This window comes from Capsicum annuum, unplaced genomic scaffold (genome assembly GCF_002878395.1).
Source record: "Capsicum annuum cultivar UCD-10X-F1 unplaced genomic scaffold, UCD10Xv1.1 ctg3182, whole genome shotgun sequence".
Lineage (NCBI taxonomy): Eukaryota > Viridiplantae > Streptophyta > Magnoliopsida > Solanales > Solanaceae > Capsicum > Capsicum annuum.
This window is the reverse complement of record NW_025838484.1, coordinates 206449-278537: the sequence shown is the minus strand read 5'-3', so window position 1 is coordinate 278537 and position 72089 is coordinate 206449.

Sequence of the window (72089 nt, the reverse complement as noted above, 5' to 3'; positions counted from 1 at the left end):
GTATTCATTCTCATGAAGGCAAAAACCATAGTGCCTTCAATTCTTGATCACAAACTATCGAACTCACTTTTGTAATCAAACTTGGATTCAATGAAACTAAATAAACAAAAATTAGAACAAATCCCCCATTTTACCATTTGGATTGTTGCTAGAGTTAGAAGCAATTATCTTGTCACTTGTGACTATAAAAGGTGAACTAGTCACCTGCATTCCCTATGGAATTGACCTAACTCCATGTTTGGTTAAAATTATATAACTAGCAATCATATACATCTTGATGTGTACTTTGAGATTTATAAAAATTGGAATTGTTGATGAAGTATGAAATGTTGTATTTTTCTTATTCTAGTGTTATAAGTCACTTTTATTAATCATAGTGTAAATTTTAGTTTATTTGTCATTTTTGTCTTATGTAACTGATAATATTATAATACCCCGTACTTCTACCTAGGTTGAAATCATCCCGAGTTTGTTAGAAACCTACTTTGAAAGATCAATCCACTTTTACATAGTGTAATTCTTATGATTTTCACTCTCTGTCATGTGGGTAATTTAATCACCTTTCCAATTATACAAATTTTGTTCAAATCCAGAATTGGTATAAAAAGTTATGGCCATTTTATAGAAAGCAGTCAAAACTACCCAGGTGCGACGATGAGGGACGACGGACCGCTGCCCAAACCATCGCAGCGGTGGTAGTGAGACCACCTTCTTCCCAAGGGCTATGGCATAGGTTGATGGACCACTGAGCTAGCGACGCACCATCGCCCAAGCCATCACAGCATGTGCAGTGAACCCCTATTCTGCCCAAGTCCAACAGTTGGGTCCAACGGACCGTCGACCCATCAACATACGATCACACCCACCATCGCATAATTCATTCTGTTATTTTGAAGTCATTTTTATAGGGTATTTAGGTCTTTTTCCATCTGTTTTAACTTGTAATTATATCAGATCAAGGCTTATAAGTTCATTATCCACCTATAACATCAAATTAGAGTTTTCTCTCAAAGATAATCCCTAAGAACAAGAGACCCTAGGTGTATAAATCCAAGTCAATAATTCAAATTTTCCTCCATTAATCTTCAAGATATCATCCACACAGGTATGTCATGTGGATTGATAGGACCCTTTAACCCATGAAACTCAAGAATCTCTTTTCAAAATCCCAGATTTGTGTATTTATGAATGTTCATGATTTAAATTGAATTGAAATTCATGTTCATGATATTGTGAGGTTTTGATTCATGTTCGAAATTAAATATTCAAATGATTGACCCTAGATGTGGTGATTTGCATAAAAATCATGATAAACCCTTAAATTTACACATTAAATGATGCAACCATGATTATTAGATGTATTGATGATTATATAGCCAAAGCATGCTCCCCATGTGTTCGATTAAAACCCGATGTGAAGGAGAAGTGCCATACTAGTATGATAATATGAAATCCCCATTTATGTACAAGTTTATGCATGTCAAATGTTTGATGAAATGTCTTAGTTAGTGAATTATGGATACATGTGTAACCCTTGTAATACTTTAGAATTTCTACCTCATGAAATCTCCAACTTATTGTATTATGGATTGCGCTATTGGTCATGTATTCTAGAAAGTCATGCTTTGTTAGTTTTATGCTATCGTGTCTTGGGGTACTTGTACCCAACAATTTAGTTATGTTCCTAGAGCCAGTATCATGTTTTCAAGATACTCTTAGTCGAGCCATGTTCACAGAAATTCAGTCAGTCATATGACTCAGGTAAACTCGGTAATCTCAGTAGTATTCCCCCAGTCAGTGGAACTCAGTTAATTCAATTTAGTCAAGTTCAGTTAATCCTGTTCAGTGTCAATTCAGATGGGAGTAGTAATTAGCACCGAGTGAACCCAAGGATAGGAACACACACTGTTAGATGAGGGTGTGATTCTTAGAAGTCATCCATGCATTCCAGAATTATGTATCTAGCATAGGTTGAGACATCAACACTTTCAGATGTGGGTTGATATGGTGGATAAGAACCATTAGATGAGGGCGCCACCATTCTCTTTTAGTGACACTGTCAGATAAGGGTTCCTCATAGCTTGTCATTACTAGTGGTGCGGTATTGACACCCTTCCAATTAGGTTTTAGATTTGACCCCACCTCAGCTAAATTTCTTTTTTTGGGGCATGTTGGTTAGATGAATACTTCCCACAATGATAGTTATAGATCAGGACTATCTAACACAGTCATTCAGTCTCAGTAAAAAAACTCAGGTAGTTCTTCAAATGTCAAAACTATCAGATATAGTCAACCAAGAATAGCACGAAACTCAAATAGTTCCATCAGAACCTTGACTGTTAAATACTGTCGCTCAGCATTAATATCTCATGTTATCAGTACTAAAACTCAGTAATCATGTTGTCATGAACTCAGATATAGTTATCATGTAGTCAGACATGTATTCTTACGTTCATTTTATGCAGTCAGTTAGTGTAGTTCATGCATGTGAAAACTTTTGCATTCAGCCTACCTCACATGCATACTAGTACATTCAAACATACTGATGCATTTGCGCTATGGTGTTTTATACCATAGGTTTAGAAGCACGAGCTCCACAGAATCAATAGCATTCAAATTTCCGCAGTCAGAGTTTATAGTGAGTCCTCATCCTTCGAGGACTTGACCATTACTTTATTATCTCATTAATTAATTAATTTCTATAGTTGGAGTATGTCGGGGACATCTCCCATCAACTCCTTATTAAGACAGTTCAGTCAGTTGGGGACTTTTTAGACTACAATATGTTCAGATAGTTTATTTTAATTTTTTTGGGTATTTCATACCCCATCCATACATTATGTTTTATCAGTTATGTTTCAGTTTTTATCCTTATGGACTTACAACCTTTATTTATGCATTTATACAGTATATTATATGTGTTCAGGTACATATATCAGTCATGGGTTAGCTTGTGGTCCTTCGGGGTCATGAGCACCGTGCAACATTTCAGGTACTATATTTGGGGTGTTCCAAACTTAGTATTAGAGGATGGTTTTGAATAGAGTCCTAGAAAGTCAGAAAGCCGCATCCAGTAGTCTTGTACATGGGTGTGTTTTGCACCACATTTATGTGCAGAAGGCAATAAGATATTTTAGGAATAGTTTCCCTTCTTTCAGTATTAATGTCGTTCCAGTGAGCATAATCTCTAGTAAATCTCTCAGTCTTATCTAATTTGATTCCCTCTTTTTTCTATAGAACATGCCTCCCAAAAGAAGAAACAGGAATCAGCCAGCCCCTCATCCCGAAGAACCTTTATGCGAACATGTTTCTCAGATAGAGTCCATAGCTATATTCACTACCATTGATTAGTCAGTTGCTACTCAAAATGAACGAACAACTGTTTTTTTTGCCAACCCAGTGGCCAATTGATCTGTAAACAGGATTCAGGTCTTCAACCAAATGAATCCTCAATCCTTTCTCGGGTGTAAGTAAGATGAGGACCCTCGGGAATTTCTATATCAAGTTTAGAAAGTTACAGATATCATGGTGGTTACTTCTAGTGAGAGTGTGGAGCTAGCTGAATATCGGTTGAAAGATGTTACTCACGCTTGGTTCAAATAGTGAAATTCAAAGAGGGCTATAGATCCAGGGGCTATTGAGTGGGAGGAGTTTGCTACTGCCTTCTTAGATAGGTTCTTTCCCCTAGATCTGAAAGAAGCTAAGGTGTTGGAATTTATCAACCTCAGGCAGGGTAACATGATAGTGTAAGATTATTTCTTAAGTTTACTCAATTAGCCAGATATGTTCCTTATGTGTTTGCAGATAGTAACGCCTAGATGAGTAAATTTGTTTTAGGGATAAATCATAGTGTGGTCAATAAGTGTAGGTCTGCGATGTTGAATAGTTTCATGACTTTAGCCAGGATTATGACTCATGATTAGCATATAGAGGAGCAAAAGATTAAGATGAGGGAGAAGCAGAATAATAGAGCAAGGATAGGTAGTTTCAGCTTTGCTTATCCAAAATCAGAAGGAGAAAACCATTCTTAATTTTGTCCTAAGTCATCTGTTTAAGCTCCTTCTTCAGCTAGTGCTCCAGCTCTTAAGTTCAGGGATGGTAATCGAGATAGAGCTCTAGGATCTAATTTTTAGGGTAGTTTCAGTAATGCCCGAACTAATCCCCTCTGTCAGACTTATTGTAAGAACCAAAAGGGTACTTGCGTAGATGGTAGCGATGTTTATTTCAGATTTCGCAAGCCAGGGCGTAGAGTCAGAGAATGTTCCTAGTCAGGTTATCAAGGTTAGTAGAATCGTTCCCCAGCTCAGTCCGGTCTCCCAAATAAGTAGGGTGCCACCTCTAGTTGATAAAAATTAGTCCACCTAGATGGCAAAACAATACACAAAATGTGAGAAGAGCAAGCAACACAAAGGGATACAAGATGACAAACATAAAAACACACTGATTTGCCAAATAATAAAAGGATAGATAGTGAGACCAAGATTATTACAAGTTTAAGAACCAAGTTTATTTCAACATTAACCCCTAATGAATGTAATAATCAAAATCACACTCTTACGGTAATCGCCAAGGTAACAAACTCACCGCAAGATCCGCTATTTCCAAGCAAAGAACAATATTGTTTTTTCCAAGACCTATACTAAGGATAACTTTTCCAAGTCCTAAGTAAGACTATACTAAGGTGGTCTACTCTTAAGAGAGGGGATTTCAAGTGTTTCAGTTTTTCATCTATCGTAAACTAAAGTGAAAAAGCCTACTAAGAGACTATATATAGCCTAGCTTATTACATAGTATAATGGACCAAAATACCCTTAATGAAAGGGAAGGTCATGGGTTTTTTATTTAACATATTCAAACCCCAAAATAACTTTAATAAAGGGTGCTTCTTCAATGCTCCAAAACCATGGGATCGCACTTCGAAACTTGTAGTCTGGAATTGGCATCAAATGTAAGCCCCCATGAAATATTCCACACACGGGTTTATTTAATGGAATGCTCAAAACGGGTCATCCATGCATGTTCTCGTATCCTCAAGCTGACTAAGTCTTGAGCCTCTATGTATTGGTTTCTAAAGATGTCATCAAAAGATAAGATTGTCTTTTTCCAATATCATCATCCCCTTCTTGAAAAGGATTTGACCTCAAATCCAAACCTTCAAAAACCAAAGAGAGGACAAACAAATACAAACTACTCATGGCATGAGAGTTAGGGTTAGCACAACAAATCATCTCAACATGCCAAGGTTGCATATATATTCAATATAACCAAGGATCCTTTGAATAAAATATTAAAAACTCAATGAAAGATGTATGAAGGATTTGGTTATGGGATTCGCCAAGAGTGACACTTATCTTGTCATGTAGACCAAGCAACAAGTTGGGTGCTCCAACATCACCATATCCATATTTGGCACCGGGGTCAAATGGGAAGAGTGGCCATAGACACCGGTCTAGACAACACTCCCCTTTCCCGTGGTCTCCATCCAAACTAAATGACATACTCTCTATAATAGCATACATATCATCAAAAGAAAATACTCAAGTGGTGGACAATTTTCACAAATAGGTTGATCAACACCAATTACACAAGGCGATGTACTCCGTTCAACATATAGGCTTTAATACTAGGTGGACATAATTTCTCACAAGAGGAGTCAAGTTGGTCATCAATAGGATCAACTAGTATATCCACACTCACAATATGTACATCATCTACAAAAGGCATAGAATAATTAGACTCACAAATAAGTAAGCTAATACTCACACTCAATAGGCTACTATCCACACAATTATCATTCACATGCACAAAAGTGTAAGAATTAGCTATTTTACCTTGAAGTTTTTGAGTCGACTCTCTTTTGCTGTGTTGTGAAGCTCCTATACAAGGTTGGGCAACAACTTCACTTTGGCATTTCTCTCCTTAACTTTCCATGTTGTACCAATACAAAAGTCCATAGAAATAGAAGGACAAACAATGTTAGCTCATTTTCGTGGCAATCCCCTCACTTCGCTCCACACAACCTCTTCTTTTTCCACTCTCAGATTACCACCTTGCACACCATTACTTCTGTCAATCTTTTTTCTCTCATATGCATTCGTATTAGAGTAAGTATTCATTTCTCTTTGTGGCTCGGGTAGTATGTATGTCACAAGGTGATTTCCCCACCTGTCTCTTACAATACTAGGCCAATTTTGCACATTTGGAACTCTATGTTATTCAAATCAATTGACACCTAAGCATACATAACCGTATTCCAATGGAAGAATATATCACCACACGTCCTCATGGTATTCAAATTAGGATAAGACAACTTTGATCCTATTGGTAACCTTAAACCCGTCCAAGAAGTATGGAACAAGTAAAAGACTTGCGAAGAAACCCCAAGTAATCAACCATAGAAGGAAGGATATAGTTTCTATAGTACCTATCATTTAACACAATGAGGTAGCCCGATATCACACAAATTGTCACCTTTTCGAAGTGGACACTCCTTCTCGGGTTAGCATTGTAAGGAACATGAGTACCTCTCAGTTTTGGAGATGCATACCCTTTTCTTCCATTGTACAACCTCTACTAGAGCTAGTATAACCATTCACACTATATCGACCTTGATAACAAGTACTACTAGGTGGGGGATATGAATATTCACACTCCTCACATGTACTCTCATCCTAGATCTCATAAACTTTGCAAATTAAAGGGTTATACCTACACCAAATCTAGGTTCGGAATGAGAAATGTAAGACTCCTCACATGCCTCAATGTCATCATAAGACCCATCATGAGGTCCTACATCATCTCCATCTTTACCATAAGAACTAGGCACTTCATTCACCTCATTTTCTCCCTCAATACTGTAACTCTCAAGTCTAACCAAGTTTTGATCATGGGTATTTTTATAGCCTCCGCAATCTCCCTCAACTTCGTAGCCATAAAATCACTCACTACAATCATAGTCTCCCATCGCGTTGTCACAATAATACCCGTATATCAAAGCCATGTTCTGCTTATATAACCTTTGTACCTACACAATGAACAAACAAGATTAGTAGTAAAAGCTCCTCACCAAAACTCATATACACCCACCTTTGTGATTCTCACAATTGGAGCAGGGAATATTGAAAGTTGCTTATACTCCGGTAGTAAATAGGATGTAAATTCTACTTGGCGGCTAGAATGGATTCTTGTTTTATAGACTAAAGACACAAACACAAAATTTACTTACGAACTTGATATAAAGAAGTTACTACGAGTTAAAAATGATAAAAACACAAAAATAATTCAGACATAAAAGAAATGGATTCAACAATTAATCTACAACTAAGTAGGTGATTACTAGTTGTTAATTAATTCTATAATCAAGACATGAACCTAATGAAACAATAAAATGAAACTAAGAATCTAAAATATTTGAGCTTAACCACTTTCGGTGATGACATGGCAGCCTCTCATTGGTTGTTGAAAATTGTCGAATGTTTTCAGAAATTTTTTTATTGTTTTCAATTTGTATTGATCAATGTTCAATTGGAAGAGTGTATTTTTGGTTTTGGGAGAAAAACAACAAGACTTAGAGGCTTTTCAATGTTCAAAAAAAAGGCTTTACTTTTCTTTGACCTTTTTGGTAAAACACCTTTTGAAGTCTTTGTTCCCCTTTCCTTTTTTGTAGGTCTTGGGAAGACTCCTTTCTCTCTTTTGGTAATAAAACCATTTGAAAGTATTTTGGCCCCTTTTATTCTTTTATAATAGTCTTGGAATGTGTTTCAAGACTAACAAGACCACACCTTCTTTCTTATTTAATTTTAGATCAAACAAACAACTTTCTCTTTAACAGGATATGAAGATATTGAAGAACACCAAGAAAACCAAGAACACAACTTTGAATGTTGGAGTTCTAATGTTAAAGTTGGACCTCACAAACATCAAAAACACATATTAAAGCTGCAATCCTCAACAAAAACATCAACAAAATTTTTTTGCCAGCGATCAATCTTCAACAACAATAAATTATTTTTCCAACCACCAATCTTCAACAACAATATCAACAACCTTGCAACATTCAAGAACCACTTGGATTTAGCTAAAAACTTTAGATATAGACTTTATTAGTGTTAGTGAAGAAGGGAATAGCACTAGAAACAAGAAAAAACACAAAAAAAAAAGAAAACCAAGCCTCAAATCTCAGCCCAAACACAAAAATGGGACAAATTACTTTTTTTTTATGTTTTTCAGTTTTTCCAACGCTATTTTTGTGATTTTTTAAGATAGCAAGCCCAAGACTGATCTCATCGGAATGAAAAATATGATGGTTATGATACCAAATCATATAAATCAGTCTACCAATATGCCAAAACAGTCCACCAAACATGAGAAGAACAAGCAACACAATGTGATACAAGATGACAAACACAAAAATGCAAAGATTTGCAAAATAATAAAAGGATAGATAGTGAGACCAATATTATTACAAGATTAAGAAGCAATTATTTTCAAAATCAACCCCTAATGAATGTAATAATCAAAATCACAGTCTTACGATGATCAGCAAGGTAATCGACATACCTCAATATCCACTGTTTTCAAGCAAAGAACAATATTGGCTTTTTCGAGCCCTATATTAATGATGGCTTTTATAAGTCCTAACTAACACTATACTAATGTGGTCTACTCTTAAGATAGAGGATATCAAGTGTTCCAATTTTTCATGTCACATAAACTAAAGAGAAAATTTAATAATAGACAATCTATAGCCTAGCTTATTACTTAGTATAATGGACTGAAATACCCTTAATGAAAAGGGAGGTCATGGATTGTTTCTTTAATATGTGCATACCCAAACATACCCTTAATGAAGGGTGATTCTCAATTTTCGAAAACTATAGGGTCATACTTCAAAACTTATAGTCTCGGATTGGCATCAAATGTAAGCCCCTACGTATTCTTCCATTCATGGGTTTGTTTAATGACATTCTCAAAATGGGTCTTCCATGTGTTTTCTCGTATCCTCAAGGTGACCAAGTCTTGAGCCTTTATGCGTTGGCCTTTAAAGATGTCATCAAAATATAAGATGGCCAGTTGTCCTATATCCTCAATGCTACTAGTGGGCAACGCCCAAAAGACTTTATGCTCTCCAGTCCAGGCAAGATTAGAAAATTCTCCTGATGTGGTTATTGGTATGTTACAGATCTTTTATGTTTATGTTTACGCTTTGCTAGATCTAGCAGCTTTTTTGTCTTTTATTACTCCCTATATAGTATTTGATTTCAGAGTAAGTCCCGAAATTCTAGTACAGCCCTACTCAATCTCTACCCCAGTGGGTAAAACTATCATAGCCCACTGGGTATATAGGAACTGTCTGATTATGGTATTTCAGAAATTCACCTCAGCAGATTTAGTCAAATTAGAGATGACTGATTTTGATGTCATTCTTGGCATGGATTGGCTTCATTCCTTCTATGCCTTGGTCAACTATTCAAGAAAAATAGTCCAGTTTTAGTTTTTAAATGAACCTTTCCTAGAGTGGAAAAGTAGTACTTTAGTGTTCAGAGGTCAGCTTATTTCCTACCTTTAGGCAAGGAAAATAATATCTAAAGGATGTGTCTACCATAGTGTTCGAGTTAAGAACATTAGTTCTAAAACTCCTAGTCTTGAATCATTCCCTGTCGTATATGAATATTCAGATATCTATCCCAATGATCTTCCAAGAATTCTTCCTGAAAGAGAAATACACTTTGCATAGATCTTCTTCTAGATACTAATCTTATATATATTTCTTCATACAAATTTACACCAAAAGAACTCTGAGAATTGATAGAGCAGTTGAAATATCTCTTAGATAACTAATTCATCAGACCCAGTGTATCTTCATGGGGCACGCCAATCCTATTCATGTGCAAGAAAGATGGTTCTCTCAGAATGTGTATAGACTATCATCAGCTAAATAAAGTCATTGTCAAGAACAAGTATCCTCTTTCCATAATCGATAACTTGTTCGACCAACTTCAGGGTGCCAGCTATTTTTCTAAGATAGACTTCAGATCAGGCTACCATTAGCTTAGAGTTTAAGAATGAGACATTCTGAAAATAGCTTTCCATACTTGGTATGGTCACTTCGAATTCCTAGTCATGGCCTATGGTCATACCAATGCCCCAACAACTTTTTTAGACTTGATAAACTGCATGTTCGAGCAGTACTTGGATATGTTTTTCATAGTCTTAATTGATGATATCTTTTTTTACTCCCATAGCGAGCAGGATAATACAGACTATCTCAGAATTGTACTTCAGACCCTCATAGATCATCAGTTGTTTTCCATATTTAGTAAGTTCAAATTTTGGCTAAGGTTAGTATGTCATTCCTTGGTAATATCATTTCCGGTGATAGCATTGGTGTTGATCCTCAAAAGACTGAAGAAGCATGAAACTAGCCCAGACCTGTCTCTCCATTAGATATTAGGAGTTTCTTGGGTTTAGCTGGCTATTACATATGGTTTATAGAGAGATTTTCTTTTATTGAATCCCTATGTCCAGATTGACTCAAAAGAAATTCAAGTTTCAAATCCTTACGAGAAGAATTTTTAGGAGTTAAAGAATCGACTCACCTCAGCTCTATTCCTAGCTCTTCAAAAGGGTTTAGATGGGTTTGTAGTGTATTGTGATGTATCTAGAGTATGTTTGGGTTGTGTCCTTATACAGCATGGTAAGGCCATATCCTATGCCTCCAAACAACTTAAACACCATAAGAAGAATTATCCTGCTTATGATCTTTAGTTAGAGGCCGTAGTATTTGCCTAAAAGATTTGGAGGAATTATCTATACTAAGTTCATGTAGATGTGTTACTAGATCATAAGAGCCTTCATTATTTTTTTCTCAAAAAGATGTTAGTCTTCATCAGAGAAGGTGATTAGAGCTCTTGAAAGATTATGAAATGAGTGTCCTCTATCATCTGGGCAAGGCCAACGTTGTGGCCGATGCTCTTAGTAGATATTCTATGGGTAGTGTTGTTCATGTTGAGGATAGTAAGAAGAAGTTAGCTCAGAAAATCCATAAGCTTTCTAGACTAGATGTTCTCTTAGTCGATACAAATGAGGGTAACATATGTGTTCAGAGTAGTTTAGAATCATCTCTAGTTTCAAAGGTGAAAGAAAAACAAGATAGAGATACCCACCTTGTCAAGTTAAAAGAGTCAATCAAGGATTAAATGGTAGAGGTTTTCTCCAAAGGGGGAGATAGTGTTCTGTGTAGTCAAGGTCATCTGTGTATTCTAGTTGTAGATGACTTAAGATAGTGAATTCTTACAGAAATGCATGGTGCGCGGTACTCTATTCATCCAGGGGTAACAAAGATGTACCATGACTTATGGGAGATCTATTGATAGAGTTGGTTGAAGAGGGATGTTGCAGAGTTTATGGCTAAGTGCTCTATATGACAATAGGTTAAGATAGAGCATCGAAAACCTTGTGGGTCCATACAAAAGTTTAGTATTCCTACTTAAAGATGGGAAGAAGTGAACATGGACTTTGTGATAGGTTTACCTCAGACTCGTCGCCAGCATGATTCAAACTGGGTCATTGTAGATAGAATGACCAAATTAGATCTTTTCCTTCAAATCCATACCTCTTATTCAACCAAGGATTATGCCAAACTATATATCAAAGAGTTGGTCAGATTGCACAGTGTTTCATTATCTATTATCTCAAATAGAGGTACCTAGTTCACCTCTTATTTCTAGAAAACATTCAAAAATGTACTTGGTACCCAAGTTCATCTCAGTACAACCTTTCATTCTCGGATAGATGGTCAATCTTAAAGTACCATTCAGACTTTAGAAGATATGTTGCGACTATGTGCAATTGATTTCATGGGTATTTGGGATGACCACTTGCCTTTGAATGAGTTTGCATACCATAACAACTATCATTCTAGTATTAAGATTACTCCATCCAAAGCTCTTTATGGTAAGAGATGCTGATCTCAAGTCAGTTGGTTCTAAGTTAGTGAAGCCTCAGTTATAGGGCGTGACTTAGTATTTGATGCCTTAGAAAAAGTCCAGTTGATTAGAGAAAGACTTTGGGCTGCTCAGAGATGACAGAAGACCAATTCAGATGTATGCAGAAAGGATCTAGAGTTTGAGATTGGAGAGTATATCTATCTAAAGATATCTCCCATGAAGGGAGTTAAGATATTCGCCAAGAAGGGAAAGCTCAGTTCCCGATATATCGGTCCCTTTAAAATTTTTAGTTGTTTTGGCAAGGTAGCTTACAAGCTTGAATTACCTTCAGATCTAGCCTCAGTTCATCCAGTCTTCCATGTCTCCTTGGTCAAGAAGTGTATAGGTGACCCTGTAGTTGTAGTCCCTATTCAGAGCATAGATGTTCAGAATAGCCTCTCTTATGAACAAATTCCAGTCAAAATTCTAGACTACCAGACTCGTAGACTAAGGAATAAAAAAGTCCCTCTAGTAAAAGTTCATTGGCAAAATCAGTCTATTGAGGGAGCTACTTGGGAAATAAAAGCATACAAACGGACTAAGTATCCTCACCTCTTCTCCAAAAACTCAGATCTATCTCAAGGTAACAGTTCTCCTTAAGCTTTTTTAGTTTCATGTTCAAATTTTAGTGACAAGCTTGGCATCCATTTCATGTTCAGAATTCCATTATAAACTTGGTATTAAATACCATTCCATATTCATTCATGCATTCTTGTATCAGTTTAGTTATATAATCATGCATTAGAAAAGAATTCTCATGGTGAGAACCTTAGTTCATCAGAACAGTCAGTCATGCATTAATGAATCAGTTATAGATGCTTCAGATATGCATGTTCGGTATGATATATTATTTATCACTCATGTTAGTCATGAAATCATGTTTCAGTCATTCATGTTCAGTATGTATGTCAGTTTATCTTTTGTCCTCTCACTAAGTCTCATTCGATAATAAATGTTCTCAATGGCGACATATTGTAATACCCCATTCTTCTACCTTGCTTAAAATTGTTTTGAGTATGATAGAAACTTACTTTTAAAGATGAATCCATTTTTTTTTCAAGTGGGAAATAGAATTATCTTTCCAACGATACCAATTTTATCTAAATCCAGTATCGGGGTAGAAAGTTATGACTATTTTACAGTAAGCAGTCAAAACTACCTAGGTGCCACGATGAGGTCCGATGAACCATCGAGCTAGAGATAGACCGTCGCCCAAATCATTGCTGCAAAGGTAGTGAGACCACTTTTTTGCTTAAGGGAAAAGGCTCAGGAAGACGGACCATTAATCTAGCGACGAACCATCACCTAAGCCATCGCAGTAAAGGCAATAACATAATTTATTCAGTGATGGACCATCGCACCCACCGTCACATAATTTATTCAGTTATTTTAAAGTTATTTTTTAAAGGGTATTTGGGTCTTTTTCCACCCATTTTAACCTCTAATTATATTAGATAATGGCTCATAAGTTCATTATCCATCTAAAACATCAAATTAGGGCTTTCTCTCAAAGATAATCCCAAGAACAAAAATCCCTATATGTTTAATTCCAAGTCAAGAATTCAAGTTTTCCTTCATTAATCTTCAAGAAATTATCCACCCAGGTATGTTATCTTTTGATTCAATGGTCCCTTACATCCTTGAACCTCAAGAATCTCTTTTAAAAATCCAAGATTTGTGTATGTATGAATGTTTATGATTTAAATAGAATTAAAATTCATGTTCATGATGTTGTGGGGTTTTGATTCATGTTTGAAATTACATATTCCAATGATTGACCCTAGGATGTGGTGATTTGCATAATAATCATGATAAATGCCTAAATTTACACATTGATTGATTTATCCATGATTATTAGATGTGTTAATGATTGTATAACCAATGTATGCTCCCCATGTGTTTGATTAAAAGCTTATGTGAAGGAGAAGTGCCATACTGGTATGATAATATGAAATCCCATTTATGTAAAAGTTTATGCATGTTAAATGTTTGATGAAATGTCTTAGTCAGTGAATTATGGATACATGTGTAACCCTTGTGGTGCTTTAGAACTTCTACTTCATGAAATCTCTAACTTATTGTATTATGTATTGTGATATTGGTCATGTATTCATGAAAGTCATGCTTTGTCAGTTTCATGTTATCGAGTCCTGAGGGTACTTGTACCTGATAATTTAGCTGTGTTCCTAGAGCCAGTGTCATGTTTTGAGGATACTCTCAGTCGAGCCATGTTCATAAATATTTAGTTAGTCATGTGACTCAAGAAAACTTGATAATATTAGTAGTATTCCATCAGTAAATGAAATCAGTTAGTTAAATTTAGTCAAGTTCAGTTAATCATGTTCAGTGTCTATTAAGATGGGGGTAGGAATTAGCACCGAGTGAACCTAAGGATGGGAACACACACGATTATATATGAGGGTGTGATTCTTGGTTGTCATCCATGCATTCCATAACTATGTAGCCAGCATAGGTTAAGACAAAAACACTATTAGATAAGGGTTGATGAGGAGGATAAGCACTATCAGATGAGGGTTACCCACAGGTTGTCCTTACTGATAGTGCGGTATTGACACCCTTCCAATTGGGGTTACAAAGTGGATCCCACCTCAGCTATATTTCTTTATTTAGGGCATGTCGGCTAGATAACTAAATGACATAGTTTTAGTTATAGATCAGGACTACCAGACCCAGTCATTTTGTCTTACTAAAATAACTCAGATAGTTCTCTAGAACATCACAGTTGTAGTACTTTATCTTGATCTTGTCTTTTGATAAGTCAGTAATTTTAACTTTTTTGACCTAAAAATGGAAAGAAAACAAGTCGTAAATGCCTATTTAAGTTTGTTTTAATGTTGTTTTGGTTGTCTTTAACCATAAAAGCTAGGAAGTGATCAAAAGAGCATAAAAACAAGAGATAGAAATTTGGAGCTACAAATTCAAAAGGAGCATCAACTTTACAAATTGGTGTATTCATAAAATCCTTTTCTTGTCACCAAAAGAGATGTTCCATCATTGAAAATATCCATTCAACCAAATTTGAATCTAAGCAGTTCAACAATGAAAAAGAGAAACTGCGCATATTAGCAGTTAGCTGACATATCAACTCCCTATTTCCAAAAGTTATAGAAGCCAATGCATGAAGATTAATTTTAATTCTAATTCATTGATGCAAGTAAAGATGGTGCATTATCGAGTGATTTTGCGATGATCTATCCATCCATCTTGATGGATATAGTGGAATATTTATGAATTGTTCTCCCATTTTAGCTGAAGTTATTTAAGCTTTTCGGCAGCTCAAAAATCTAATCCTCTAACATTGGTGATTTTAAAGTTTTTAATTAAAACCCTAGAGTTAATTTTATCTATTTTTGGTTTGAGCATTTGCTTTCAATTTGGATTTTTCTTTGATTATTTGGATTCTGTGGTAGATCTTAAAGAGGATATAGGTATATTTCTCTTATATTCTAATATGAGTAGCTTAATTGCTATCTTGTAGTTATGAATGAATCAGTAGTGATAATTATATAGGTGTTATTTATTTTTCTTCTTAAATGATTAGCTGTCATGGGTTTAGCCTCTACTCCATGTTATTAAATTATTATTGGATGATGCATACTCTAGTTAACCCTAAATCTCTTACTATCCTTGATAAAAGGGATTAGGATGAAAAGTATTTGTCAACTATGATTCGATACTTGTCATTATTAGTAATCTTAAATGTAAGCCTACTTAATCAAGGGTGTAGGGTGGCTATAGTGAACCACTTATAAGGTGTTTGAAATAACCGACTTGTAATTTTTAATGTTTTTATTAAAATATTTCCATTAAAACTAGGACCTACCCTTCCTATAGCTATTAATAAAACATAGGAAAATTTCCAATTATTAATACATGCATTCATTCTAATTAGTGCAAAACCCCTAGTTCCTTCAACTCTTTAAAACAAACTCTTGAATTCACTTTTGCAATCCAACTTGCCTTGAATGAAACTAAACAAACAAATATTATAACAAATCCTCCATTTTACTTATTGCATTATTGTTAGAGTTAGAAGAAAACATCTAGTAACTTGTGACTATCAAAGGTGAACCACTTTCCTTCGTTCCCTATGGAATTTACCCTAATTCCAAGTTTGTTTAAACTTATATAACGAGCAGTCACATACATATAGATGTGTATTTTTGGTTTTATCAAAGATGGTGTTATTGTTGGAGTCTGAAATGTAGTATTTTTCTTATTCTAGTGTTATAAGTCACTTTTATTTATCATATTGTAAATTTTAGCTAATTTGTTGTTTTTGTCTCGTGTAGATGATAATATTATAATAACCTACAGTGCTACCTAGATAGAAATAGTCCCGAGTATGTTATAAACTTACTTTGAATGATTAATCCACTTTTATATTCATGGAATTTTTAAGATTTTCAGTTTATGTCATGTGGAAAATTGAATTGGCTTTCGAACGATACCAATTTCGTTGAAATCTGGTATTGGTGTAGAAAGTTTTGGCCGTTTTATAGAAAGCAGTCAAAACTACCCAGGTGCCACAATGAGGGCCAACAGACCGTTGCTCAAACCATTGCAGCGCAGGTAGTGAAACCACCTTCTTCCTAAGGGCATCGACTTAGGCCGATGGACCATCACCTAAGCCATTGCAGTATTGGCAGTGAACCCCTATTCTGCCAAGGTGCGATGGTCAGAACCAATGGACCGTCGACCTAGCGATGGACCGTTGCACCCACCATCCCATAGTTCATTCAGTAATTTTAAAGTCATTTTTTAAAGCAGATCAGGGAATTTCTTCTGCAGCTAGATGAGGATCATCAGGATCTTCATAAAAATCCATGGTGTTTTTTTAGGTTTGCACCAACTATTGTGTTTACCTCTTCGCCTTTTTGGACTTGGGACATCCTTTTGCAAATTGTCCTTTATCATGGCAAATAAAGCATTTATGTTTTCTTTAATCTGTCTTCTTGGAGGATTTTCCATGTTTGTTTATCATTAGTTCTTTGTTCGGTGGTTTTTTCTTTCTAGCACATTTGAATTGCATGTATCTCTTGTACCTTGCCTTACTCTCGATAGCTAGGAAGACCCTTTTAGCTTAAGAGTTGGATCCATATACGTATCATCAGATTGGACAAATTTGGAAAATTCATCCGACATGGTGTTGCCAAATAATGTTTTCTTATGCTCCTCTGAAGGATGGGAGCCAGTATTATGGGATGACTTCTTGCAAAAGCCTATCATTCTTTGGAATAGTAACACTCGGGTAAACTAGATCGGGGTTAGTCAAGTAAGAATTCTTGACATTGTTCTAAAGAAGACACTATTTCAGAGAGACCTATTTGCATTTATGGGATTCCTCATCTAGGATCTACAAGAGATCATCTGAGGTGGTGGAATCTCATTCACAGCTTATGATCATCATGTGCGCTGGATCAATGTTGTTGTGCTATAATTGTTCCTCGGGATCACAATCTTGTGATGCTCTCTGAATTGAAAGAACCTTTAATGGATCGTTATAATTGGTTTCTATCTTTTGTATCTTGGAATCATTAACTTAGACTACAACAATTGGACCATAGATAACGGGAGCATATGTCGGGTCATCATATAAGCATTATAGGGAGCTCGGCTATAACACTTTAACTTCTCGACCTTCTCAACCCTTTATGTTATGGCATCTCTCCTTATTTATTCATCTTCTAAAGTTGAAATGAGCTACATAGATGAAAAAGATGATAAAGTTTGTCCTATTCCATAAATGGGGAGGAAGAGGGGCACGGATGACTGCCAATGAGAGAAGCTAGGTGGCCAGGAAACAGACCCCAAACTTTACAACATAAAAGGTAGTTTCATATCCATGTAGGCTGCACACCATATGAAATCAAAGCTTTTGTCAACACCACAGTCATAGATCCTAAACTTTCCAACATGACTGGCGATTCACGATAATAAAAGCCGCATGCCATATGAAATCAAAACTTTTAATTGACACGCCACAGCTTTCCTATGACTAAGCTGCACATCCATATAAACAATTGGCTTTTTATCTGAAAATCCTTCTCAACCCTTAAGAAGATGTCATAACTTGGGAACTACAAGCTACATATCAAGGACGATTTGCCTTGGTAACAAAGCTTTCTCAATCCAAAAGCGGGATGGCTTGACTTTGTCAGTCTTAGAATACATGAAATCCCTTGTATCCTTAGTACAAGAATATTTCATATATGCCTAAAAATGGATGTTACAGCAAATCTCCCTGGCATGTTTCCCTCTAACGGCCGTGGAAAAAAAGGTATACTAAGGCAGACCTTAGATCTACGTGTTCTTTCTCAGATATGGAATCATTTTGAAAAGCTATGGAATAGACTAAGCCAATTTTGTTTCATATACATGGAAAGCACTTAGACGTCTATATTGTGTGGATGAAGCAAACTTTATTTCATATACATGGAAATTAACTTCGGGGTTCCATCGTTGCTATCGCATTAAGAACTTCGCCGTAGTATTTCCTTACCCCATTACTCCAACCTAAAGGACTGAAGTACCTATTCCATTGGTAGAGAGAAAGAAAGAGCAAGAAAGTTTAGCCAAGAAACATTTTCATTGAAAGAGAGAAACTATACGGGAGGTTTTTAGGTTGAGTAAATGATCTAGGTAGGGCAAATGACACCTCTAACCTAAAGGCCTAAGCTTTCTTTTATAGAAGAAGGAAGCTTACTGCAGGAATGAATTTGTCAATGTGCTCAATGAAATTTTGCAAGTGGACTTGTGGATCTTCATATGGTTGCCCTGTTGCTAATCAACAACTACAACATGTTATTTTTGAGCTTGAGCCTCCCTCCAATAGCTGGTTTTGGAAAAGGTGAGGTCAAATTTTTTGAAAGTGGGATTGCCACTTCCCAAACTGTCCTACGTTCTGCTTGTTCTTTAACCGTAATAACAAGATTTTCTTCGCCTTCTTCAATTTGTGGAATACGAGGGAGAAAGATTATTTCTCTCCTTTATGATGGAAACTTTGCTCGGGTTCGAGGAAAATTCAATCATCTCCAGATCCCTTTCCAGCTTACTAGTCTATACCTGTTTCCTGCAAATTCACAAACAAAGACCTAGCATAAAAACACCAATGAAATCTAAAGTTAAAACTAAGAATGAAATAATCGCCAAATTACAAGTCCTTGATAACAGCGCCAAAAACTTAACAGCACACACACAAGTGTACTTGGTCTACCAAATAGTAAAGTGTCCTTCAAGAAGACAAGTATCAATCCCACAAGGACTTCATCTCATAACTATTTGATTCTAGTTTACAATTTAGATTTAATTTATGTAAGCATAATCAAAAGGAGAGTTTGGAAATTGTTACTAGGAATTAAAGTAAATAATGCCTAAATAAGAATCTTGAAACAATCATTGGAGTAAAGGTCAGGGTTAAAGCATATCGAACAATCATACTATGTTATTGAACTTCATTCATTAACTTGGTTATCTTGGTTGTTGATTCATAGGGTTAATTACGTGATCATGGTCTCCCAGCCTCTGACCGTTTACCTAACATGGACATTAAACAACATCATTGAGCGGGGATATAATAATCCAATTAAGTATTTGAAATCTATCATGCTACGTTTGTATAAAGTAAGGCATCTAATTACATCCTACTTTACTTCATAAAAGAATAGAAATCATACTTTTTTAATTCCCACATTCTATCTCCCTATTCCCTCTCCTAAGATCACAAGGGTGACAATATGTGTTTTTTCCGGATGATCAATGCATCAAATAGTAAATCAACATTAAACAAACAACCAATAATGATAAGTAAATCAAACAAAATTAATTCAAAAATAATTGTACTCATGTTCTTAGCTTTAACCCCGGAAAGGGAGTTTTTAGCCACTCATATCTATAATCAACATCCGATTAATTGTATGAATGATTAAAACCATAAAAGAAAGCTAAATTAAAGAAATAAAAACCTAAAAAGAAATTGTGGTATCCTCCAATGTTGTTCCAAAATTAGTAATTTCTCTGAACCCTAGGCATGCATGAGAAAAGAATCCAAGCAACATTTATATAATGAAACAAGTATGTTTAATACTTAGAAAAGGGTATTTGCATACTTCCTTTAATTTCAAATGTTTATTGGATTCTCTAATTCAGTTAGCCTTATTCCTGATGACAAAGGAGTCTTTAGGAATAGTTTCAAACCTTAATAGTTATATTTAAAATGCTGAGAAGTTTATTAGAAGTCAGAGAGTTAGTTATAGTAGATGGAGGGAATTATGGATTCAAAAAAAGGGAAAGAAAAGTGTGGGTTTTTATTTCCACTTTTTATATTGTGGAAAGCGGATCAAGTCAGCCTACTAGATCTATAACACTTATCTCTATCTACGACTCGAGCAACAACTCATATTCCGTGGCTACGAGTCATTGTATCCCTCTATTTAGGGTGAGGACTTAACTGGCTCCCCAGTCCTTATGACTTGAGGTGACGAGTTGTAGTCACAGAAGTCTACTCATTCTAAGAGTCGTTAGGACTCTAAAGACCACTTACGTTTTTTCCTTATCTTTTTTCTCTCCCTGAAGAGTCTAGTAATGAATTGGAAGGTGTCTATACAACTCATAGAGTGCCTCCTTAGGACCTGGGAACTAAACTCTTATAAGGCTTTTCCTTTATGATCAAGCCCTTCACATTTGAGCACACAGATTAACTTTTGACATAATTAACTGCAAAACATGGGCTGCTTCCCATGCATCGACTAATTTAACCTCACGATAATATGTAGCTATGTTGGATACTCAGACATTAACAATAATTCCATGGGTAGCATACCATGTAGTACATGATTTAATGTCGCAGAATAATTTAGTTGCCTTGGCGTCATGACCTAAGGGTCATGGTGGCACTCGTTGTGGTAATAGCAAAACCCAAGTTAAGACTCATAAAAAAGAGTTGAACCTTTCATACATAGAAAAATGATAGATACAATGCTAAAGGTACCATACTAGCATGAAACAAATCATGGTCTAGCCGTGACGAGTATCTCAAGTCCACCGAAGACCGGAGACCACCCCCTTTTTTCATAGTCAGTGGAAACATTATACACCTAAGAACGGCTGAATTTCGAGCATATAGAAAGATAAAATAAATACATGTCAAAGTCTACAAAATGTCAACCAACAATATGCAACCACAACAATATGTATAAAGCCTATAAAAAATTTGAAAACCAATCAAATTCAGGACATGTGCACAACCCTGATAATGACAATGTGAATGTTAATGACAATGATAATGTGAACTTTTAAATTCTATTCTATAAAAGGGAAACTTATGAAATTACCAAGTCTCTGGAAGAACGGAAGTTCACCATTTCACCACCAAAGACCGATGAACCAAGCTGATCCACATAAATTTACGTAGGAAAAGTACAAGTTTCTCTTGTACCTACATCGCATGGGGATACAACATAAAAAGACGATCAGAGACTCGATCACTTGCATGTAACTCAGGGATAAGGGATAAAATATTTCCTTAAGGAATCATTTAAAACCACTCAATCTAATGCACATCATTAAATGCAAATACATACATACACATATATATAAACACATACACACACACACATATATATAACATGCCACATAGGAAACAATACTTAGCATAAACTGTTAAAACCTTAACCTATATTTTGTAGCATAACTGTTATAATCAAGACATCCATGAACTACATGGGACCAGAAGATAACTACATGTCATATGACTGATGGGGGACTCGAACCTACCAGCATAAAATAAAGGTGATTTAAGCACCGATTAATATAACATGGGGGACTCAAACCTCACAATCATATAATTATAAGTGGGACTCAAACCTCTCGATCATTATGACCCCAACACCGGCTAGAGTAATTTTAGTTATTGGTCCCTCAGGACCTCCACATTCACAGAACAGCTACATAACTCTCTTTCAAGCCCCATTAAAACATTTATACCACATTCCAATCCATTGAAGCATAATAAACGTTTAGACATACACTATTGGTATCGTCATGCCAACTACAATTGCAAGATGGCATGAGCATGTCAATCCCATTATCATCACTTAAGGGAATTGACAACCCCCTTGGTTCAATTATACATTATCTTGGGGAAGTATACTACCCCATAAGGTTCAATTAAAAATCATTATGTTTCATTAGTTTTTCACATTATGCAATAGTTCAAGAGTAGTGTAATGAGCATATTTTTATGTTCAAAGTCTATTTCACAATATGAGGTTGAGGTCATTATCACTTCAAGGATCTATATTCATAAATTGGGTGAAATCATAATTCCCTAATTTATTCGTCATACTCATGAACCCCACAATTTCGAAACCATAAATAAGGTATGAACAATCATATATAAACCATGGAAAAACATTGTTCAAAAATAAACATTCAAAACCATAAACTCATCTTCCAAAACCAACATCAAAAACTCATGAATAACTATTTAAAACACAAGCTTTTACAAAATAATAGATGGGGAAGAGTAACCTGCCTGAATGATTCTCAATTATGGAGAAGAAACCTAACCATACAGAACATAGTACACCTAGCAATGGTTGAAAACAAAACATATACAAATATAGAAAGATTATAACATCAAGGATGTCTATGAGTGTCTACATCAATACCCATTACACAGTAATATACACAAAACCACTACAAATCCAAAAATAATCTACGTTGGGACATGCCCCTGACTCTTGCAATGACCATGAGAAGTTTTTTACCTAGTTATAATGCTTGAAATTAGTGACATGGGTTTCACAAAATTGATGAATTTTTGGCTTGAAAATGACATTAACCTCAACCCACATTTTAATCTTGGTTTCAAATATGGATTTTTACATTATTTAACTTATCTTTTGAAATATTGGATTGCATTAAAGGATAAATGGATAAAAGGATTTTTATGAAGCATAAATCTATATAACATAGGGGACTCGAACTTCCCAATCATATAATAATAATTAGTTGGACTCGAACCTCCCAGTCATTTATAGCCTTATGTTGGCTAGTCCGATTTTTGGTTTTGGACCCACGAGACCTCCATATTTATGGCACAACTACACAACCCCCCTTTAATCTCTATTAAAACATTTATCACACATTCCCATTCATTGGACCATAATAGACATTTAGTCCGACGCTATTCGTAATGTCATAGCAACTATACGTATAAGGTAACATCAACATGCCCAACCAATTATCATCAGTTTGGGGAAGTCATAACCTATTTGGTTCAAGTATACATTAGCTTAAGGAATTACACAGCCCCATAAGGTTCAAATCAAAATCATAATGCTTCATTTTCTTTTCACATTATTCAATAGTTCAAAAGTAGTTCAATATGCATACTTTTCATATTCAAAATAAATTTCACAATATGGGGTTGATTCCATTATTACTTTAAGGATCAATATTCATACATTAGGGGAAATAACAATACCCTGGTTTATTCATTATACCCATGCACCCCACAAGTTTAAAATAATAAATAAGGCATGAACAATTATATGTAACCCATGGGAAAACATTGTGCAAAAAGAAACATTCAAAGCCCTCAACCCATATTCAAAATCTAACTTCATAACCTCATGGATAACTATTTAAAACACATGGTTTTTTTTAAAAAGTACATGGAAAAGAGTAACATACCTAAAGGATTCTCAATTTTGGAGAAGAAACCTTGAATTGACCCCTAGAGAGACAACCATAAGCAAACCCTAGCTTTTTTTTTCTTGAAAGAATTTGAGAGAGTAAAGAAGGTTTTTGATTTGTTGAAGTGTTAAAATAATGCCCCAAAGGTGATTTATGGCCTTGGGTTCTAAGTGGGTAAAGAGGGAAATGTCCTAAGTTCCCTCTACATAGAAGCTGAAAAATTATCGCCGATTATTACGAGTCTCATGGAGACTCATTGAGACACCTTACGAGTCATTACTATCAGTCAAAGTAAAAATAGTGTTATGGGGGCACACATATTGTTGACCGTATGACTCACACCATAGGACTTGTATCATGATCCTACAAGTCATAGGGTCCAAATCGTATCCATGATTCAACCATTTGGGTTTCACACTAGTCACCTTACAATTTGTATGTGTGATTCGTATAGATTCTTTATGATGTATTTCGAGCCGCTCATAATAAGGAAAAAAAATTTAGGCACACTGTTCAGGCTACGATTAGGGTCCTATGACTTGTTAAGATACCCCATAACTCATAAGGAGGATTCAGAGTTTGGGTAAGGAGGATAAAATTTTAAAAATTTTCAACGACCAAAAATCTGGGGTGTTTCATACTTCCCCCTCAGAATCATTCATCCTAAAATGACAGGGAATGGTATTTATTATAACATAACCACACTTACCTTTAACAAAAAGAAAAAGCAAAGACGTTAAGGAATACACATACATCATACGCGATTATTTGAAACAAGAAACAACAATGGGTATTTGGACTCTATGTTCTCCTAAGCTTCCTAAGTAGCTTCTTCAAGCTTTTTGTTCCTTCATAGAACCTTTAATGAACCCACATACTTTACTCATAACTGGCGGACTTTCTATATCAAAATCTCAATTCAAACTTCCTTATATAAAAAGGAAACTTAGATACCAACACTCTCCAAAGAAATGACCAAGGAAGGATCACTTATGCACCTCTTCAACATCAAAACATGGAAGACCAGATGAATAGAACCCAAACATGAAGGTAAATCCAACCTATAAGCCACATTGCCTATTCACGTCATAATATGAAACAGACCAATATAATGAGAACTAAGCTTCCCCTTCTTTCCAAACTACATCACTCTTCTTATGTGATAAGCCTTCAAGTATAATAAGTCATCCATATCAAACTCCAAGTCCCTTTGTCTTACATCCACATAGGACATTTGGTGACTTTGAGCGGACTTAAGACTATCTTATATCACCTTTACCTTCTCTATAGCTTGGTGAACCAAGTTAGGACCATGCAACTTATTCTCACCAACCACGAACCACCCAATAGTAGACCTACATCTCCTACCATACAAAACCTTGAATGAAGCCATCCTAATACTCGAGTGATAGATATTGTTATACCAAAACACAATGGGAGGCAAATGGTCAACCCAACTTCTAACAAAATCAATCACATAAGACTTTAGCTTATCCTTTAAAGTCTGAATCGTCCTCTTCTATTATCCATCAACGTGCGGGTGGAAAGCGATGCTAAGGTTCACCTTAGTCCCCAAGCATCTTTGAAAGGAACTCCAAAATTCAGATGAGAACTAAGTACCTCATTAAGACATAATGGAAACTAGAGCACCATACAACTTCACGATCTCCTTAATGAAAAGCTTAGAATAATCCTCTGTCAAAAAATTTGTCTTCACTGGCAAAAAGTGAGTAGGCATAGTCATCCTATACATGATTACCCATATAGAGTTAAACTGATGGTGAGACCATGAAAGACCAATAATGAAATCCATACTAATCACTTCCCATTTCCACATGGGTAATTTGATCCCTTGAGACAAACCACCAGGCCTTAAGTGCTCAACTTTGTCTTATTAGCGCACCATGCACTTAGCTACAAAATTGGCCATATTTTTCGTCATGTTATTCCTCCAATAAATTTCTCTTAAGTCATGATACATTTTTGTGGAACTAGGATAAAAGGTGAACCTCGACTCATAAGCTTCAACCAGGATCCTCTTCTATAGCTCATCAATATCTGGAATCCATAATCTACCTTGGTACCTCTAGATTCAATCCTCACCAATCTCGAAAAACATCACCTTCTACTGACCTACATCATCCTTGATTTGTATCATGATAGGGTCTAAGATCTATTTCTCCTCTACCTCAAAACCAATAGATAACTTTGCTACCTCTTTCATAATCACACCACTATTCTAATAGTACAAGAGATGAAGTTCAAGATTTTCCAAATGGTGAATACCTTTCACCAAATCTCACTTCTTCTTATCCACACGAGAAAAGCTTCCCATGTATAACCTACAAAGAGCATCAGCAACCACGTAATCTTTACCTAGATGATAATAAAGACGCATGTCCTAATCCTTTAGAAACTCAAGCCATTTTCTTTGCATGAGATTCAACTTTTTTTGGGTGAACACATAATGCAAACTTTTATAGTCTGAGAAGATGTCAACATGTACTCCATACAAATAGTGATGACAAATCTTCAAAGCAAAGACCACAACTAGCAATTCCAAATCATGTTTTAGATAACTCTTCTCATGCACCATAAACTACCTAGAAGCATATGAGACCACCTTACCATGCTGCATTAATACACAACCAAGTCACACCCAAGATACATCTTAACAAACAACAAGACCTTTAGTACCTTCGGGTAAGGTCAAAACCATAGGCAAAGTTAACTTATCTTTCAACGTCTCAAAACTACCCTCACAAGCATCGGACAATATAAAATTTACCTTTTTCTAAGTCAACTTCATCAATGGGGCAATAATAGAAGAGAAAATTTCCACAAATCTTCTATAATATACGGCTAGATCTAAGAAGCTCCAAATATTAATTGGAGTCATGGGCCTAGGCGACTGGATAACCACCTCAACTTTCGGTGGATCCACTATGATCCCTTCGCTAGAAATAACACTACCCAAATAGGTCATTGCATTCAACCAGAACTCACATTTAGAGAATTTTGCATACAACTACTAAACTTTTAAGGTTTTTAACACAAGGCAAAGGTTATCGAAATGAACTTCGAAATGATCTGCCTCACTCATGAAATACAACAATATATCATCAATAAATACAATTACAAACAAATCTAAGAACTGATGGAATACCCAAATCGTGAGGTCCATAAAATCCTCCTGGGAATTGCTCAAACCAAAAGACATTACTAAAAACTCAAAATGACCATATCGAGTTTGAAATGAAGTCTTAGGGATATCTATCTCTCTAATTTCAACTGATGATTACCCGACCAAAGATTAATCTTAGAAAAGTACTTATCACACTAAAGTTGATCAAAGCGATCTTTAATCCTATGAAGTGAATACTTATTCTTCATAGTCACCTTATTCAGCTGGAGGTAATCTATACATATTTGTAGGGACCCATCCTTCTAACACACGATGAGGACTAGAGCACCCCACGGAGAAATGATAGGGCATATAAAACCCTTATTTAGAAGATCTTTTAATTGCTACTTAAGTTTTTTGAAGTCGGCCGGAGCTATTCTATAAGAAGGGATTGAGAAAGGATGAGTGACAAAAAAAAAGATCATTCCTAAAATCAATTTCTCAATCAAGACAAACACTAGAAAGATCATTAGAAAACACGTCGGGAAACCCACAGACCATCAACACATATTTTAATGAGGGACCTTCGGATCTAGAATCCTTAACATGGACTAAATGGCATAGAAACCATTTAGAATTCAATTTCCAGGCTCAAAGATATGAAATGAACCTCCCCTTAGTCATTAGAGAACTACCTTTAGACTTAATTATTGGTTCATTAGGGAATGAGAAACTGGCCCTTTAGGTCCTACAATCATGAAACACATAACATGAATGCCATTAATCCATCCCTAAAATTACATCAAAATCTAACATGTCCAACTCTATCAGATCCACTAACATTTCTCTACCATAGATACGTACCACACAACCCCTATAAACTCTTCTAGTAATAATAGAGTCACCAACTCTGGTAGTAATAGGAAAAGGATTTGGAATACACTCCAGATCAAAAACAAAATGAATATCCACATATGGGGTCACATAAGAAAGAATAGCCACGGGGTCAAGTAGACAATATACACCATGAGAGAAAAGTTTGAGCATACCAGTAAAAACATCGGGAGATGCCTCAAAATCACAAAGGGTGGCAACAACGTAAAGGTTATTCTGACAAGTGATGGAAGCAGAAGTTGCACCCTTTGGTGCAAGGGATAAAGTAAAAACCAAAACCTTATTTGCTCCAAAAAAAACCTTAGAAGGAAAGTCTTGCTGAATGTGACAAATCTTACCATAACTAAAAAACCAATTCCTTCACTGGTCATAAACACCACGATGTACCTAACCATAAAAATGACAAGGGGGATAGTGTGAAGCTGGCAGCGCCCCACTAGACTGAGATTGGTCACCTTGTGCCTTAAATCCACTAAATCCACTGTTATTCCAAAAATAGAGATCAACGAACGATTTGGATAAGGAGTAGTAGCCATTGAATAGGAACCAGAACTCCCCAAATTCTTCTTAGACCACTGCCTACCATTCTTGCCTCTATTTTGTGGGCCACCACTTTCCTTAAGAAATTAAGATCTCTTATTATCCCTCTCTTATATTTTAGCTTAATTTTTCTTCTATTCTTTGATATGCTTCATATACACAAGACTAGAGATATCCATGTCTCTATCTAATAGGGAAGCCTCCTATCCTAACACCAAATCATAAGACAACTCAAAAGCAAATTTTCTCATTCGATCCCTTCTAGAAGATACCAAATCCAAAGAATAATAGCACAACTAGTAAAATTTTAGGGCATACTTCTTCACAGTTATCTTTCCTTACTTTAGGTTTACGATCTCCTAAACCTTTACCTTGCTCAACTACTGAGAAATGAAGCGATCGAGAAAAGCATGAAAGAAATCATTCCATAATACCAACTCAGTACCATAACCCCTAGACTGATCCCACTCCTCATACAACTTATATAGCATATCCTTCAGCTGGCTATAGAAAATTTCACTCCCTTAGAGTAAAAAGCGTGTATCATATAGAGAATTTTCTCCATCTCATCAATAAAACATTAAGGATCATCCTAAACCTTAGAGACAGTAAAGGTCAGAGAAGTCAACCTCATAAACAGGTGAAATCTAGTGGACTTAAAAGAACTCATAATAGAACTAACAGAATTTAACTATTGTAATCAAGACATTACCAACTAGGTAAAAAAATAAATGGAATGATGGAACTAAGCATTGGTAATATCTCCTATAGGTGTCCGAGAAGAAGTGTTACAAATGGTATAGGTGTCCGAGAAGAAGTGTTACATAATCACTAACTATCGATGAACTGAGCCGATCCACATAACTCTACATAGAAAAATTAAAAGTATCTTCGGTGCCTATTTCACATGGGTATGTAGCATCCGGAGATGATTAGTGGGTTAAGCACTAACATGTAACTCTGGGATAAGGGATTAAATATTTCCACAAGTAATTAATAAAAACCATACAATCAAATGAACATCATCAAAATCAAATGCATATATACATATATCATATATCGGGATAGGGAACAATCCTTAGCATGAACTTTTAAAATCGTAACTTGAATTATGTAGCATAACTATCATAAGGAAGGCACCCAATGGATTTTGGGCCTAACTCTACCCAAGCTGGAAAGGCCCCAGTTCATGTAGCTGCACGAATAAGTGGTTAATGATATGTCATATGCCTGGTGGGGGACTTGAACCTTGCAACATAAATCAAAGGTGACTTAAGCACCAATTTAAATTTCATGGGGACTCAATCCTCTGAATCATATAATAATAATAAGGGGGACTTAAAAGTCTTGGTGATTTAGACCCCCATGCCAACTAGCATCAATTGCCGGTGTTGGTCCCCTGGGACCTCCACTTTCATGGAATAACTACACAACCCTCTTTTAATCAACATTTAAATATTTATCACACATTCCTATTTATTGAGCATAATACACATTTAGGCATACACTATTGGTATCATCATACCTACTACACTTGCAAGGTGACTCATACAAAACAAATTATCATCACTTAGGGGAACTCACAACCCCCTTGGTTCAATTATACATTAGCTTAGGGAATTATAAAACCCCACAATGTTCAATTCAAATCATTATACTTCATAGCTATTTACATTATGCAATAGTTCAAGAATATTTCCATGTGAATAATTTTCATATTCAAAATTAATTTCACAATATAGGGTTTAGTTTATTAATACCTCTAGGATCAACATTCATAAATTGCGAGAAATAACAATCCCCTAGTTTATTCGCCATACCCGTGCATCCCACAAGTTCAAAAAAATAAATAAGGCATGAACAATCATATGTAAACCATGGGAAAAAATTATTCAAAAACAAACACCCAAAACCCTCATCCCATATCCAAAAACCAACATCAATACCTCATGAATAACTATTAAGAATACATGATTTAAAAAAATAATATATGGGAAAGAGTAACATGCTTGAAGGATTCTCTGTTATGGAGAAGAAATCTTGAAATGAACCCTAGATGCTTAACCTTGAAGAAACCCTAGCTTGATTTGCTTGAAAGAATTTTAGAGATTAAAGTGGTTTTTTGATTTGTTAAAGTGTTAAAATAATGGCCTAAAGGTGTTTTATGTACATGGGGGTTTAAGTGGGTAAAGAGGGAAATATAAAAAATGCCCTCGACTTAAAAGATGAAAAATAGTCACCAGTCATTAAAGGTCTCATGACGACTCATTGAGAACTTTACGACTCATTACCTTGAGTCATTGTCAAAACAATGTAATAGGGGCACACATACTCTTGGACCTACAACTCATATCATACGACTCATACCATGATCCTATGACTCATAGGGTCAAAGTCGTTTCCAAGAAAAAACCATTTGGACCTCACACCAGTCACCCTACAATTTATATTATGTGAATCATATAGAGTCTTTACGACTCATTAGGAGCCATTCATAATTAGTACAGGAAACTCAACCACAAACACTGATCAGTATACAATTAGGGTCATATAATTCATTAAGAATCCCTACGACTCATAAGGAGGAGTCATAGTTTGGGTAGCGAGGATCAGATTTTTTAGATTTTCAAGAACCAAAAATTTGGCTTGTTAGACATACAGTTTCTCAAAACCTAATGTCATAGTGTAAGAGCAACTAAATACATCTCAAATGTCAAAAAACACAATGATTTTCTAAAATGGGTCAAAATCTGTCTTCAAATACTAAATAAGACACGAAAATAGACAGGAATAGGTAGTAGGCCAACACCCGAAGCATAGGACGTCCGCTACCTCGAGTATACTCCAATGTCACCTGAATCAGCTATCTATGTAGCATACTTATACCTGGATATGCACTAAAAGAGCATAATAGGGATGATTACGGTCCACTTGTACTAAGTAGGTATCATTGTTTAATTGAGTAAAGTAGAGAATAAATCATATAGGCACAAACTATGGGTATGTCACCAATAATAAAAAAATATCCCAAAAAGTAGCCTACACCGTTTCCACTAATAGTTTAACCATACACATTTAACAAATGCATGTAGGGAAAAGAAGAAAAAATGTACACGCACACAAAATACAAGTATAAAAAGATACAACAAATGGATAGATATCTTGTAAAAGATAAAAATATAATCATAGGACAAGCACTGTAGATGGAATGCAATAAAGATGTTCATGATGATGATAATAATAATGATGATGTGATGCAAGATGTCCTCGTGCAAACACTGTATACATCTACCAAGCTGTGCTCCTGATGTAGTACCTATGATTGGTTTATCAACCCTTATACAACCAATATCTATAACTCCTTTGTGATACATACATCAGTACAGGGTTTTTAAAGATATCATATTTTTTGTGAGAAAATGCCAGTGTTCTCATATTTCTATGGTTCTATAAATGTATCATGAATAAATGTGCTATGAGTATATAATTATCACAACCATCCAAAATGAGAATATCAAATATCTATACAATATGTCAACCATGTGAGCCAAGAATCAACTAAAATCAACCAACCATCCATAATACAATATAATCCAGCAAACATCAACAGAAATGTAAAAGTAAAATTTCATTGATGCTATGTAAATCCTAAAATCTTAGCTTTTTCCACCAGAAAGGTGCAACCAAACATACATACATCAAATACAAGGCTACAAAATCATATAAGACCCCACACGATCACACATAGCAAATAATGACACAAAACCACCATGTATTATTCAGATAGGCCCCATGTGGGAACATAAATCACCTAGACACATTTTTTATGATACAATCTCATACCCACAGTATGCTTTTAAATTATTATTAACTATCCAACCCAGTCTTAAGAAAGTAAGCCATACCTGCCTGTAATGTTAAAACTACAACAAATAAGCCTTTATCTCTGAGCTTTCACCTCATACATAGACTAAAAAGTCAGCTAAAACATACAATTATAGAATCTATGCATCGACAAAAAGCCAATGATACCCATATAGCCCACTTTTGAATTGGGTTCAAACTAGACCCCTGAAACAAGTTTTTAGAAAAAGGGTAAAATAAGCATTTTTGTAAAAATATTCTTCCCAAAATTAAAGGAACTCATAGGAGAAAAATTAAGTGAAATCAGAGTGACATTGGTGTTTGAATTAAAGAAATGATAATTTGGGCCTTTCATGCTAAAATTCCCAAATTTCATCTTTAAGTTTGAATTAAATAAGATTTCAATAGTAAAATCAAATAAGTAAACATCTAAACACTCAAACCCCAAGTTCCAAAACTAAAAAATAGTGTAAGAATCTCAAAAATATGAAACTAAACCATCTACGCATCACCTAAACAACTACCGAGATGCTTAGGCACCTATAAGAGACCAGGCATTATTTAAGTGAAGCTCGACTCATCGTGTACACAATTTGGCTATCGCTTAAGCAACTGGGATTTGGCATACCAGTGTCTCTTAAGCGACTAGGCAATCACTTTAGTGTCCATTGCTTATGTGAGGCTGGTGTCTCTTAGGTGATATTTTGGCTGTTAGGTCAAGTTACTTAAGTGACCAAAGATCACTTAAGCGAGTGCACCAGGTTAGTGGTGCTCCACCTGGAGACTTAGAGACTTCCAAGACTCTATAGACCCCTTATAAATCATTTAGAATCCCAAATATGCTTAATTGTGCTAATCCACAAAAATTACACTATGAACTCAATGGCGAAAACTTCTGAAAAAAATGTCATTTTCACAAATTGACACATGAAACCCAATGTTGTGATTTTTCAAATGGAGAGACAAAATGAGATATAAAAACCATAAGACCTCACCAACCATGTTACCAACCTAAAATCAACGTTATGGATCTACTAGCATAGTCTATTTTTTCATCTAACAAATAGCTCAGACGTGTTAACCAATGTTAACTAATAAATATTTTAAACCACAAAAAACTACAATCTCACACAAATGACACCAAAAAGCATCGAGAATACTTATAATCATCACCACAACCCATAAATACCACATAGAAAACATGGGGAAGAGTAAAATGGTTAAATCACATAATAGTGAATATTTCACAATAATTAGAAAAAATCAAATCATGATATCATCCACCACTAAAATTCTAGTTCATACTCAAACTAAAGGCAAGGGAAATGCCTAAATCAGTAAAAAGCTAGGGATATCACTGCACATATCTAACTTGACCTCCCAATTAGACACATCTACATACCGATGCCTCCACTGGACCTTAACCCATAAATAATTATAGAATGTAACCGTCTAACATCCTTGGATAAATGGGATATAGGCCTCCCAATAAAGCGTAATACCCCAACTTTCCATGCACTAGACCCTTAAATACTTGACAACTAAATTAGTTTTTCATTTCTTCAAGTTTACTCATAATTAAAACTATGGAATGAATTTATTTATATTTTCCTTAGGTACCTGTGAACGCGCCACAACGACACATAACCAAACATATGAGTCATTACAAGTAGTCATATTCATAATAATATGTAATCAAAAAACTATTCCAGTGACAATAAGTAGACCTTATGAGTTATAATTAGTGACTATGAGTCATAGGGAGGGACTTGTAGTCATACCACAGTCCACCAAGGAACTAGTCCATTGATCACGAGCCCTGCTTATGACTCATAGTTAGATCATATAAATTGTTAGGAGGGCAATCATAGTCATAACAATATATGACCAAAAACATATCTTAACACTAAGATTACACCTTACGACTTATAGTTAGTCATGAAAACTTATAAAGAAAAGTCATAGTAAGACTAGTAAGGAGCCAAGGTCCCAGGACCCCAGGTTATGTCTAAAACTACTACTTGTAACCAAACTTCATGAGTCATATGGTGAGTCTTAATAACTGGGGACCCAGAATCTTCACATATTTTAATAGGGAATTATGGTAATTTCCACCCGTTCTTAACCTAAATCCATATTTTTAAGTGCCCAAAAATGTCAGTTATCAAGGGTACGCATTACCCTACCTCAGATCTTCAAACTCACTTCTCCTACATAGAATTAAACCAATTTTTTCTCCCTCAAGAGAAAATTAGTATTTCTCAAAAACAAGATCACCTTTAAGGGTTTCACCTAAGCTTTTACTTTAGGTATATACGATATTTATCAGTGGGTACCTTCCGCCCATAGAGTCACAACAACTCTCTTCATTTTCAATTGTAAAACTCTTTTCCTTTTTATGGGGTTCCAAGTTGTTGATAAATTTAATTAAACTTCTCTCAATTGTTTTGATTCTAAACCATAAAAATATATTTCCTTATGACAATTGTGTTTCCATATGTTTGGTAATGCAAATGTATACATTATGATTAGAAATTGAAATACTATGTGTAATTCATGATTTTTCCAAACCATAGATTTCCCAATATTTGCTAAGATCAATTTGCAATAGTTAGTAATGTTGGGTTATGAACACTCGATACCTAAATATTCATGTATGTCACAGATATTAGGTTACAAGTCATTCATAGCATACTTTTATCATTATGTTCAGAATACCATCAGGTTGAGCATAAGTCAGTATCAGTCATGTTAAGCCTTTTATTAGTACTAGTCTATTAAATTAGAAGTAGGATTAAGCACCGAGCGAACCTAGGAATGAAGGCCTATCTTACAGTAGAGTATTAAAACCTTTAGTAGATGTCCCTAAGTTCCAAAAATATGTATCCAACATAGGTTATAAGTGGTCACCCACTAATTATGGGCTAAAACTCTCTTTGAGGTCAGCTGCCAGTAGAGGACTGACACCCTAGTCTTTTATGACATAGTTTAGTGGATCCACATAGAAAGTATTAGTACCCTTGAACTGGTATGCACATCCATCAAACTAGGATTATAGGTTAGACCCTAATAGCTTAGATTGGGCATGTCTATTAAATGTTATCTCCCATATTTTTAGTTCTACATTCAGATTATAATAGTTTAGGTTTGTATGACTGAGTGTCCATATATCAGTTAGTCAATTATTCAGATCATTTCTATATATGTTTATTCTTGGTCTTGCGTTCATTCACATATTTATGCATTTATGCTCGATACCTATATGTATACCAGTAAATTCATATCTCATATACAAGTAAATTCAAAGTACTGAATGTATACTCTTTTTGCACTATGTTGTCTTATAACATAGGTTTGAGAAATTACATCCTAGATCACTCATAATCTATTCTTATATCACTAAGCTGTAGCATTGGAAATTCCTCACCAATCGAGGACTAATTATACTATTTATTAAGATTTTTAGTATTTTAGGTTATGGTATTTTAGTAGTCAGAGTTAGTTGTGGACCTATCCCAACAACTCATTATATTTAGAGACTTTCAGATAGTCAAACATATGGTTATGTTTTTTAGTAATGTGTTTTAAACCCCTTTTTATGGATTTTCTTATTTAAATATTTTATAAAATGACTCTTACAATATTTATTATCTTACTTCTAGTATTTATAAATTATGCCAGTTTATAGGTTATCTTTTGTCACTTGTGGACTAAAGCATCTTGTTACGACTAGGGGTAGGCTTAGATCATGACAAACATTGTATCAAAGCATAAGGTTTAGAGTTTCCTAGGGTTTTTAAAAGTCATCTAAAGTAGAGTTTTGTTCATGGGTGTGAAGCGCGACACACTTATGGGCGAGTAGCTATGGGACATTTTAGGAAAATCTCTCTTCTTTTACTATTCATGTCATGTGATGAAGCGTGATCACAGTTAAACTCCTTTTTCTAATTCTTTCTCTACCATTTACAAAAATACCTCCCAGGAGGGCTATTAGAAAGAGAGATAGAGACCAACCTGCACCACTTATTCATAAAGACCATCTGTTTGAGTAGGTCTTTAATGCTGAATTTAGGGCTGTCATCATAACATTTGCCTAATCTATGGCAGCCCTAAATAATTAGCAATTTATTGCTCCAACAAAACCTATGGTGATCACCACAGCAGCCAGATTCTAAGATTTACTTGGATGAATCCTCCAACATTTTCTGGTCCAAGTTTGAGGAGGATCCATTATAGTGTTTGGACTTTGTGTTGGAGGTGAGATATATCATGGGTGTTACTCCAAGTGAGAGTGTTGACATAGCTGCTTACAAACTACAAGGAGTAACTAATACTTGGGTGAAGTAGTGAAAGGAGGATAGAGGTGTCGATGTAGGTCTTGTAGAGTGGGAAAAATTTTCTACTGCTTTCATAGATAGGTTCTTCCCACTCGAGTTGAGGGAGGCCAAAGTGCATAAGTTTATAAATCTGAAGTTGAGTAACATGAGTGTGAAGAAGTATTAACTCAACTTCACCCAGTTGGCAAGGTATACTAACCATGGTGGCTGATTCTAGGTCTAGGATGAGCAAGTTTGCATATGGTATTTCTAAGAATATAGTAAGGAGAACATAATCGCTATGTTGATTTAGGAGATGAGCCTTCTTAGACTTAGTTTTCACGTTCAACATATTGAGAAAAAGAATCTCAAAGAAAAGAAAAACGAGAATAAGTGGAAAGAATCAGTAGCTTCAACTTTTCTCAACAGAGGTCAAAAGTTAGTAATCATTCCCAATTCTTCCATAAGTCTATAGCTCCTGCCCTATCTTCTTCCAATGCTCCAAATCCTAAATTTATATAGTATAATTATGATAGAGATCCAGACTCTAAGTCCTAGGGTAGAATGAATAAAGGCCTCATAAATCTAGTCTTCAATAGGTGTAGTAAGAATAATAGGGGTAAGTGTATCATCAATAGTGATGTATATTTTCGGTGTGGTAAGTCAGGCCACAGGATCAGTGATTGTCTAGTGGTTGCCCAAAAGGGTTAAGATTTTTATTAATTGTGTCAAACTAATTTCTCATTACCCAACTCAGTAGTGTACCATCTCTAGAGCTAGTTATATGCAGTGTCAAAATCAAATATATGCCCTTTAGAAATGAAAAGATTAGGAAGGTTCTCGTAATATGGTTAGTGGTATATTAAAAGTATTTCCCCTTTATGTATACACATTATTAGACCCCGAAGCTTCACTTTCCTTCATGAGTCCTTACATAGTCATAGATTTTGGTGTCAGTCCTGGAATATTGGTAGAACCCTTATCAGTGTCTAATCTAGTAAGTAGTTCTATTATATCCATGTAGGTATTCAAAAATTTCCTAGAAATAGTGTCCCATAAGGTTACCTCATTTGACCATGTGGAGTTAAAGATGACTGATTTTTATATCATTTTCTACATTGATTGGATCCACTCTTGCTATGCCTCAGTTGATTATATTGTCCAGTTCTAGTTCCCTAATAAGTCATTCATAGAGTAGAGGGTTACTACCTAAGCGCCTATAGGTAAATTTTTCTCTTCTTAAAAGAAAGAAGATGATCACTAAGGATTGTATAAATTATCTTGTTCAAGTCAAGGACTCTAGTTCCAAAATCCCAAATCTTGAATCAATTCCTGTAGTAACTGAGTTTCTTAATGTATTTCTTCAAGATCTTCCTAGAGTTGCACCAAAAAGGGAAATCGACTTCGGAATAGATTTCTTCCAAGATACCCAGCTTATTTTAATTCCACCATATAGAATGGTGTTGGCTAAGCTTAAGGAATTGAAAAAACTACTAAAAGATCTCTTAGATAAGGGTTTTATATAGCCTAGTGTCTCTCAATAGAGTGCTCCAGTACTCTTCGTGCACAAGAAAAATAATTGTCTAAGAATGTGCATCTACTACCGTCAATTGAACAATTTCACGATCAAGAATAAGTATCCTCTCCCTAAGAATGATGATGTGTTTGACCAAGTTCAAGGTGCAAATTATTTATCTAAGATAGACCTTAGATCTAGCTATCATCATCTTTGAGTTTATAGTTATGTCTTTGGGACAAACGAATGCTCCTGCAGCTTTTATTGACTTAATGAATAGAGTATTCAATTATTACTTAGACATGTTCATGATATTCTTCATAGATGACATCCTCGTCTATTCCCGCTGTGAAGTTGGGCACATAAACCATTTGAGGACTATTTTGAAGACCCTTAAGAATCATCAGATGTTTGCTAGGTTAAATAAATGGAAATTCTTGTTGAAATTAGTATATTTCCTTAATTACATTATTTCCAATAATGGTGTTAGATTTGATCCTAAAAATACTAAAGAAGTAAGAAACTAGCCTAGACCCATCTCTCTATCTGATAGAAGGAGGTTTTTGGCTTAGCTGGTTACTACAGATGGTTTGTTGAGGTATTTTATTTTATTTCTTCTCCCATGTTTGTACTAAATCCAAAGAAATTCAAATTTCAATAGTCTGATTTTTGCAAGAAGAGTTTTCAGGAATGGAAGACTTGACACACTTCTACCCCAGTATTGACTCTACCAGACGGTTCAAATAGTTTTGTGTTTTACTGTAATGCTTCTTGAGTTATTCTTGGTTGTGTTCTGATGCAGTAAGGCTAGGTGATAGCCTATGCCTCTAGGCAGCTTAAATCTCATATGAAAAATTTCCTAACTAATGATTTTGAGTTGGCAGTAGTTTTTTTGCCTTAAAATTTTTGAGGCATTATCTATATGGTGTTCATGTTGACGTGTTCATTGATCATAAGAGTTTAAAGTATGCATTCATGAAGAAATACCATAATCTTCATTAGATAATGTGTCTAGAATTGTTAAAAAATTAATCTATGAGTGTGTTGTATTACTTAGGGAAAGTGAATGTTGTGGCTAATGCCCTTAGTAAACTGTCTATAAGAAATATTGCCATGTTGAGGGTGATAAAAAGGAGTTAATTTTGAGAGGTTTACCAATTGGCTAGATTAGGTGTTCATTTTGTTGATTCATCCAAAGGAGGTGTATGAGCTTATAATTGTTTGAAATCTTATTAGTTTCAGAAGTAACAGAAAAGCAAGACAAATATACTATTCTTGGTAAGTTGAAAGGGATAGTTTAAGATAAAAAAGTTGAGGTTTTCTCCCAAGAGGGAAATGGTCTGCTTCATTGTTAGGGAAAGTAATATGGACCAAATGTGAATTATTTAAGGTAGTGAATGTTACAAGCATGCATGGTTGGTGATATTCTATTCATCAAGGAGCCACTGAGATGTACCGCAATTTGCGAGAAGTCTATTGGTGTAATAGTATGAAGAAAGATATCAAAAAATTCATGGCTAAGTGTTATAATTATCCGTAGGTCAATGTTGAGCACTAGATACCTAGTGGTATGCTTCAAGAGTTCAGTATTACCACTTGGAAGTTGGAAGTGTTGAATATGGATTCTATTACAGGGTTATCCCGTACGCATCCTCACCATGATTCTGTTTGGGTCATTATGGATAGAATGACCAAGTCAACTAATTTCTTGTTAGTTCATACTTCATATTCAATTGAGGATTATGGTAGACTCTATCTAAAGATGTTGGTAAAGTTAATTGGGGTTCTAATAAATATCATATCAGATAGAGGTACCCAATTTAACTCTAATTTTTTGAAGGCATTTAAAAAGAATCTTGGTACTTAAGTTTATCTCAGTACAAAATTTCATCCCCAGATAGATGGTCAGGCTGATAGGAACATTTAGACCTTGGTGGACATATTGAAGGTGTGTGTTATCTATATCAAAGGTAATTGGGATGACCACTTACCTTCAATTGAATTTGCCTACAACAACAACTATCACACAAGTATTCTGATGGCTCCACTTGAAACTCTATAGTATAGGAGGTATAGATCTCATATTGGTTGGTTTGAAGTTGGTGAGGCTACTTCGATAGGGATAGATTCAACATGTGAAGCAATTGAGAAATTTCATTTGATTCGAGAAAGGCTGAAGATAGCCCAAAGTCATCAGAAAACCTATGAATATGTAAGGAGAAGAGAGCTTGTATTCAATGTTAGTGATTTTATGTATCTCAGAATTTCACTCATGAAAGGGGTGAAGAGATTTAGTACCATAGGAAATATTAGTCCCATCTATGTTTGCCCATATAGGATTTTGAGTCATTTTGGGAAGATAGCCTATGAGTTAAAGTTTCCTACAGAGTTAGCATTCATGCATCCGGTGTTCCATGTTTGATTAATAAAGAAATGCATTGGTGATCTACATTCAGTCATACCATTAGAGAGTATGGGTTTTTATGATAGACTCTCCTATCAGGAGGTCTCAGTTGAAATCCTTGACCACCAGATTCATACGTTGGGGAATAAGGAGGTCTCCTTAGTAAATGTTTTATGGAGGAATCAGTTCGTTGATGGAGCTACTTGGGAAGAAGAAAGCATTATGCGAACCAAGTATCCCTATCTCTTCCCTATGAATTCATATTTAATTTGAGGTAATGGTTTTTGTAAATTAATTCCCTCATTTTCTATCCCATCTAGTGAACCATCCTAATATCATAGCATAAAATTATGAATTCCATATAGTCCATTTATCATGATTCAAATTAAGATATTAAATCATGATTCATCCCATAAGTATTTAGTGCATGATCTCAGTTTTCCTAGTATTCTAGCTCAGCTAGTTTTATTTGAGGATGAATGACACCAAGGGGAGATATTTTAATACCCCAAATTTCCAAGCTCTAGACCCCTTAAAAAATAGGCAACTAAATTAGCTTTCCCAGGCTTTAACTCTCGTCTTAATCCGAAACTATGGCAAGAAGTTATGAAAGTTTTCCTTAAGTACTTATGAACTGCTAGTGGTTACAACTCACGCAATGACTTATAACCAAACATAACAAGTAGTTGTAGTAATAATAGCAAGTAATCAAGTAACTATTCTAGTGAGAATGATTAGAACTTACGAGTCATAAAGAGGGATTCATAGTCACACCAGTGTAAACCAAGGAACCTAGTCATTTGATCACGAGTTCCACTAACAACTTGCACTTATACCTTACGATTTATTAGGAGGGCAGTCGCCATCATAATAGTATATGACTAAAATCCAACATCAGACTACATCAACAACTTACGACTTGTAGTCAGTCATGATGAATTGTAATGAGGAGTCATAGTCCAAATAGTAAGGACCCAAGGTCCTAGGACCCCTGGTGATGACTAAGACTACGAATACTAACCAGATGGCATGAGTCATAGGGTGAGTCATAACAACTAGGTACCCAGAAACTCAGCATGTTTTAATAGAGGCTTTTTTGTAATTTTCACCTCTTCTTAACCCAAACCCACGTCGTTTGAGCTCACAAAAATGTCAGTTATCAAGGGTAAGCATTACCTTAATCCAGCAGAATATCAAATTAATTATCCGACATTAACGAAAAATAATTCTCTTCCACCCCAAGAGAAAAATAGGGTTTCTCAAGAACAAGATCAACTTCAAGTATTTCACCAAATCTTTTACTTCAGGTATGCATGATATTCATCAGTAGGTCCGATCCGTTCATTGAGTTTTAAGAACTCGCTTTATCTACAAGTATAAAACTCTTTTCCATTTTTTGGGGTTCTAAGTTATGTATAAATTTAATGAATCTTCTCTCAATTGTTTTGAATTTGAACTATGAAAATATGTTTCCTCACAATAATTGTGTATGCATATATTTTATAATGCAAATCTCAACATCGTTATTAGTTATTGAATCATGAGTGTTATTCCTTAGTTTACCATACCATGTATTAGTTAGTTGCCAAGATTAGATTGTATTAGATAGTACTGGTGGGTTATGAACACCTAATACCTAAATATTCATGTGTACCATAAATGCCAGGTTACAAGTCATTCAGAGCATACTTGTATTATTATGTTTAGAATACCATCTTGTTTAGTCTATTTTATTAATAGTCATGTTATTCCTTTTATCAGTATCAGTGTTAGTTTAGTTGGGAGTAGGAGTAAGCATCGAGCGAACCTAGGATGAAGTCTCACCCACTAGTAGAGGACTGAGACCTTTAGTAAAGGTCTCTAAGTTGTACAACTACTTAGCTAGCGTATGTTATGAGAGGTTACCTGCTAGTTGAGGAGTGACATTCTCTTATGGGTCACCCATGAATTGAGGACTGATACTCTAGCCCTTCGGGACATCTTTTTATTGGATCCACAAAACTAGTGTTGGTACCATTGGCGAGGAACTAACACCCTTCAAACTGGGGTTACAATTTGAACACCGATTAACTTAGATTTGGACATATCTATTAAATGTTAGCTCTCAGAGTTTTAGTTCAGCATTAAAATTATGACATTTCAGGTTTGAATGACCAAGTGTCCATATATTAGGTATTCAATTATTCAGATCATTTTAAAAAATATTTATGCTTGGTCTTACATTATTTTTATATGTTCTGGAATTCATAATCAGTACATATATATATCAAAAAAATCCTACATTACATACCAGTATAGTCAAAGTAATGACCACATACTCCCTTCGCGTTGTATTGTCTTATAAGAAAAGATCAGGTGTTTATTTCCCAGATCGCTCATAGTTCATTCCTGTATTACTCAATTGCACCATTGGTGAGTTCTTATCACTAGAGGAGTAGTTATATTATTTATCATGCTTTTCAGTATTTCAGTTTATGCTATTTCAATTGTCAGAGTTGGTTGGGGACTTGTCTCAAGAACTCATTATGTTTAGAGGCTTTCAGATAGTCAGATAGTTGGTTATGTTTTTCAATGATGTGTTTCATAGACCTTTCATATGGATTTGATTATTCATATATTTCATTAAATTACTTAAGCACAATAATTTATTATCTTTCTTCCGGTATTTATAGCTTGTGCCAGTTCATGGGTTAGTTTAGGGTCACTTGTAGCCTTAAGTACCGTGTTACAACTAGGTGGTGGTCTTGGGTCGTGACTAATAGAAAATTGCTCTTCTAACTATATTGAATCCCAATGTATGACATGACATTTATCAGGAATATAATATCAAAGCATAGAAACACAAAAAGCTAGATGGACAATTGATAAATCAGGACAAAATGCTAACTAATAGGCCACATCCCTAATAGTCCGAAGGATCTCAAAATGTCCAATATTCCTAGGGCTAAGCTTGGCCCTCTTCCTAAACCTCATTAGACCCTTCATGGGAAAAACATAAATAAAGATGTGATCAACAATAATGAATCTCAAGGCATGAAGTTTGCGATCCGCATAACACTTCTCCCTACTTTAAGATGCTCAAGTCTATCCTGAATTACCCAAACTCTATCAAAAAACTCATAAAGAATGTTCGTACCTCAAGGTCTAACTGAATAAACATCAAACCAACCTACTTGGAGAGAGAATGTATGCCATACAAAGCCTCAAAATGATCCATGTCAATACTGAAAAGATAGATATTATTATATGCAAACTCTGCCAAAGCTAGATGTTGCTCCCAATAACCACCAAAGTCTATGGCAAAAACATGAAGCATATCATCCAAAAAATGAATAGTCAACTTCGATCAATCGTCAGTATAGGGTAAAAAAATTTTACTAAGATCAACTTAGGTACCCAACTCCTCACGAAAAGTCTTCTACAAGTGAGATGTGAACATTGAACCTCTATTTGAAATTATAGACAGTGGTATACAAAATAGATGAAATATCTAATGAATATACATATAGGTCAACCTCTTAGCACATAAAAAACTTAAATTGGAATCAAATAAGTATATTTTGTTAAACGATCTAGGATAACCCAAACACTATCAGAACTATGAGAAGTATGAGGTAATCTAGTAACAAAGTCGATAGTGATTTGTTCCCTTTTCCCCCCGAGATGGGTAACCTCTGAAGAAAACCACAAGGTCTCAAACGCTCGACCTTCACCTACTGGAAACATAGCGAATGAGCTACAAAATATTCTACATATTTAGTCACCCTACACCACCAATGTTGTTGTCTCAAGTCATAGTAGACCTTAGTCACTCCTAGATAAATGAAATGCCTTGAACAATGAGCTTCATCAAAAATCAATTTGAACCAACCACCTACTCTCTACATATAAACTCAACCTCTAATACTCAAAACACCATCTGGATCAATTTAGGGTATATTAGCCTTACCACTCAACACCTTATCCCAAATCACTCTCAGCCTAGCATCATCTAAATGATTAGCCTAAATCAGCAACATTAAGAACTACCCCTCCAAGGCCAAAGATCTCCCTTGATTTAAAAGATATGCCAAGCTACCCAAGCTAATCGACTTCTGGCTCAAGGAATTTTCAACCACATTAGCCTTGCCAAGATAATAGGGAATAGTCAAGTCATAATCCTTCAGTAACTCAAGCGAATGGTGTTTCCTCATATTAAGATTTCATTGGGTGAAAAATATTGAAGGCTATGATGATACGTGAAAATCAAATAATGGAATCCAAAAATATAGTGCCTCCACTACTTTAAAGAAAAGAAATCACACACAAATTCTAATCATGGGTTGGGTAATTTCTCTCATTAGGCTCCACATAATAAGAAGCCTAAGCAGTCACCTTACCCTCGCATCACAAACATGGGACCACTGAAAGAAAATCTTCTTCTAAGTTAACTTGGCCAATAAAGCTTCAATAGATAAAAAAACCCTCAATAATACGTTGATAGTAGCTTGCTAAACAAAGGAAACTCCAAACCTCAGTAGGAGATGTAGGCCTAGACAAATTGAAAAACACTATATTCATTATTGGTTGACCATAAAACTATTTTTGCTCACCACATAACCTAATTAAATATTTAAACTCTAACCAAAACTTATACTTAGAGAACTCACAAACAACTTCCAATCCCTCAATCTCTAAAGCATAATTTGCAAATGCTCCTCATGATCAACCTCACACTTCGAATAAACAAAGATATCATATATAAGGAATCAATATATGGTCAAAATACCTAGTTTACAAACTCGATAAATGTGGTTGGGTCATTGGTCAACCCAAAGGGCATGACCGAAAACTCATAATGGTCGTATAAAGATTGAAAAGTTGACTTTGAAATATATGAATATCTAATTCTCAATGAATGGTACTCAGACCTTAAATTAATCTTCCAAAACACCAAATACCCTAAGGATCTCAAATAAATTGTCAACATGAAGAAAAGGATACTTATCTTTAACCATCAAGTTGTTTAGCTATTGATAATAAATACACATATGCATTGACCCATCCTTCTTCTTTACAAACAACACAAGTGTATCCCAAGGTGAAATACTTGGTTGGAGAACATCCTTATCCAATAAATCCTATATTTGATCCCTTAATTTCTTTAACTCTGCAAGGCCATCCTATAAGGAGAAATAGCAATAGGCTTGGATTTTGGCTCAACATCAATAGCAAAGTAAATATCATAATCTGGAGGCATACTATGAAAATTTGTAGGGAAAATAACTACAAACTCACGGATAATATGAATAAAATTCAAAGAAAGAGGTGAAGCAATAGTAGTATAATAAATATGATACAAAGAAGAAAAACACCCCTTCTCAACCAAGTAAAGATCCTAAAGAAAAAATTTAAAACTCTCGGGACCCGAATGAAGCACACCTTTCTAATTTATCCAAAACATAGCCATTGAAGCTGAGGTTGTGTTATTTTTATTGCAATATAGGATAGAATAATAAGGAGCTAACTAATACATACAAAGGATGACATCAAAATCTACCATATATAATACAAATAGATCTACCTTGGTCTAACATCTAGAAAAAGTCAAAATACAAGATTAGTACACCCAACTTACTACTATATAGTATCCTACCGGAGTAGATACATGGATAGGCACATTAACAGGCTCAAAACCAGAACTAAAACCCAAAGAAAAATATGCATAAGCATAGAAAAAAGTTAATCCCAAATCAAATAACACAGATCCATATGAAACATACAAGGATAATACCTACAATAACAACATTAGGAGCCTCTGCCTTAATTTTGGCAGGTATAGTAGAAGCCTCTGAGTGAGTAGTCCCTCGACAATCACCATGGGCACCACTACCTCTATGTCTCACACTCCTTATAGGTAAGGAAAGCCTATTAAATTGGATGAAGAATTATTGGGAATGATCTTGGATGAACCTATCATAGATGTGAGAATAGTTGCAAAGCAACAACCCTCAATAGAGTTTAGGATTAATACCTCAAAGGTTTTAGGGACATCAACAGCTATGGTGAAAACGAAATTTCTTATAAGTGAGTTTCTATTGGTATTAGAGTTTATCAACAAGATCTTGTTGCCAAGATCTAAAACAATTACTTTAGCATCTGTTTTTGTCTTGTTTTTGATTGAATGGTTTAAGTAAATTCAAAATTGTAGGTTTGCCTACTCCAATGATAGAGCATATCCACAAGGTGGTTCAAGAAAAAAGAAGGAAGACATAGGATACCCTATGGTTATTTTTTATGAAAAGTGTTTTGAGATTTTTGTGTGATTATAACTAAGAGAAGACCTGGGAAAGTCAATAAAATGTTTAGTTTGACAACTTTGGTGGAAAATTAATGCATAAAAGACAAGGTTGGAATAGTTTCTAAAGTGTCTGAGTTGTTGGATGCTTATGAATAGTTTGGCAGGGAAATGGAGGAATTGAGAGTAAAGTTGGCATCTAAAGACATTTTGATAGTGTACCTAAAGATGCAGAATTAGAGGTTATCCTCAGAGGGACCAGGTGCCACTGAGGAACTTGTAGAAGAAAATGCAATGATCCAAGAAAAAGTAGTAGAACTGACTATTGAAGTTCAATGACTAATCGCTAAAGTAAAAGTCCTTACAAAATATTTATTGGATGCTCTTGATGCTTAAAATACAAGAATGGAGATAATAATTAAATCCATTTCTGCCAAACCTCGGTCTACCTAAACCCTATTATCCTTATTCTCTCCTCAACCTTTGTATCAGTTTCATATCTTGGTTATCATGATGTCTTTTAAGAAAGATATTTTTATATTTTTATTTTAGCTTTATATAATTATGTTGACTTTTACGAATGAATGAATCTTGCTTTGTGTGGTAAATCTGTCTACTTTATTGTAAAGTTTTTCTTATGATAGTATTTCCCCTGTGGCCATGAGTTAACTAAGTTGTGCTTAAATTTAATCTTGATTTATTGTTTTCACTTTTCAATGATGCAAAAAGGGGGTAATATTGAGCTCATGTGAGTTCATGTGAAAGGGACCAGGTACTAGGTTTGTCAATGTTGAATTGCAGATGTATATGACATACTTATAGGGGGAGAAATAATGGTGTATATTGATAGGGGCAAAATATTGAAATACAACATCAGGTAAGTTCTTACTATCAATTGACAATAAGGGGCCAGGTCCCTAAGTTGCATGATGATGGAAGCATGATTATTGAATGACAGGGGAAGATTTATCTTTAGAAGTGGCAATCACATTGATTCAATACGATGAATGAATATTGATGCTTAAAACTCTGTGGTTATATTTTCATCAGGAAAAAGGGGGGAAATTGTTATATCTTTTTTAATGAAAAGTAGTTGATAACAATGGACCAGGTCCTTGGATCTTCAAGGCTATAGTACAGCTGGCACATGTTTGCATAGTTTTGTCCTGTTATTTAACAAACATGCCCAGGTGCTGCTTTTACTATTTAAGACTCCTGGTCCAATTTTATTTTAACTGTAATCATTACTCAACTATAAAAGGTAAAATATACTTTTCAATTGGAAGATTTTGCAAATCAAAAAGTTGAAGAAAGAAAAAGCAAAAATCTCAATATTTAACATTGCTCAATATCTTATTTCTTGTGTGTGTCAAAATAGCAAGTGTTCTTGAGTCCATTTTGAGTCTGTAACTGAATTACTTATTCTATAAGAGTAGTGGTCTTTTTATTTTTCTTTGAGAGTCCTTTGGTAGAGTTGATTAAGCTTGATACTGGTTAGAGTTAATTAATTTTGAGGGAGTCATGGCAGAGTTTTCAAGATGAGCTTGAAGTAGAGTTATTACAATTAGGAGGAGCCTAGAGTTAGGTTCAAGTTTGTGTTTGTAATCCAGAGTTTAATAATAGTGAAATTTTGAGAGATTATCAGGACAAGCACAACTTTTTCTCCCTAGATCAAGGATGTTTCCATATTAAATCCTATGTTCCATACATTCCCTGCATTGTGTTATGTTCCTAGTTGGTTTAATATTTTATTTCCTATGACTAATCTTAAGAGATATAGTCCCTCACTGTGTGGTTCAATGCTCAAGAATTCAATAGTGATCTACCAGCTCTTGCTAATATCTCATAGACACTGTTCAAGTGATCTTGTGAAACCTGCTAGGTAGCTACCTGAGCTTGCTATGTCTAGCTCTCTCCTACCTTTTTTTATTTCTCTTACTTACTTGCTTAGTGCCATCCTCTTCAACTCCTTTCTCTGTACCTTTCATTCCCTAGATGTCTGGCATATCCTCAATTTGTATTAAATAAATTACAGTCATTGCATAAGTTAAAAAAGATAGGAATAGCCTTGTAGCCATGTCTTCTATGGCAACCTACAAAGCCGTCAACTCCTCATGACCACCCACTATACTTGTCCTACACTTTCTAAAGCATTTGATTAATTCGCTGCTCAAAACTATCAAAATATATTTTCATTCCCCACATGTCACTCCTAATTTCCATCTTTACCCAATGTTGCACCCCTTCCTCAATATTCATCACTTTTTTCTCCAAGGTGCTTAGTCATTTAATCAAATCAATCAGAAATTCCTGCAATACCGATACATAGCTACTTGAAGGTAGATATGATGTGGATGGTCTCAAGGAAGGGGGAGTTAAAGACTGAGGAGACCTAGGATGTATGGACATTATTTCATTAGACGGAGTATGCGACTCAGATATGCAATCTCAGCTAGAATATCTCAAAGATCTGCAAAAATCAGAGTGTTAGTGTCTATGTGCATGCTGGACTAAAAAGTTTCCTGTAGTAATGATGCACCACCCTTGACCTTATAAATATGGTTGGAATGGGCCTAAATTAAACCCAAATCAATGGTCTAATAGATTGTCACAAAATGATCAACATCCTAAAGAACAACCACCAGCTCATCCAAACATATTTGCGTCAGTAGGCATGGGAAGGCCAAATTGTTATCTATGCTAACAAATCAATACTGGATCTCCCATGAAAATATCTTGGCTATGTGAATCTCATAGCACTCTATGATACCAGCTATGAAAGTATCCCTGTCGTAACTTAAAATGTTACATCCTATGTTCGGGCTCAACCAATGTCGAACCAGTGTACACCAAGCCATTGCAACAAAGATTAAACTAGCCTTTTTGATCTGGGTGGATGGAGCCACAACTCATGGTGCATTCTTCTATGCAGTAAAAATGGTACCATTGGATTTTTATATTTTTATCTCATCAATCCATTGGTCAACAGTTGAAGTGTTGGTAGGAATCTCAAGTAAGAATCAAGAAATTATTTGTATATAAATATTCACCTGAACACCCCAAATCATCGGTGAATTCAAAGTATAACCCCTGTTCCATGATAAACCTTGCAAATACATCCACCTTAGCTCCGTATTCTACGTGACATATAACTCCTGAACTAGGTCAAAGTTATAAATACTTTAGGCTCTCATCATCCACATAAAATAATATTTTTTAAATTAGGCCTTAAACTTAGGCATCTCAAACATAACAGCATTACCAACTTAGGTTCAAGGTAGAACCCACTCTTTGGTTTCCCTGTGCTTGGGAAAATGGCACTATCCTACTCAATAGATCCTGCAGCCTTTAGTACCCTTATCTATTAACAATAGGCATTTGGGCTAGCTCAATCTATAATAAGGTCTAGACCTGTAGAGACAAGGAATTTCAAATAGTGCACTATCACTTGATTATTCCTCTTAAATACCCTCGATATCCTCAGTACCAGACTCAAAACTTTCACCGCCTGATTTGATGATGAAGGCAGTATTGGTTGTGCCTTTGGACATATTATATTCTTCTTCTTCACCACCCTCGAGTCCTAATTCTGGCCCTACCCCTTTTTAGACTAAAGAGTTGATTGTGGTAGTGATTGTCTCGGGTTCTTCTTTCATGGCTTACCCTTCTGTCCTTGAGGTGACCTACTTGTTGGTTTCATTGGCTCTATTATAGGATATTCCTAAACATAACCACTGGGTTCATCATTTGTTAGGATGATCTTGCTTCTTCAGGGTTTTCTTGGCTCCCTTAGTGGTTTTGTCCTGTAGTGCCACTGTACCTAAGGAAAGAATATTATTAGTTGAAAATAGTAAAAGTAGGGAAAACCAAATGAAATTGAAAATTTTGAACTTATAGGGAACCCTACAATTCAAGCAATAACATGTTGTGAAAGGCTACGAGTCATTCTGGTAGTCTTAGGGTTCGATGTCTAGTAAGACGGGGTGACTAGTGACCCAATGAGTCATTGGATTACTCAACAACTTGTAGGGTGACCATAAAATAATGTTTGATTTAATATGCATTTGTAGTCACTATAAGTCAGGATATGAGTCGTATAGTGAGACAACAACTCGTAGGGTGACCAGAAAACCATAATCATCATCCAACTATTTTGACAATTGTTACGAGTCATACAAGGACTCATTAGCTGAGACTATAAGTTGAAATGTGACTTTTTACGACTTTCCACATAGAGTTTCATGATTCAACAATGTCTATTCATATTGCCAAGGGTACATTATACACAACTCACACCTTAAATCATTATCCACTTTGTTTCTGCTCACATTATACATGAATATCATGATTTTTCATGAATATTAGCAATTTGTATTAACCCTAGGAAAGTTTTATGAAAAAAATCAAAAGCAACATTAACTTAACGTATCATGACTAAGAATTTATAAAGAGGATTAGCAAACTTACTATTAATTAAAAGATTCTTAGATGCTATACTACACTTAGCCTTACTCTTGATAAGATGGGAGTTTTGAATTCATTCGGAGTAGTTGTGAATCTAAATGGGGTAATTTAAGGGGATGAAAAGGGTATTTGGAGTGAGAGAGATAATTATGAAAAATGGAGGTAGTTACACACGTTTAAAAAAGGAAAAGGGATTGTAAGGGTTTTTAATTCTGGTTATATTCTGCATGAGTCAAGTTAGGTAATCCCATTAGATCCGCAGTATTTTCCATTGGACACGACTTTAGAAATGACTCATAGTTAGTGGATATGAGTCATTGACTCCCTCCATTTAGTGTGAAGACTTTCTTGGCTCCCCACTCCTAATGATTTAAAGTGACAAGTCATAGTCAAACTCTATGAGTCGTTCTAAGAGTTGTGGAGACTCTAGAGACCGCTTCCCTAATATCCTTAGTTTTTGGTCTCCTGACAAGCCTGGTAATAAATCATACTCATAGGGTCCCTTGTTAATACCAAGGTATAATACTTTTTTGAGTCTTTTCTGAATAGTTTGGCCCTGCATATTTGAACACATATATTAGCCAATAACTTAATTAAGTACATGGTTTTCCTTACTTACTAGATTTAGCATTGCGCAATGACGAGTCTATGTAAGGTACTCAAACTTCAAAAATAAGCCCATGGGGTCCCTCCTAAGTAGTGCCTAATTCAACATCATGGCATGACTCAACTCCCTTAGCTACTAAGGCTTCACCAAGGCTAACATTCTCACATACTTTCAACTCCTCCATATTTCCTAGGCAGTGCTTAACACAATACCCAGTCACTTTGAATGGGACATATCTTTCTTTAGAATTATTGAACTATATGGAAATACTCTAACAATGGTGAATGGTTTGGACCGCCTAGACTTGAAATTTTTAGGAAAAAAGCAATGTATAAAATTATACAATAGGACCACATTACTGGGTTGGAATACATCCTTATCAATCCTTTTATCATAGTGAAACTTTATTTTTTCCTTATACAAAGATGGACTTTTGTAAGAACGGAGGAGGAAATCATATAACTAATTCATATTATCCAGTTTCAAGTGTGCCACATCACTTCATTTGAAGTTTTGATTCTTCAATGCCTATTGAGCCTTATACTCAAGTTCAACAATCAAGTGGCATGCTTTGTCGCACATAAACTGATAAGGTGAGGCACCTGTGGGAGTTTTGTAAGTTGTCTGGTAGGCACAAAGTGCATCATGTATATTTTTAAACCAATCAGTTTGGTTGTCATTCACATTCCTTGCAAAAATGAATTGGTCTCATGATTAGAGACCTGAACATTCCCACTTGTTTATGAATATTAAGGTATTTCTACCCTATGTTTCACACCATATTTCTAAAGTAGGGCCTTGAATAAATGATCGAAAAAATAGGACACAGTATCACTAATGATAGCTCATGAAATACACAACTATGAAAATTGTTTTTCTTACAAAATCCTTCGACACTTTGACCCTTATTAGTGGGAATCGTAACTACTTCCACCTACTTAGACATATAGTAGACTTCCATCAAAATGTATTTCATGCCATGAAAATTCACAAAAAGACCCATGAAATCAATAGCCCACATATCAAACAGCTCAAGATCTAGAATAGTGTCATGAGGAGCTCATGCTTCTGCAATATAGTTCCTTGCCACTGGCATTAGTCATAACCTGAGCATATTTATGTGTATCTTTATAAATTATGGCCCAATAGAAACTACACTACATAATCTTGTGGGTCTGCGAGTACCTCTATGGTGCCACCTAACTTGAGATGAATGAGGGGCCTCAAGAATGCTTATTATCTCAACTTCTCAAATTCATCTTTGAATCACACCATCCGCCCACACCCTAAATAAGGAAGGCTCATCAAAAAATAACATTTATACCTCATACATAGAGCATTTTTATGCTAAAATAACTTGTCTTTTAAGATGAGGTCACTTGCCAAATAATTGATAAAACTAGGAAACCAGGGGATTAAGTCTTGTGATGTTGCCAAGACATGCTTATTTTGAAAACTTTCGTTAAACTCAAGCTCATTACCTAATTTAAGCATTAAATCATCTAATCGATTGGATAGATGATCTACAATCTAATTTTTTGCGACCTTTTGGTCCTTTACCTCAGAGTCAAACTCGTATAGAAATAGTACCCATCGAATCAATATTGTCTTTCCATCTTTCCTCGCCATAAGGTTGCTATGGTCTGCATGATCAGTGTGCACAGTGATTTGGAAACAATAAAATTAGACCAAAATTTCTCAAAAGCAAACACCACAGTAAGAAACTGAAGTTCAGTAACTATACAATTTTTCTATGCGGGGTTGAGTGCTTTGTTGGCCTAATATATAGGGTGAATTATCTTCTCATGTCTTTGGCCTAGTGAAGCTCCTAGGTTCATACCAATAGTGTCGCACATCACCCTAAATAGATGGGTCCAATCCAATAACACAATGATAGGAGCAGAAATGAACCTCTCTTTTAGGTACTCAAAGTCCTTAAGACAACATTATCAAACATAAACTTCACCTCCTTCTCTAATAAGTTGCATAATGGATTACAAATTAGAGAAGTCCTTGGTGAATCACATATAAAACCCAGCATGACCTAAGAAACTATAAATACCTTTCATTGAAATCAGTTAGGGCAATTTTTCAATCACCTTATTTTTAACCCTATCAATCTCTATCCCCTTCTTAGATTTATTTTTCCTAAGAACTATCCCCACATTAACCATGAGGTGACCCTTCTCCAAAAATAGAACAAAGTTTCACTCTTCACATATATGAAGTTCATTAGCCAAGTGAGTCAAATAAGCATTAAATGAGTCACTCATAACCTAGAAATCATCCTTAAAGACTGATGAGTGGTCAGTTTATCACTCATTTGTAGTAATAATTTGTGCACCTTACCTTGTTTTGAATGAATAAGTGAGACATAATTCTAATTGAATGCATTAATATCCATATTTTGCAAGTACAAAGGTGATGAGATAAAAGATGTGGATTGGAGATAAAAAAGGAACAAAAGGAAGGAAGTTAAGTTGAAGGCCTAGAGCAGAACATGGCCTTAGTTATTGTGAGACCCCGCAAAAACATCCTAAGAGTAACTCACTACATTAGAATATGATAAGGGGTTCCAAACATAGAAAATTTTAGCGAAGTATTGGAACTTAGTCTTTTCTAAATCCCTCACACTTTGAGGAATTTATTTATGACCTTCCCGACCTCAGAAAGTTAGTTTTTAAGTTGATTCGTGATCGAGGGATTCAATAGTACGTCTCAGGTGAGTTTCAAAATTTTTGGACAAGCGTAAGGGTTTGTTTAAAACTCCAAAACAACAACTCAAGGCGATTAGCCTGCGGCACCTTGCCCAGTCTGATCCTAGAGGAAGCCTGTGATAGAGACCATGACGCCTCACCCAGAGCGGCGCTCCAGAGCCCGCAGCGCCCTGGCCAGTCCGGTTTAGGTAAATTTTGCAGTCATGTTCCACATTTTTAAGGGAAAATCTATCATTTTCCCTTCACCCAATGGCTTCATAACATGGGATTAAAACCCCAAATAGTAAAATCACTCATCCTTTTCACAAAATCTTCTCAAGAACAAGCCCTTACTTCATCAAGTTCAAGAAACAAACCTCAATAATTCACCCTAATCTCCACGAAGTTAATAATTAAGGTATGTGAAGTGTTCATCCAAGGGTTCCTTCCACCCTCGGATTTCAAGAAACTGTTTTTAAAAACTTCAAGTGTATTGATTTCGTGAATTCCATGTTGCATTTGATTAGAAGGATTAGTTGGGTTTTTAATCTATCTTTTATTACAAGTTTCATGGGTAGTTTATTGATATATGTGCAGTATCATCTAAATCCATGTTAAACCCTTGAATGTGTAAAGTTATTATGGTAGTCATGAAGCATTTTATGGTAGTCATGAAGCATTAATATGTTGTTCATGCCAAAGTATAAGGTTATGCCTTCCATGTGTTTGACAAAATTCCTAAGTGAATAAATTGTGCATTATGGTCCATTGGTGACCTTATGATGAATTTATGCTAGAGATACATATTGTAAATTTTCTCCCATGTTAAAGTTATACTTTGTAAGTGATTGATGGAATATCTAAGAGAATTAAATAGTAAAATTATGATATTTTAGCCCCAAAACATGGAAAAATGTCTCACTGACTGCATTATGAATAGTTGATTGTTGTAATGTTATCAAGAAGTGCCATGTTTTAGTATTATCTATGCTATCGAGTTCTTGGGGTATTTAATACCCAATAAGTTAGTTGATTACCTAGAGTCGATGTTAATACAGAATAGTATCAGTCATGTCATGATCAATAATGCTTAGTGAGATATAAAACTCAGTAGAACTTACTGAATTATAGAACTCAAGAAAACTTAGTAAACTCAGTATCAGTTCGGTACATCAGTTCAGTGTCTTTTAGTTGGGAGTCGGATTCAGCACCGAGTGAACCCAAGGACGAAGACTCACCTACTAGCAGAGGGTGTGATCCTTAGAAGTAGTTCATGCATTCCAGAACTATATAACCAATGGAGATTGAGACATCAACTAGCCAGTTAATGGTTGATCAGGTGTCATACCTGCTAGTTGAGGGTACGACCATTCTCATTCAAAGAACCTGCCAAATGAGGGTGACTTAGCATTTGTCTTTCCCCATGGAACGATACTGACACCCTTACAATAGGGGTTATAGGTTGGACGACAATCAGTTCAGAGAGGGGCATGCTAGTTAGATGATTACCCTCCCACAATCTCAATTTCAGTTCCAGTCTCAGTATAGAACTCAGTTAAGTTCTACATAAATCAAGACTTTTAGACATAGTCACTCAGTTCAGCATTGAACACAGAATAATTCTATTAAAATTAGGATTGTTAGATATAGTCACTCCATTATTAGTAATATAATATCAGTAGATTTAGATATCAGTAAACTAGTGATTCAAAAATCAGTATTCAATGTTACCATGACCTCAATCATAGTTTATGCATTCATGCATGTACTCTCTTTTAGCTATGATTATGTTATTTAGTCAGTTATTGTTTATGCATATGAACCCCTGCATATTAGCCGACCTCACTTAGCATACCAGTATATTCAAAGTACTAATGAGTACTTTACTTTTCTGCTATGATATCTTAGGTTCAGACGTATGGGCTTCCGACCACACTTAGCAGCCCAATCTATCAGCAATAGAGTTAGTGGTGAGTCCTCACAGTTTGAGGACATATTTATTATTTCAATTATATCAATACTCATTTTAATTCAGTACTCCAAGTTAGTTGGTAACTTGTCCCATCAGCTCCTATTTCAGACAGTAGAGGCTTTTTAGACTAGAGTATTTCTAACAGATGTATCAGTATTCAGGTCTCAGTATTTCTTTCTTATTTGAACCTTATAGATGATTTATGCCTAATTTCTATATAATTATAGTATTTTTATTTAGTTATTACAGCAGGTACGAGTCATGGGTTAGCTTGTGGTCCTTCGGTATTCTGAGCACTGTATACAATCCGGGGTACAAACTCGAGGAATTACAAACTTGGTATCAGAGCCTAAGGTTCAACAGTGTCCTGGGAAGTCTAAAAGTTGTGTCTAGTAGAGTATTGTGCTAGGGTGTGTAGCGCACAACACTTACAAACAGGAGGCTATTAGATGTTTTAGGAGAAGTTTTCCTTCTTTCAGTAACCATGTTGTGCAGGTGAGCATATGTTTAAGTTAAAATCTCTATCAAATCCAAGTTCCTCTTCTATTTACAGAATACACCTCCAAAGAGGAGTAAAGAAAGAAGAATAAGAGATCAGCCAGCATCTCAGCCTGTCCAGCCAGATCCCCTAGATGAATATTTCTCACATACTGAATTTAGAGCAGCTTTCACCACCCTAGCCTATTCTTTGGTGTCCAAAAATGAACACCGAACTGCTATTCCAGGCAACCCAGTTGCTAATAATACATCAGCCAAGATTTGAGACTTCACTCAAATAAACCCTCCATCTTTTACTGGGTTTAAGTCAGATGAGGACCCTCAGGAATTTCTTGATCAGGGGAAGAAAGTTACAGATATTATGGGGGTGACTGCTAGTGAGAGTTATGATTTAGCTGCATATCAGTTACAGGATGTGGCTCAATCATTGTTTAAATAGTGGAAAGCAGAAAAGGCGGTAGATATAGGGTCTATAAAGTGGGAGGAGTTTTCCAATGCTCTTCTGGATAGGTTCTTCCTGTTAGAGTTAAATGAGGCGAAGGTTCTAGAATTGATTAATCTTTAAAACATGACAGTGAAAGAGTATTCTCTTAAGTTTACTCAGTTAGATATATACGCTCCTTATATGGTGACAGATAGTAGATCTAGGATGAGTAAGTTTATATTTGGGTTTCTAGCAGTGTGGTCAAGGAGTGTAGAACAACAATACTGATTAAGAAGATGGACATATCCATTATCATGTTCTATACTCAACAGATAAAGGAGGCAACGAGTAGGGAGAAGGAGAGAAAGAAAAATAAGGCGAGGACAGGTAGTTTCAACTTTGCCCAACCTAAGTCAAAAGGAGGAAATCTTTCTTTGTTCTGCCTAAAATCCTTTGTTCTAGCTCCATCTACAGCTATTGCTCCAATTTCAAAATTTAGAGATGGTAACAGAGATAAGGCGCCAGGCCCAAAACCATAGGGTAGTGTCAGCAATGCCTGAACCAATCCCTTTTGTTAGAAATATGGTAGAAACCTCTAGGGAATCTACAGAGCTAGCAGTGATATACATTTAGAGTGTGGTCATCCAGGTCACAAAGTCATAGATAGTCCCCAGTTAGTTTCCCAAGGTCAGCATAATTGACCCCCAACTCAATCAGGTTACCCGAATTAACAGGGTGCCTCTTCCAGTGCCACCAGTGGATAATGCCCAAATAGACTATATGTCCTTCAGTCCCGACAGGATGAGGAAAGTTCTCCTGATGTGGTAACTGGTACATTAAGTGTTTATCATTTACATGTTAATGCTTTGCTAGATCCAGGAGCTTCTTTGTCCTTTGTTACTCCCTATATAGCTATTGACTTCAGAGTCAGTCCCAAAATTCTAGTAGATCCTTTCTCAGTCTCTACCCCTGCAGGTTAATCTATCATAGCTCGATGGGTAAACATTAACTGTCCTATTATAGTACCTCAGAAAGTTACCTCAGTAGTCAAATTAGAGATGATCAATTTCGATGTTATTCTCGGCATGGATTGTCTTTATTCCTTCTATGCCTTTGTTAACTGTAGAAATAGAATTGTCCAGTTTCAATTTTTGAATAAGCCCATCCTAGAGTAGAGGGGTAGTACTTTAATAATTAGGGGTCGACTTGTTTCCTACCTAAGGGCAATAAAAATAATATCTAAGCGATGTGTCTACAAGCTCATTCGAGTCCAAGATTCTAGCACAGAAACCCCTAATCTTGAATCAGTGTGTGTAGCATCTAAATTCCTAGATGTATTTCCTGAAGATCTTCCTAGAGTTCCTCTCGAAAGAGAAATTGACTTCAGAATAGACCTTCTTCTAGATACTTAGCCTATCTCTATTCTGCCATACAAAATGGCTCCAGCTAAACTTTAGGAGTTAAAATAATAGTTAAAGGATCTCATAGATAATGGATTTATAGATCCAGCATGTCCCCGTGGGGTGCACCTGTTCTATTCGTATATAAGAAAGATGGTTCCCTTAAAATTTGTATCAATTATTGTCAACTAAATAAAGTGATGATGAAGTAAAAGTATCCACTCCACAAAATCGAGGACTTGTTTGACCAACTTCGTGGTGTCAGTTATTTTTTGAAGATAGACATTATATCAGGCTACCATCAACTCAGGGTTAGAGAATGTGATATTTCAAAAATAGCCTTCAGAACTTGGTATGGTTACTTCAAATTCTTAGTCATGTCATTTGGTCTTACCAAGGCCCAGAAACTTTCATTGACTTAATGAACCGTGTGTTCAATTAGTACTTAGACATATTTGTCATAGTCTTTATATATGATATCCTTGTTTACTCCCACAGTAAGCATGATTATGTAGACCATCTCAGAATAGTATTGCAGACTCTTAGAAACCATCAGCTATTTGTCAAATTTAGTAAGTGCAAATTTTGGTTAAGGTCAGTAGCTTTCCTTGGTCATATCATTTTTTATGATGGCATTAGAGTTGATCCCGAAAAGACTAAAGTAGTGAGAAATAGGCCCAGACCCATTTCTCCATCAGATATTCAGAGTTTCTTGGGTTTGCCTAGATATTACCAATGGTTTGTTGAGGGACTTTTATCTATTGCATCCCCTATGTCTAGATTGATTTAGAAGAAGGTCAAATTTTAGTGGTCATATTCTTGTGAGAAGAGTTTTTAGGAAATGTAGACTCGACTCACTACAGCCCAAATTTTGACTCAACCAGATGGTTCAGATGGCTTTTTTATGTATTGTGATGCTTCTAGAATTGGTTTGAGGTATGTTTTGATGCAAAGAGGTAAGGTCGTATCCTATGACTCTAGACGGCTCAAACCTTATGAAAGGAACTATCCTACTCATGATCTTGAGTTAGCTGCAGTAATATTTCCTTTATAGATTTGGAGGAAGTAATTGTATAGTGTGCACATTGATGTGTTTACTGACCATTAGAGCCTACAGTATGTGTTCTCTCAAAAATAGCTAAACATAAGTGTCCTATATCATTCGGGCAAGGATAAAATAGCGGATGATGCTCTCAGTAGGATGTCTATGGGTAGTGTGGCTAACATGAAAGATAATAAGAAAAACTTAGCTCGAGATGTTTATCATCTTGCCCGACTAGGAGTCCGCTTAGTTGATTCTGCAGAAGATAGTTTATGGATACAGAGTACTTTAGAATCTTCTCTTGTTTTTGAAGTAATGGAACAACATTATAGGAATCCTAGCATAGTTAAGTTAAAAAAATTAGTCAGAGATCAAAAGATAGAGGTTTTCTCCCAAGGGGGCGATGGTGTTTGTTGTTGCTAGGTTTAGTTATGCATGTCAGGTGTAGATAACTTGAGAAAGTAGATTTTTCTAGAAGTGCATGGTGCACGTTGCTCTTTTCATCCAGGGGCCAGTAAGATGTACCGTGATTATGATATTTCTATTGGTGGAGTAGGATAAAGAGAGACATTGAAGAGTTTGTAGCTAAGTGCTCGACATGTCAGCAGGTTAAGATTGATCACTAGAAACCTAGTGGGTCTATACAAGAGTTAAGTATTCCCACTTAGAAGTGGGAAGAGGTGAACATGGATTTTTTGATGGGTTTGCCTCTACTCATCGTCAACATAATTTGGTTTGGGTCATCATAGATAGGATGACCAAATTAGTTCATTTCCTACTAGTCCATACCTCTTATTCAGTCGATGAATATGCCAAGTTTTATGTCAGAGAGTTTTTTAGATAACACGGAGTTCTATTGTTCATTATAGTAGATAAAGGTAGGAATTTCACCTCTCATTCCAAGAAAGCCTTCCAAAAAGGTCTTGGAACCTAAGTTCACCTCAGTACAGCCTTCCACCCTCAGACAGATGGTCAAGCAGAAAGGACCATTCAGACTTTGGAAGATATGTTAAGAGCATGTGTCATTGATTTTAAAGATAGTTGGGATAACCACTTGCCTTTGATCGAGTTTGTGTATAATAATAGTTATCATTCTAGTATTCAGATGGCTTTGTTTAAGGCACTTTATAGAAGGAGATGTAGATCTCCCATTGGTTGGTTTTAAGTGGGGGAGGCCATAATACTAGGGCCTGATTTTTAATTTGATACTTTGGAAAAAGTTTAATTAATTAGGAAAAGGTTTAAGACAGCTCAGATCCGATAGAAATCATATGTAGATGTTCGTAGAAAAAAATCTTGAGTTAGAGATTGGTGATTATGTGTATTTAAAAATCTCTCCTATGAAAGGAGTGAAGAGTTTTACAGGAAGAGGAAGCTCAGTTCTTGATATGTCGATCCTTACCGAATTATCAGCCATTTCAGAAAGGTATCTTACGAGCTTGAGTTGCTTTCGGATTTAGCTTCAGTTCATCTAGTGTTCCATGTCTCCTTGCTAAAGAAATACATAGGTGACCTAGCAGTTCTAGTCCTTGTAGGGGGTATAGACGTTCATAACAGCCTCTCTTATAAGGATATTCCAATCGAAATCTTTGACTATCAGATTAGCAGACTGAGGAATAAAGAAATCCCTCTAGTCAAAGTTCTTTGGTGGAACCAGTCAGTTGAGGGAGCTATTGGATAAGCAGAGGTAGATATGCAGACCAAGTATCCTTATCTCTTTTCCACAAAATCAGACTCAACCTAAGGTAATAGTTTGCCTTAAATTTACTCAGTTCCATGCTCAGATTTCCCTTATAAACATGGTATCTGTTATTATTGCATATTCCATCATACATTCATGAGTCAGTTCAGTTAGATATTCAAGCATCAGATATACATGTTAAGTATGAGACATTATGTTTATCAGCAATCCTAGTCATGCATTTATGACTCTATTCAGTTAGATATTCATGTATCAGATATGCATGTTTAGTATGAAATTTCAATATGTCAGTAGTGACATTCATGTAATCTTGTTTAGTCGTGCATGTTCGGTACATGAATTCAGTTTATTAGTATTCTTTGCATAGTTAGTCTTATTAGAGGATGAATGTTCCTAAGGGTAAGATATTATATGACCCCTCAAAAAAATCGTAAGCGTAATTCAGTCCCTTAGAGCTTGATAAGGGATCCCAGACTTTGATGAATTTATTTACGACCTTCTCGACCTCTGAAATTTAGTTTTTGAGTTGATTCATGATTTGGGGAGTCAATAGTAAATCTCGGGTGAGTTTCAAAATTTTCAGACAAGCATAAGGGCATTTTTGAAACTCTAAAACAGCAGCTCAAGGTGATTAGCCCGCGGCACCTTGTCCAATATGGTGCTATGGGAATCCAACGATAGAGACAACAAAACCTCACCAGATCGGTGCTCCAGAGCACGCGGTGCCCTAGCTAGTCTGGTCATGGTAAATTCTACAGTCAAGTTTCGTCTTTTTAAGGGCAAATGGGTCATTTTCCCTTCACCGAATGGCTGTATAACATGGGATTAAAGCCCTAAATAGCAAAATCACTCATTGTTTTCCCAAAATCCTCTTAAGAACAAGCCTTAGATTTATCAATTTCAAGAAACAAACCATAAAAATTCACCCCAATCTCCACGAAGTTAACAATTAAGGTATGTGAAGTGTTCATCCAAGGGTTTCTTTTACCCTTGGAGTTCAAGAAACTATTTTAAGAACTTCAAGTGTATTGATTTCATTAATTCCATGTTGGATTTGATTAAGATGATTAGTTGTGTTTTTAATTCCTGTTTTATTACAAGTTTCATGGGTAGTTAATTGATATATCTGTAGTATCATGTGAATCCATGTTAACCCCTTGAATGTGTAAAGTTATTATGGTAGTCATGATGCATTAGCATATTGTTCATGCCCAAGTATAAGGTTATGCCTTCCATATGATGACAAAATGTGTAAGTGAAGAAATTATGCATTGTGGTCCATTGCTGACCTTATGATGAATTCATGCTAGAACTACATGTTCCAAATTTTCTCCCATATTAAAGTTATACTTTGTAAGTGATTGATGGAATGTCCAAGAAAATTAAATAGTGAAATTATGATATGCTAGAATATATTTTCATTCATGTACAAGCACAAGAATATGGCAAAATGTCTCAGTGACTACATTGTGAATAGTTGACTATTATCATGTTATCAAAAAGTGCCATGTATTAGTATTATTTATGCTATCTAGTCCTGGGGGAATTTAATACCCAAAAATTTAGCTCTTTACCTAGATCCAGTGTAAGCACAGAATAGTATTAGTAATGTTATGATTAGTAGTACTCTCAGTCAGATACGAAACTCAGTAGAACTAAGTCAATTACAGAACTTAGGAAAACTCTATAAACTCTGTATCAGTCCAGTTTAATTTAGTATATCATTTCAATGACTTTCTGTTGGGAGTAGGATTCAGCACCGAGTAAACCCAAGGATAGGGACTCAACCTCCAGCAAAGGGTGTGGTCATTAGAAGTAGTCCCTACATTCTAGAACCACATAGCAAACAAAGCTTAAGACAACAACCTACAAGTTAAGGGTTGATGAGGTATCATACCTGCCAGTTGAGAGTACCACCATTCTTATTCAGAGCACCTGCCAAATTAGGGCTACTCAGTATTTGTCTTTACCCATAGCACAGTACTAACATCCTTCCAACTGGGGTTAAAGGTTGGACCCCAATCAATTTAGAGATGGGAATGTGGGTTAGATGATTACCCTCCAACAGTCTCTGTTTCAGTTCCAGTCTCAGTATAGAACTAAGTTTAGTTCTATAGAAATCAAAACTGTTAGACACAGTCACTCAGTTCAGCACGGAACTTAGAATAATTTTTAGAAATAGAGACTGTCAGATACGGTAATTCAGTTATCAATAATACAGTATCAGTAGACTCAGATATCAATAAAACAATGATTCAAAACTTAGTATTCGGTGTTACCATGACCTCAATTTCAGTTTGAGCATTTATACATGTACTCTTTTTCAGTTATGATCATGTTATTTAGTAAGTTATTGTTCATACATATGAATCCCTGCACATCAGCCTACATCACTTAGCATACCAGTACATTTAAAGTAATGACGCATACTTTTCTTTTACACTATGATTTCTTATAGCATAGGTTCAGACGTACGGGTTCCCAACCGCGCTTAAAATCACAATCTATCAACGACAGAGTTAATGGTGAGTCCTCATAGTTAGAGGATAGATTTATTATTTTAGTAGCATCACTACTCATCTTACTTTAGTAGTCAGAGTTAGTTAGGGACTTATCCCATCAGCTCCTTATTCAGACAGTAGAGGATTTTTAGACTAGAGTATTTTAGATAGATGTATCAGTGTTTAGTTCTCAGTATTTATTTCTTAGGAAGATTATGTTGATTTCTAGTAAGGATGTGATGATATTTTTCATGTTCCATCCCATATTTTATACACCATCAGATTTGCCATCAGAAAAATCAGAAGATAGTAATTCACTTGAAACTTTGACGACATCCTTCAAACTCCGTCAGACGTATGACGCGCCGTCAAGGATTCCATCACCTATTCCGAATAAAATCATAAATTTTTATTTTATTTCCTTATTTAGTGTTGAATATTTAAAGACCTATAGGGGGATTAGACAATTAACTCGAAGGGTGACACGTAAAATTGCTTCATCTTTTTCATCAGATATTTTTCTTGTTTTCTTCCCAAACACTTATCAAGTATTTTGGGTTCCCATCTTATGATTGAATTGTAGAAATACTTATTGGGGTTTATCCATCAGTAAGTTTATCAATTACCATGAATTGAACTTGTTATTTCATTCATCAAATCATGAGCGGCTAATTCTATTAGCCTGAGTTATGGGATTAATGGATTAGGGTTTGATACGATGCTAGGTATTTAAAGGATTCAAAGAGTAATAGGACATCTTGAAATTCTGTTGCTTTAACTTGAATCTATTGGTTGCAAATAATAGGTTATACCTTAGTCTTATTTACTTTTAATAGAGAAATAAACTAGAGGACGTGAATTATCAACAGGGACTCGGAAGCTACCAACCTTTTGTTTAATGATTGATGCCGTAACTGGATTAATCTACCTGAGATAAAATCCTTTTAGAAATAGATAAGTTATCAAAGTTTGAGAGAATTAGATAATAAATTGTCTAGTTAGGTTGAGAGATAAGTTAGATAGTATCGTCGTTAGGGATATTTTGTTGTTTCTACTTACTTCAAGAGTCTTAAGCATTATCTAGTATCTGTCAATTCCCAAAACCCATGGTGAACATAACTCTGGTCTCCCATTTATCTTTGATACAAACACTAAAATATTGAAAGTGACAATTGACTCTCTATGAAATTTAAACCTCTATTTTCGGAAATAGTAAACTATCAGTAAAGTATTTCATAAAAAAATCAAAGTTCACAGCCTATTTCCTATGGGATTCGATGCCAACATAGTTGGTTTTTATATTGATAACAATCGCTTACACCCATTCAAGAGTGTAGTTTGAGTGTTATCAAAAATTGCACCGTTGCCGGGGAATAAGGTTGTTGACTAAAAGTTTATGTGCAAAAATTTACTGATAGTTAAGTTTTCCAGATTTATGTTTGGTTGTTGTTTTCATTTATTTGTAGGATATTTATAGGTTAATCCAAGAACTAATCAATCTGGAACCCTATCGCATAAGTAGAATAGTAGAACAACCACTGCATTATGAGGTTGATGATGATAATGATGTCGATAGAGCAGGTGCAGTGGGTGCGATCATTCACTCTCTGTTGGCACCTAGAGCAAAGTTTAATATTACAACCACTATGATCCAACTCCTGAATCTAAAGAGGTTGTTTGGAGACCTTCCTAGGGATGACCCATAACCTGCATCTGGTAAATTTTGTCAACATTTGCAAATCCTTTAATAACTCGAGGTAAGCTAGATCGCTATCTGTTTGAGGATGTTCCCATTGTCTCGGTTTGAAGAGGCAACATTGTGGCTAAATGAGTTGACTCCTGACTCTATAAAAACCTGGAGGTAGTTAAGAGGAGTTTTCCTAGAAAGGTTCTTTCTGCCGTCCTGGAGGGTACAGTTGAGGGATGAGATCAATATCTTTAGACAGCTCTTAAATGAGGCATTACATAAAACTTAGGAGAGGTTCAATAAAAAGATGACACAGTGTCTGAACCATAACATGACGAACATACATTTGATGGAGACTTTGTACAGAGCTTTTCATTCTATGACAAAGCCAGTGGTAGATGACACTGCTGGTGGGTCATTTGTTGCTCTATCATTTCAAGATGCTGCTGATATGCTAAATAGGATGACAATACTAAGCAGGGCTTGGTACACCAGTGATTCTGTGGTGGCAAGTCAAACTATTCCTATTGGAATAAATAATGAACAGTACAGAAGAGATGAGGAGAAGGATCAAGATATGGCCCATCTAAAGAATCAACTGGACCTGCTCACCAAACACTTATTGTCAGGAAGGACAAAAAAGATAAAGGCTTTAATGATTTGGGACTAGGTTGATATAGAGCCTGAAGAAGAAGCCTACTATGTTACTAATTAGGGGGTTTCCAAGGCAATAGCCATGGGAATCAAGGTTGGAATGGGTATGACAATCCTAATCACAGAGACAAGGAGCAAGAAAACAAGAGAAGCAGTAATGACGAAAGTGGGTTGTATGTTCATGCTGGAAATCAAGAAGCTGCTAAAACTAGATTGAAAAAGTGGTTTATATAGGATATGATGAAAGAACTGTTGAAAGGAGTAGAGGATACCAATGCAGGAGTAACTAATATGAGGAGTGAGTTTTCCACTATGATTCAGTTAGTTAGTTTACATTAAACTTCTATCCAGCAGTTAGAGCAACATATAAGTCAAATTTCCTCAACACTAAACTAGGGAAGAAGAGGTACTTTAATTAATCAAATGATTCATGAATAGAAGATAGACGGTTCATGTTTGGCGACTACCACTAGAAGTGGTAAGATTTTATCTAGCCCTTCTGTGGGCAAATCTTTGAATAATGAGAAAATTGCAGAGAAACCAGCAGAACAACACATAGAGGAGTCTGAAAAGCTGAATAGCTCTGTTGATATATCGTACAAGGAGAAGGAAAAGAAAGTGGTGTTGAAACCCATCCCAAGGCCACCACCACCCTTTCCTCAAAGATTGAAAAAAAAGGCAGACGATGCAAAATTTAGCATATTCCTGGCAATGCTCAAGCAATTGACAATAAGTGTTCCTTTGATCAAAGCACTTGAGCAGATGCCAGGATATGCAAAATTCATGACAGACATTGTTACCAAGAAATGAGCAGTGAGTTGTGAACTGGAAGCAGTCCTTCATCTTTGCAGAACTATTTCCACAAGGACCTTGATGCAGAAGAAGCCGGATCCAGGTACAGTCATGATTCCCTGTACAATTAGAACCATGGAATTCACTAAAGCACTTTGTTATTTGGGAGCAAGTGTTAAGCTGATGCCATTGACTATTTATAAAAAGTTGGGTCTGGGAAATCCCATACCTACCAACAGGAGACTAGTGATGGCAGATAGGTCAGTAAAGTTACCTATTGACATTCTGTATGATGAGTTTGAAAAGGTCTCAAATTTTATATTCCCCATAGACTTTATTATTTTGGAATGTGAGATGGACTTCGAGGTACCCATAATCTTGGGTCGACCTTTCCTTACAACCAAAAGTATGTTGACCGATTTGAGAGCGAATGACTTTTTATTCAGGGTGAACAATGAAGTGGTGAGGTTTGATGTGGAAAAATCAATGAAAAAGCATAAGCAAAGGAGTGTGTTCTCAGTAGTTGATGTGTATTTTAAGGATGAACAGGATGTGCTCAGAACTGAACAGCTTGTTATCGAGCCTTTAGCTGTGGTTGTGATGAACTATGATAGTGAAGGCATTGAAGAGTATAAAGACACAGTTTATGATAGACTGGCCTGGGCTCGTATTCATATGCTCCTAAAAAGATGGACCTTGACCTGGCTAATCGACCAATACCACTAGCTAAGCCATCTATTGAAGAACCTCCGGTGTTTGAATTAAAAGAGCTACCTAGTCACTTAAGATACGTGTTTATGGGGAAAAAAAGCATGCTACCTATTATTATTGCAACTGATTTGGAAGAATAATAGGTAAATGAACTTATTTTAGTACTTCAAAAATGTAAGAGAGCAATCAAATGGACAATCGTAGATATTATTGAAATTCCACCAGGCATCTGTACGCATAAAATCGAACTAAAAGAATATTGTACTCCTACCATTGAGCATCAATGTCGTCTTAACCCACCAATGTAGGAGGTGGTTAAAAAGGTGGTAGTTTACCCTATTTTTCACAGCAAATAGGTGAGTCTAGTTCAATATGTACCCAAGAAAGGGGGTGTGACGGTGGTTGCTAATGAATAGAATGAGCTGATTCCACTCAGACCAGTAATTGGGTGGAGAGTCTGCATGGATTACCATAAGTTAAACTCTTGGACTCTGAAGGACCACTTCCTAATGCCCTTCATAGACCAAATGCTAGATCGATTGGCTGGTATGGGGTGGTATTGCTTCTTGGATGGTTATTTTGGATATAACCAAATCTACATTGCTTTGGAAGATGAAAAGAATACGATATTCACATGCCCATATGGCACATTTGCATTGAAGAGGATGCCGTTTGGGCTATGCAATGCACCCGCCACTTTTCAACGGTGCATGAAGTCTATCTTTTCTGACATGGTGGAAGACACCATAGAGGTATTATGGATGATTTCTCTGTGGTAGGTGATTCTTTTGAAACGTGTCTGGAGAATCAGAATATGGCCTCGCAAAGATGTGTTGAATTTAATCTAGTGCTTAATTGGGAAAATTGCCATTTTATGGTGAAGGAGGGTATCGTACGTGGATAAAATTTTTTTGAAAAAGGGATTGAAGTTGATCGAGAAAAGGTAAAAGTTATTGAGAAATTACCGCCTCCCATTTCAGTAAAGGGAGTGCATAGTTTTCTTGGTCATGCAGGATTCTATCAGAGATTCATAAAAGACTTCTAAAAAGTTGAAAATTCACTTTGCAAGCTGTTGGAGAAAGAAGTGCAATTCCTCTTCGATTATGAATTCTTGAAGGAATTTGAGTGCCTTAATAAGAAGCTGATTGAGGGCCCTATTGTTATTGCACCTAACTGGGCAAAACTATTTGAAATAATATGTGATGCAAGTGGTGTCGCGCTGGGAGATGTATTGGGATAGAAGAGAGAAAAATTGTTTCACCCGATATATTATTCCAGCAAAGCACTGAATGGAGCACAAAAGAATTACATAGGAACGAAACAGGAACTGCTAGCTGTGTTGTATGCTTTCGAGAAATTCAGATCTTATTTTGTTGGGACTAAACTGGTAGTCCATCCTCACCTTACTGCCTTACAGCACTTGATGGCCAAGAAGGATGCTAAACTAAGGCTTATTAGATGGGTGTTGCTACTGCAAGAGTTTGATACCAAATTCAAAGATAGGAAAGGGTATGAAAACCAGGTTGCAGATCATTTATCTAGAATAGAAGATGAACTAGAAGATAATGATGAAACAAAGATAAATAATGCATTTCCTGATGAGGAGATCCTGGTAACTATTGTGGAAACATTGCCCTGGTACACTGATTTTGCAAACTATGTTATGAGTGAGATCCTCGTAGAAAATCTTTCATTCCACCAAAGGAAGATGTTCTTGCATGATGTAACATACTACTTCTGGGATGGGCCTTATCTTTTTCGGCGATATGCAGACAATATCATACGGAGATGCATGCCTGAAGTAGATGTACTGTGCATACTTGAAGCATGTCATACTTCACCAGTTGAGGGTCACCATGCAAGTGATCAAACAGCCAGAAAGGTATTACAGAGTGGCTATTATTGGCCAATATTATTTAAAGATGCCCACGGGTTTGCACAGAAATGTGACCAATGTCAGAGGCAGGGGTCCATATCTAAAAGGCATAAAATGCCCTTGTAAGATGCTTGAAGTGGAATTATTTAATGTCTGGGGCATTAACTTCATGGGTCCGTTTGTAAGTTCTTATAAAATGAAGTATATTTTTGTTGTTGTTGACTATGTTTCTAAATGGGTCGAAGCTGTTTCTTTGGCTGACAATGAGGGAAAGAGAGTCGTTACTCTTTTCAAAAAGAACATCTTCTCTCACTTTGGGGTACCATGCTCTATCATCGTTGATGGAGGATCTCACTTTGGCAACAAATTATTTTGAGCAGCTCTGGCAAAATATGGAGTGAAATAACATAGAGTGGCTACTCCGTACCACCCGCTAACCAGTGGGAAAGTGGAGGTGTCAAATCGTGAAGTTAAGGACATCCTATCCAAGATGGTGAATGCTAGCCAAAAATATTGGTCTCGAAAACTTAATGATGTCTTCTGGGCATACCGAAATACTTTCAAGACACCTATTGGCATATCACCATTTCAGCTGTTCTATGGAAAGGCGTTCCATTTGCCAATAGAGCTTGAACACAAAGCATTATAGGAACTCAAAAGGTTGAATTTAAATTGGAAGGAAGTAGTAGAGATGAGACTAGGGAAACTGAATGAGATGGATGAATTCCGTCTCAGGGTATATGAATGAGTACATTTATATAAAGAGAAGATGAAAAAGTACCATGACTGGAAAATAGAGAAATGAGAGTTCAAAAAAGGGGACTTGGTGCATTTATTTAATTCCAGACTCAAATTATTACCAGGGAAGCTGAAATCTAAGTGGTCAGGTCCTTAAAAGGTAAGTCAAGTCCACTTACTTGGAGTAGTGGAGCTCAAAAATAAAGATGGCAGTACGTTCAAGCTAAATGGACAATGGGTCAGGCTATACATTAGCCTAGAAGAATTAGTAAAAGCATCACAATTATTTGTCTAAATAAAGCCTGAGGTAATCGAGACACCTGAGTCATGCCGCGACATTAAATCAAGCACTGCATGGGAGGCAACCCATGATCCCTGAGAACAACCCAGTCTAGGTATACCCTAACTCTTAAGCTTTTTTTTTCTTTAGTTCTAAGTTGAGGGTGGTTGGTACTCTGTTATTTTAACATAGTTTTTGGTAAAAAAAAAAGGGTAGTGACATGTTTTACTCAATGTTTAACCATCCTTCCAAAGTCTTGCTTATTAAATTATGTGGATTATATTTACTTGTGACCATTGTGAATCTTGTTGTGTCATTAATTATAGCTGCTTGATGATCATTACTGAATAATTGCATGAACTAGATAAGCGGTGATATGTGATATACTTGTGTGCCACGTGTGTGCAAGCTATTACTTATTTCCCTCTATATGCTAAAGCCAGAACTTTCCTAGCTAGTCTTGCCATAGTCTTAGGATAGGAGTCAGGACAGGATCATAGGTCGTCATTGATTAACTCACTTTTAGCCAAAATATCATTCCTTGTATGCATAACACCCTTTTGATCCCTATTTAGAGCCTAGCTTGACCATTTCTTTTGTATGACACCTTTCACGTTCCCATTTACACCATAATAAAAATATTTATCCCTAGGCTTCCTTGGATACTGAGCACCTTGATCTGGGAAAACAACTAAAATTGAGGGCAGCTATCATTGGGGTGCATGGTGTAAGATGAGGAGTATAAAGAAGGGTGGAATAAAAGAGAATAAACTAAAGTTGGGTGCTAATAATGCAAAAAAAAGAGATGAGAGAGTTGTTCAAACACCCAACTTGAATATGAATAATCAAATGAAGAAGAAAAATGAAAAAGGATAATTAGTGAGTATAAGAAAGAAGTGTAATGTCAAGGAAGCAGAGTCACTCAAAATAACCTTGTATTTCATACCAGCCCCAAACCATATTACAAGCTAAAAAGAAATCCTATAGTGATCCTAATTGTCCTATTTGTGGTCTGGTAATGAAAATAAGGGCAAGCCTATGGTACTTAGCATACATTGACTGGAACTTTCTTGTGAGAGTGAGATTCTAGTGATAACCCCCAATTTGTATGGTTGGATTTCTCATATGAGGAGAGGGATGTTTCTTTGTTGCGAGGGCACACAGGTATCAACACTAGCTACTCACTTGTTTAGACAATGTGGTATTGATATATGAATGGTTATTGTGGCCAAGGTTGATGCTGCTACATGATTCCTTTGTGTTACAGTATTGTTTTCAATGATATGCACATTCGTTTGGCATTGAAAGGATAAATTTCTGTTGATCTATGCATGATAACTGTGGTATGTGTTTTCTTAATTAGATTTAGCTGCTTGAGAAAAAGCAATTGCTTTAAGTTAAG